The following is a 70906-nucleotide window of genomic DNA, read 5'->3' as shown; positions in this document are numbered from 1 at the left end:
TGTAACTTCATAAAATTATTTATTTTTCACTTCTGCCAACAGTGTTTGAAATGTTTTAAATAGTCAACATTGAGTCCATAAAACAAATAACTGCTTAACATCCAACAGACTCCTCTCTGAACACCTCCCTCTCTCTCTCTCAAACACAGTTTACCTACAACATTAAACTTTGTTACATTTCTCCTCTCTCTCACACACACTCACTCTCCCTCTCTCTCACACACACACACACACACACACACACACACACACACACACACACACACACACACACACACACACACACACACACTCACTCTCTCTCTCACACACACACACACACACACACACACACGCACACACACACACACACACACACACACACACTCACTCACTCACTCACTCACTCATTCTCTCTCTCTCTCTCTCTCTCTCTCTCTCTCTCTCACACACACACACACACACACACACACACACACACACACGCGCGCGCGCGCGTTTATGTTTTTACGCGGGCCTATAGAGACGCGTTTTTTTGACCGCCTGCTTATGGGGCGGGCAGCTAGCGGATCGTTAGGAAAGATTAGATGAATGTGATCATTTATATTTGGGCCTTTTTTGGGCCTGAAATCGCTGATAAAACCTTAATGGCTACTTTAGCTATTATTACATTAGCAAACTACCAACTAACCAGATAACATTAACGAATTGACAAGCACTTAGGCTATGTTCACACTTAACGTCTTTTTTGACAAGAAAAAGTTGACAACGGCGTTTTTTTAGCAAAAAAAAAACGCTGGCAGCGTTCGGTTACAAATAGCAGCCGAGCGCGTCTTTTGTGGCTGGCGCATATACTGACGCGTCTTGACCATGCGTCAACATACGACGAAAAGGGTACCCCCATAACGTCCATATGTGACGATTCGGGTTATGGGTAGGTTTAGGTATGCGTTAGGGTACCGCTAGGAGGCGCTGCTGGTGCGCTTCTGTCTGCGTCTCATATTGACGTTAAAGGGGTACCCTTTTCGTCGTATGTTGACGCATGGTCAAGATGCGTCAGCATATGACGTTTTGGGGTGAGACCGGGCTGCTATAACAAGAGCTGCAACAGTAGCCTAGTGCTGTGTGATGCAAAAAATGTCGAGAAAGAGAAAGTTGGCTCTTGCGTTGGCTTTTGAAGTTACCGGGGAGGAGTTTGAAAAAAGACGCTAAGTGTGAACATAGCCTTAGGCTATGTTCACACTTATAGCGTCTTTTTTCAAGGCTATGTTCACACTTAGCGTCTTTTTTCAAACTGCCAGCGTCTGTTCTACATTATAACCCTATGGAGTAAACCGTTTTTTCAAAAAAGTCCTGAGCGCTTTTTTAGACGCCACCGCCGGCGTCTTTTTCTGCAGCTCAGAGCGTCTTTTTAAGTTGAAAAAAGTTCAACTTTTCTGAAAAGAACGCCCTACGTCAAGCGCCTTTTTGACAGCTGACCAATGACAAGCGAGTAGCGAGACCTGTCGTTTCCATAACAACAAGAACAACTGTCTGTCGTGCACCCACAAACGTCTTTGTGAACCGACATTCTCCTCCCCGGTAACTTCAAAAGCCAACGCAAGAGCCAACTTTCTCTTTCTCGACATTTTTTGCATCACACAGCACTAGGCTACTGTTGCAGCTCTTGTTATAGCAGCCCGGTCTCACCCCAAAACGTCATATACTGACGCGTCTTGAACATGCGTCAACATACGACGAAAAGGGTACCCCTTTAACGTCAATATGAGACGCAGACAGAAGCGCACCAGCAGCGCCTCCGAGCGGTACCCTAACGCATACCTAAACCTACCCATAACCCGAATCGTCACATATGGACGTTATGGGGGTACCCTTTTCGTCGTATGTTGACGCATGGTCAAGACGCGTCAGTATATGCGCCAGCCACAAAAGACGCGCTCGGCTGCTATTTGTAACCGAACGCTGCCAGCGTTTTTTTTTTTTGCTAAAAAAACGCCGTTGTCAACTTTTTCTTGTCAAAAAAGACGCTAAGTGTGAACATAGCCTTACTGGGCAGAATGGCTGTTAATGTTGCATGTCTTGCAAAGCGCTGTTCGTCTTTTGCCATCTTGTGAATAATTCTTGAAGCCGAAAGCGATGACCCTCGGTACCCCTCCGGCTGACATGTTGATGTGATATCTGATCTAAGTGGGCGTGGTGTGCGTAAGGTACGAGAGGGCATGACTGATGATAGTTTCATGATCCAGTCATGACAACGCTATTCTCAGCCTGCGCTCCAGCTTGATTTTTAAAAATAATTTATATATTTTATATTCAAACTGAAAACATGATGTGATTAACACTCAAGTCATTCAAGTCATCGTGTCTCAAGTCAAGTCAAGTCCCGAGTCTTTAACTTCCAAGTCCGAGTCAAGTCTCAAGTATTTTATTTTTTGTCAAGTCAAGTCACAAGTCATAAAAATAGCGACTCGAGTCCAAGTCACCAAGTCACAAGTCCCCATGTCTGTCAAAAGCACTCCAGAAATGAGCTGGACCTGGTTTATCATCATTCAACAGTTCACATCCAACAACTCTCTGATGAACATGTACACCTTAAAATAAAATAAAAATGTTTTTTTAATTAGTCCTCACTCCGACACAATATAAAATGTAGTAAACTGAAAATGAATATTTTGCACATTATGATTACCCTTTTACGGTCTTACATCAAAAGTTTTAATAAAATAATTAAAACACATAGAAGCTACAGTCAGAGGTGTAAAGTCCAGGTTCAGAAAGTAAAAGTCCTCCTCTGTATTTTGTTCCAATCACCTGGATTTGCTAATTAGCAGTTTTTCAGCCAGGAGATAGGCTAGAACTAATTAGTGAAATCAGCTGGCTGAGTTCATGGGTGGAATAAACATATGGCAGGACTTTTACTTTCTGACCCCTGGACTTTATACCTACAATACATCTGTTATTAAATTAAGTATGTGTTAATGCTGATAATGTAGGCTTTAGTTCTCACCATCTGTGAGATTGAGGTGTTTCTTAACATACAAATCCCTATTTTTCATGCCATCATACATGTACTGAAATATAACACCAGCATCACTTTGCTCCTCATCATGGTATTTTGAATCACTGTTAGTGCGATAGACAGGTTTCCATGTGTTTGATCCATAATATCCTATTTGCATATCATCCAACATCAGCACAGCACTGAACTCAGGAAATGGTGTCTGTCCAACTATACATGTTAACAAAGCCATCTGAAAAAGTAAGAGTAGCACACGTTTGTTGTGTTTTACCAAGTTCAGTGTCTTTATTAAAATAAAACACATTAATGATTTATCTCTCATCCACAGGCGACTGACCCAGGCAAGTGTCCCATGCTTTAAATCATTCCCTCTTTTGTGAATTTTCATTAAGGTGTCCTTATGTATGAAAATCTTCCCAGGTGTAAGGCCTCTCTCCAGTGTGAATCCTCATGTGAGTCTTAAGGTTTCCTTTAGATGTGAAACTCATTTCACACTCAGGACAGGGGAATTGCTGCTCTTCGGGGTGAATATTTTTATGAATGTTAGAGTTTCTTATTTGTAAAAATCTTCCCACATTGAGTACATTTCAAATCCTTCTTTTGTGTGTGAGCTCTCATGTGAGCATTAAGATGTCCTTTATGTAAGAAATTCTTTCCACACTGAGGGCAGGTGAAAGGCCTCTCTCCAGAGTGAATCTTCAAGTGGCAAGCAAGGGATTCTTTCTGTTTTAAACACTTTCCACACTGATGGCACTTGAAAGGTCTCTCCTCAGCGTGACATCTCATGTGTGCCTTAAGGTTGTGACTTATTTGAAACCCCTTTCCACATTGATGGCACTTGAAAGGCTTCTCCCCAGTGTGATTTCTCAAGTGTCCCGTTAGGTCCTTTTTAAATTTGAACACCTGTTCACATAGGTAACATTCGTAGGGGCTCTTTCTGGAGTGAATTATCATGTGAATGTTAAGGCGTGTCACAGACGTGAAACTCTGTCCACACTGATGGCATATAAAACGGTTCTCTCTTAAGTGAATTCTCATGTGGAAATCAAGGGTGACTTTACGTATGAAACTCATTCCACATTGATCACATGAGAAACGCTTCTCTCCAGTGTGAATCCTCATGTGGTATTTCAAGTTTTGTGCTGTAGTGTACGCCTTTCCACACTGTTGACAGGTGAAAGATCTTTTAGATCCTGCCGCCTGAACTCTTTTTTGTGAGGAAGACTTTTCAGGCTGTGAGCAAAGTTTATTATCAGTTATGAAATCATGTTTCTCATACTGTTGTGTCTCCTCCAATTCATTCAGTTCTCGACTCTCCTCTATAAGCGGCATCAGGTCTGAATGGTGGAAACAGAAAAATACCAGTTAACCCCAATTTCTTAAAGCAACAGATATCAAACAACTATTTGTATTCAATGTGCTAAAGGTTCATTCTGTCATCCTATTAATGGAAAATTAGCAAGTATATAAACCCGCAGCAGTTTTTTTAAGACAATTTAGATCAGGGGTACCCAGCCATGTTCCTGTTTTAGCATAAACAATCATCGCTAGACAGTTAATGAACATAATCTTGCTAACATTTATAATTTATTTACACCTGAAATGTTGCACGTATATGTAACAACAAGTACTAATCATAATGTACTTGAAATAATTAAAAAAATAATGTCAGAAAGATATCAGTTCTGCTGTTGTTGATAAATACCAGTAGTGATGTTGTACAATGAGGATGTTGTCATGTTGCTGGAAACAGCATTATCAATGTCCCAATGTGTAGTGAGCCAGGGTCCTTTACCATCCTTATCAGTGCCTGAATTCAAGTACACGAGACTTCTGTTTGGGGAGCTCTAGGAATGATTTAGGCTACGTTCACACTGTCAGTCCAAATCCGACTATTTGACTACCTGTCTTCTGAGGCAGCGAGCGGCAGAACCGGAGGCTGGTATGCACAGCTTTTTTCTGCGCTGTTGTGTCCGCCAGTTTCAAAATATGTCATATTGTCATTGTTTGCATATTGTCAAACACAGCATTATTTCTGCATATTTCCTATAACAATGTCTGACGTTTACGTTTTTTTTATGTGGCGTGAGAAAGTTACATAAACCAATCCGATCAGAGCAGTCAGACTGAAACAGATTTCCAGAAATCCGTGAAATGCCAGAAATATGTGGATTTTCAAACCACATATGGATGTAGGCTACTGTAACTCCAGTAAACTATGGAGTGCCGCAGGGATCTGTATTAGGCCCTCTGTTATTTTCCATATAAATGATGCCACTTGGAAATATTATAAGGAAACATGGAATTAGTTTCCATTGTTATGCTGATGACACTCAAATATATATTTCATCACGGCCGGATGAAAACGCTAAATTTTCCAAATTGACAGAGTGTGTTAAAGATATAAAAGATTGGATGACGCGTAATTTTCTTTTATTAAATCCAGACAAGACAGAGGTAATACTTATCGGTTCAAAAAACCGCCCACAAAACCTCGCACAATACAACTTTAACATCATAGGATGTCCTGTTACTTTATCCTCTACAGTAAAAGACCTGGGTGTTATACTCGACTGCAACCTGTCTTTTGAAAATCATATTTCATATGTTACAAAAACAGCCTTTTTCCACCTTAGAAACATTGCTAAGCTACGTAATATGCTATCAGTTTCTGATGCAGAAAAGTTAGTTCATGCATTCATGACCTCGAGACTGGATTACTGTAATGCTTTATTAGCTGGTTGTCCTGCATCCTCAATAAACAAGCTACAGTTAGTCCAAAATGCCGCCGCTAGAGTTCTTATGAGATCAAGAAAATATGATCATATAACACCGATTTTATCATCACTGCATTGGTTACCTATAAAGCTCCGTATTAATTATAAGGTATTGCTACTGACTTATAAAGCCCTAAACGGCTTAGCTCCAGTCTATTTAACGGATCTTCTATCACCCTATAATCCATCGCGCTCTTTAAGATCACTAAATTCAAGGCTTTTGGTCATACCTAGGATATCCAGAACCACCAAAGGAGGGAGAGCATTTTCACATTTGGCTCCAAAACTCTGGAATAGTCTTCCTGATACTGTTCGTTGCTCATCGCATCTCTTCAGCCAGGCATTCATATAATCCTACAGTTCAAACTACAATCCGGCCTCTAGGTCATAAATGCCAGAGGAGAACTGGCCCCCGACTGAGCCTGGGTTCTCCCAAGGTTTTTTTTCTCCATTAGGTCACCTGATGGAGTTTTAGGACACCATTAGGTCACTTGATGTAGTTTTTCGGTTCCTTGCCACTGTTGCCTTTGGCTTGCTCAGTTGGGGATATTTTGGGGATATTTAATTTAATTATATCAATCAATAAATTCCTCTTGAAACAAACTTTATTGTATTATTTTAATTTAATACTGTGAAGCTGCTTTGATACAATCTGTATTGTGAAAAGCGCTATACAAATAAACTTGACTTGACTTACTGTAGCTTGAAACGGATTTGTAAAAATCGCATTTCATGTGATTTTTTTGCTGTTCACATTAGCTAAGTCTGATCAGATTTCAATCGGATATGCACAAAAAGCAGATTTGGACTGACAGTCTGAACGTAGCCTTAGATCAGGGTTTCCTAATCCTGATCCTCAAATACCTTCAATGCACATTATGTGTTTGATTTATTTATTTATTTTTACTCCTGATTCAACTCATCTAGTTATTAGAAACTTCAAAACCTGAAATGTGCGTGTCAGATAAGGGAAACATTCATTCAAACTGTGTACAGTTGTGTTACACCAGGACCAGGGTTGGCTTCTTAGCCAGATTACAAAATTTCTTAGACATTCCATGATCTTGAGGCTCTATTAGCACCACAGTTTACTCCGTCTAACCCAGAAAAAGCACACAAGTTGTGAGAATGCAAGATTAACAAACACGAGACATGAAATACAATCCATGTTCCTTTTTCTCTGAGGTGAACAAGAATTTATTATTGGTGCGTTCAAGTCCTCCTGGGAAGTTCGTACGTACGAGGTGGGAAGCCGTGTTTACGACGGCAGGTGCGTTCAAGTCACTTTCGTCGGAGTAAGATGGCAGAGTACTTTCTCTTAATTAATTACACAAAAATACAGTAAGGTTCTTAAACTCTTGTTCTAGAAAATGAAGAACAAAGAAATGTTCATCAGGAGTACTTTGTTTTTTTATTAATTTATGAAGCCACTGCCAACTTTATCGTTACATGTTGCATTGTTAAATTATAATGCATCATATTCTGTGCAGGCAATTAGCTTACTGCTCTGTAAATATAAAAGCCTGACAATACCACTGCTAAATAAGTATCGTGGTATTCCGCCATGTTTCTCAGTGACACGCCCACAACTTGAAAAGATCGGGGTTAAGAGACAATACGGAGCTCCCCACTGGTATTTACGACATTGTGGTGGCGTCCAAGTGTGTGCAACTCGTAAATACGATCTATACGAGATGACTTGAACGCACCATATGTTCACATCCATCAACTATCATTCTGACTGTCATCAGACAAACTGAGTTCCGGTCCAGAGATATTTAACTCAGTAAAGAAAGTAGCCTACACAGATACTTTTTGGGGACTAATAGGTGCTTTATTTCATGTCACGTTTCTGTTCATCTTGATTTGAATTTTGATTTTGCTCACAACTTGTATGCTTTTTTTGACGGAGTGAACTAATAGAGTCACACAAATGCGCACATTGCATAGCTGTGCACTGAAGACCAACGGCCAAGGTCAGGATTTTTCGTTAACTTTTTTTTTTATTCTCCTTTTGTGGTCCATAAAAGAAAGAATGACATACGGCATTAGAGCTGTAGAGGGGGAGTAATTTTCATTTTAGGAGGAACTATACTTTTAATGTATTATTTACATATGATTATATTAGCATTAATAACTCAAGTATTTTTATTTTATTTTTAAATGGAAAAATAAAATAATTACACCATTTAATAGTTTTTGCTATACTGAAACTGGTATTGACACAGACTACCTAAACTTTGGTATTGTGACAACACTAAGTGCTCTACATCTTGTAAATTTACATTTATCTTTTTAAAAAGCATGGATTTAACCCCATATTCCACAGTGACTATCATGATGATTGATTTTGTGATTATGACAAAACAGATTTTGTGATGATGACATAAAGACAATTATGAATATAATTTTTTGCTAATCAGCTTTAATTGTGGCACCCATGACTTGATTCTTCATATTCTTTAATAATTCTTCATATGTTCAGATAGTCAATTTAGATGACTTTTGAAAATTAGCAATTATTTGTTGACATGTCTACATTTTAAAATGAAAAATGGGTTCTGAGTTCACATTTGAAAACCAACCTTTTTGTTCCTCAGTATCTTCATGTTTCACTCTGAACGGTTCTGAAATGATCATGTCTTCAGTCTCCTCTTTAATAAATGCCATCTTGGAAAACTGTTTCACCAACTGTTTCTTGTTCCTGTATGTTTGGACATTTTCCATGTTTAAAATGAGGAAAACAATCAATAGAAAAAATAAGATAAATCCAAACTTTATTCGTATTAATGCACTTGCAGATAACTATCTTAAAAGAGCGATTTACGAGACAAACTACCAGTTCATGTAATGCTTTAGTTCTATTAATTTTTATTTAAATATAAAATAAAATGGGTGTATTATGATTAAATAATCATTTCTGAAGTGACGAAAAACGGCCAATAACTGTAAACTGAAATGTAAAGCATCACACGACACCTCACACAATAATCCATTCATTTCACATTACTTGTAAAAACTATGAGTAAACGATTTGTATCCATTTAAACACAAATATTTAAGCGTTCAAAAACTCAAACCTTTGTTGGGCCAGAGGAGAGCGGTGCAGCCTTATGACGTCATCACACCAGACCAAAATAAAAGTCCCCTACACATATACTGCCTAAAATCACAGGACGTGCATGGAAATGTACATACTAGACTGCATACACATAACAAAATATGTAATTCCGAGCGGAAATGTAAAGTAAATTCTTGAATTACGCATTTAAAAATTTTCAACGCATGTTGAAAATATAAAAACTATTAATGAAAGTGTGAGAAAAACATCTGGAACGCGAGATTCTGTCTAAATTGTTGACGTTTTGGTGCACCATACCCGATGACAACTTAGGGCACTTAAAAATGACAATTACAAAAAAAGGTTTTCTTACCTGTTATATGTTTGAAGTTCCACCTTAATCGTATTTATTTTAAACTATTGTTTTATAGCATGACCAGTTTATGACATGAAGTCTTGTTTTTTCAAACTTGTATCTTTTCCCTGATTGTCCAGATTCGCCAAATAAGTTCAGTTATTTCAAAAGGTCCTTACAGCCAACAGCAACCGAAACAAAATCCACAACGACACTGACCAAGCAAATAAATAGTAAAAACAATCAGTGGCGTAGCGCACATCTACGAAGCACAAGAAGGGGCCCCTGCCACCAGCAGTGATGTCATGTAGTAGGCCTATTAAAATTTGTTGTGCACCTTCTGCAACAAACCACTGAGACTCCTCCATTTACACAAAGTAATTGATTTTTGCTTGCGGTAAAGGGAGTTATCATTGTATTGACGCATTCTTTTTTTAATTTATTTTTTAATTTTTTACTATTAATAGGCTTCCATTATAGACAAGGCCTGTGTAGTGAAGGCTACGTAGCCTATTAAATTCCTGCAGGAATACATTTCTTAAACGTGTAATAAAGTAAAACTCATTGCGATTATGGCAGACGCACTACAAATGTCTAGGCTAGTAAAGTTGTTCACGCATACAGAAAACAGTAGCCTAGATCTAAATATACTCTCAGAATATTAAAAACAAGAAATAAATATTGTGAATCCAGCTTTAGTGTCCACACTGACATGATTACCTGTTGTAGTTTATCCAAGTTGTTTGCAGTGTGCACAAAAACAAGCCATCACATCAGTGCAGAGGAGCGCTTTAATTAAACATCACTATCTCAGTCAGTGATTTCAGACCTCCAAAACCATTTCGGCCGCAAATTTTCGGCAGCCAAAATTTGGGTGCATCAATTTATAATAGGTTTAAGTAAAATCCAGGTCGTAAAAATGTAGGCTATAATGAAAGAACAAAGGAATAACTCAGACTTTGGGCTATAGGCTATTGTGAAAAGAGTCTGGGAGATGATCAGCCAACACACACTCACACAGAAACATGTTGTCAGCGCTGCTCTGACGAATTAATCAGTACAATAGATAATATAAAAAAAAAAAAAAAATAAAATAAACAATATAGTAAAAAAAAATATCAGTAAATAAAACTTAAGCTACATGACATTTACCAGCGAGGTAATGGTGCAGTTCTTGAGGTAGATAAACTTACAGTTTCGCTGTTAAAGACTCTGCTTCCAAAAACTGTTGAGAGACGCACCAGACTCAGCTAACACGCTTGATAACTCTCTCTCTCTCTCTCTCTCTCTCTCTCTCTCTCTCTCTCTCTCTCTCTCTCTCTCTCTCTCTCTCTCTCTCTCTCTCTCTCTCTCTCTCTCTCTCTCTATCTGCTTTGAGAAAGTTATGATATTTAAAATATCGGGAATTATACATTAATTGACATATGGAGAGAAACATATCCACAGCTGAGACTCTATACCTGGAGCAGCAAGGACCACTCTAAGCAGTCTCGAATAGATTATTGGCTTATTTCCCAAAACCTAGCAAACAGTTGTAAATCAGTCAGCATTCACGCCACGCCTCTTACAGACCACAGTGCTGTCTCTCTTAAGGTTAGTCTCTCAGCATCCCTTGATTTCAGATCAACTCTTTCTTATTGGAAACTGAACAATTCTCTTCTCCTGTATAAAGATGTTAAAAAGAATATTACATTATTGATTGAGCAATATTGGAAATGAGAATTAGCGTTAGATTCATATTGTTGCCAGTGGGAGCTGTTGAAGTTTGAAATCGGTAAATATTTCGGAAAATTTGCTAGTAACTTAGCCAAACTTAAAAGAGCAGAAGAAAATAAGGTGGTGTCTAAAATTGCAATACTTTTTCTTCTAAACCCCCAGAGCTGCTTTCTGAATCTGATAAGCTTGAGTATGCTGAACTGCAATGTAAATTAGATGAGCTGTACACTTATATAGCACAGGGTGCTTATAAGATCTAGACAAAAATGGATAGAGGAAGGAGAATGTAACACAGCAAATATTTTTCAGATTAGAAAAGAGTTGTTTTAAAACCTCATTAATTGAATCTCTAAATATTGATGGAACAGTGACTAATAACCCTCAAGAAATTGCACATTTCTGTGCTGACTTTTACTGTAATCTTTAGCATCAAAATTATTCTGAAGAGGCAGCTTGTACTTTTCTTGAATCTGTTAAAAATTGCACGACTATTTTGGGTAATGATAGAAACCTCTGCGATAGTGAAATTACTTTATTAGAAGTTAATAACTCAATTATAGAACTTAAAAACAATAAATCACCCGGAACCTGCGGGCTTATCGAGTTCTACAAACAGTTTTCTAAAGAATGATCACCTTTTTTACTTAAGGTCTTTGAAGAAAGCATTCAGAATGAGACTCTCCCCCCAACTCTCACTGAAGGTTTAATTACTTTAATCCCGAAACCCAGAAGAAAGATTTACTTTTAATTGACAATTGGCGTCCTGTATCTCTGCTCGACAATGATTAAACCCGGTTAAATAAAAGGGAATTAAGATTAATTTATTCACAATTTATTAACATCTTATTTCCCTAATAAAGGTTGAAAAGTGAAGTATAAAAGTGATTTAAGAAAAAAAAAGTCGAAGTTTTAAGTTATTTAGTTGATTGGTGATTGACCAATGAGAGCGCTCCGTCATCACGTGCCTGCGTAACGAGGAGAGACAGCTGAGCATGATAGAGGAGAAAAGACGTGAGCTGATCTTTGCGATCTAAGTCTAAGGAATATAGTCAAAAGAAAACCTTCTGAAAAGTAGAAATGAGTTTGATTGATTCATTTCAACCCATGCCGTGTATGGAGAAGCTGACTGAATATTGTTGAGTCACATTTTACTCAGGGATTATAGTGAACCGCGTGGGTATTCCTTGTTCAATTTAGTTCACCATTATTGTTGGTCACATGCGCCTGTGTGAGAGAGAAAAAACTATTGTTATAAAGGGTAAATGAGTATATTATATATATATTTTTTTTGTAAAATAAATAAATAAAGGTTTTATTTATATATTTATATATTGTTATATAAGGTTATATATCTAAGTAAGACATTCACTATCTAGAGAACTATTAAGTTCCCTTTCAGGATTGACTTGACAAATACGAGGACTGAGAAGAAACTGATCAGTACTTTGCAGAACATTGAACTCTTGATGGTGTAACGTTATGGTTACCCAGAGCCAAATTTGATTGATATTGAGGTCCTTATTCATTTAAACAGCTGTGATATTTTTAGAGAAAAGACACCTGGTTTATTTAATTATTTTTTGTTTTTTATTTCATTTCATTTTGACATTGAAATGACCGGTCTGTGTATTTTTGGGGGGTGAGAGAAGAGTGCACTCGAGGAAAAATGTTCATGGTTGATCATGTATTGTTTGTATGATATTGTAATTAACTTTATTTTATTTTGTTTAATATTTTCACTTTATATCAAATTACATTCCAGTTCAAATCTAACTCTTGTCTGTCTGTTGTTTCTCAACACAACCCGCAACTTCCTGAACTTTAAATCTTCTGCTAAATCTATTTGTACCAACAGCAATTCATTTAATAATTAATTATCAAATTCTGTAGACGCCTGTTACATAGCTCTAATATTTGCTAAAAGACTAAAATTGGCAATGAGATCTGTAATAGATGAGACACAATCTGGTTTTATGAGTAAAAGACATATTGTTAATAATATAAGATTGGTTCTTGATTTATTATATTATTCAGAATTGATACAGGAGTACAGCTTCATTCTTTTTTTAGATTTCTATAAGCCGTTTGATTCTTTAGAGCACAATTTATTATGAAGTCATTACATAGATTTGGTTTTGGAGATATGTTTTGCGAAGTTATTAAAACCCTTTACAATAATAGAAGCTGTTGGATTAAATTAAAGAATGGCACTTCCCCAAGGTTTAGTTTATCTAGAGGAGTCAGACAAAGGGTGTCCCATTTCTCCCTATTTATTTCTACTTTGTGTGCAGCAACTCTCCACGTTTATCTGTGAAAGCAGTATTTAGGGTATCCGTATATAGCAGATCGAGAAGTTATTATATTAGCCAATTAGCAGATGACACTATACCTTATTTTTAAGAGATGCTTCCCAAATCCCTATAGTAATTGATTATATAAAACTGTTCTCTAAAGCTTCAGGACTTAATTTAAACATAAATAAATGTGACTTAATGTCTATTAAAGATTGCACTGCACCCTCTTTCTATAATATTCCAGTTAGATCTAAAGTTACATATTTAGGCATCGTGATCACTAAAAATCAAGATAGTAGATAATAGTACATTGAACTTTGACCCTGTTATAATAAAAGCCCAAAGAAGATGTAATGCATGGTTGCATTTGGCAAAACAAAATACATTATGTTAAGAAGTACATTATGTTAAAATCTATTTTCTTGATTTCTCATCTCTGAACAACACTTTCAAAATGAATTGGATTAGACCGTTTTTGTGTAATCCAAATTCAATTTGGGATTTTATCCCTAATTACTTCTTTTCCAAATTAGGTGGTCTCCCTTTCCTATTGATCTGTAATAATATTGCTAGAATCCCTTACAATTTATCTAAGTTCCATAAGCAAGCATTACTTGCGTGGTCTTTCATTTTTAAGCACAACTTTTCCCCTCACCGGTACTTTATTTGGAACAACTGGGAAATTGTATATAAGAATGTCTTTGTTTTTTTAGTAATTGGTTTGAGAAACAAATTTTGACTGTTTCTCAGTTATTAAATTCAGAAGGTGTTACTTTAAATTATGAAGAATTTTTACGTAAATTCAATTTCCAAGTAACTCCCAAGGAATTTCCCATTGTAATGGACGCTGTTCCTAAAGGAGTTGTTATGCTTCTAAGAGAGTCCGTTAGATCATCTAACACTTTACCTATTTCTTTAGACCCATTTGAACTCCCAGTAGGAAAACTGTGCTTTTTGTCACATCCTTCATCACGTATTATTATAGAATTAGATCTCTCTTTCAAAAGGAGCTTGTAACAATTCCATATATGTCGTCATATTGGATGAATTTGGTTGACCATATTGATTGGGAAAAAAGTATGGACTCTGCCTTTGAAATACATAATAACTAACAAGGTTAGAGAAATTTCATTCAGATTATTACACAAATCTTACCCTTTTTTGAAAAGGTTTAAGTCAGATATAGACACAAGTTGTTCTTTCTGTGGCGCCCCTGATGAAACTGCTCCTCATATCTTCTGGGATTGTCCTCTCAAACAACTATTTTGGGACGAATTTTCTCATTTTATCAACTGCAATGTGCTTCTGGATTTCTCTTTTGTTTTTTAAGGATGTAATGTTTTGCTTCTTTAATATACAAAAAGCTCAAATTAAGGAATATTTTATTATTAATCTATTATTGCTCCTTACTAAATTTCATATTCACCACTGTAAATTCTCTCTTCAAAATCCTTTACTCATTGTTTTTAGGAGAGAGGTCCAACAGTACATCCAAAATATTTCATCATCCAAGAATCTTAAAGCTCTTAAGACAATAACCTTGTTTCAACTTTTTTATTTATTTCTTTAAAGTTTTCTGTTCAGTTCTTCTATATAATAGATCCATGTATAAATGATGGATTTTAGTATCATTTAATGTAACTTCTACATTTTTGCTATGTAGGCTACTTGTATTTTTGATTCCTTGGCATTAAATAGAAATAAAAATAAGGTGGATAGAGGACCTGCCCCTCCTGAAGAATACAGAATTTTTAACATATAAAGATAAGAGTGTTTGGAAAATTCTGAGGTGCAATAGGTGATTATCTACAAACATTTTTTTTTATTATGCTGGTTGAAAGTCTCCTCATATCCTGATAGCAATCACAATGTTAAGCGGTCTAACACACATACCATTTCTCAAAATCAGGTACGCCAATATGGTTTATATAAAATATTAATTATTGAACAATAATAGTTAATTATACAAGAATACAAAGTTTGTAGATGAGCAAGGCAAGGCAAGTTTATTTACATGGCACATTTCATACACTATGGCAATTCAAAGTGCTTTAGAGAGGAATAAAAATAATCCAAAAATAAAAGTAAGGAACATTCAAACAGTTATTCAAAAGCTTTACATAGAAAGGAATTAATCACACTATAGCAATTCATAGCGCTTTGCATAGAAAATAGACACAAAATAAAAGCAGGGGAAACAGTTATAAAAGGAATTAAAAGAGATGAGTGATACCGTTATAAAATGAATTAAGAGTAAAATGAATTAAAATAGTAAATAAACTTCTCATCTGGCAAAACACCGGTGTATCTTATTTTGACTCTGAGATTTCCCCATGACGGTCAGTGTTCTTCTGTGGATTTTCATATACCGTGGATTATCTGAGCCCACCAGATTAGTAATCTGTACCAACCATCAGATATGCTTGGTGTTAAAGATATAGCCTTCATAAATAGTACACTAGTGTTCTCATTTAAGCATCCTTCAATGGCAGGAGAGATCAATATATCAAAGGAAATACAGAAATGATCAGACAGTGCTACATCCTTAATAACAATCGATGAAATGTTTAGACCCTTACTGATAAGTAAATCTAGAGTGTCTCCACGATTGTGTGTGGGTCCATGTACATGCTGAGTCAGATCAAAAGTTTTTAAAACAGTTTTGATTTCTTTTGCCATATTGTTTTCTGCATTATCTATGTGGATGTTAAAATCTCCAGCAATAGCAAAACAGTCAAACTCTGAGGTAATTGTTGATAACAGTTCAGTAAAGTCCTCAGCGAAGGCTGGAGAGTATTTTGGAGGCCTGTAAATAATAAGTAAAATGCGTGGAGCACCTTTTAACACTAAATACACAGATATTCGAAAGATGGGTAATTCCCAAATGATATTTGCTTACATTGATAGATATCTTTAAAAAGAGCAGCTTACAAATCCAGGTTGTTTGTGGTTAAGTCGTTGACTAGAAGTGATTTATTATTAAGTGAGCGGATGTTTAAAAGTGCTAATTTAACAGTCTTACTTTTTGTCCTCCTCACAGCAATCTTAGTTTAATAATAATAATAATACATTTATTTTTATAGCGCTTTTCTAGACACTCAAAGACGCTTTACAGTTAATTGGCTTACATAAAAAATAAAATAAAATAAATAAATAAAATAAAAACAAGGTATATAGACAGGGGGCTCGTTCTTCGTACGTTGCTTATTACATCCGAGATCAAATGACACATCCAAGATAATATCATCGTGCTAATCATGATCTGGCTAACTCGGTTCTTCGAACACACTTGCCGGATAGGATTAGTATCGCTGGATTGAGTTATCTGAGATAATTGCGCGTTCATGCGCTGGGTTAAAAGGGGACATGTATCGATAGTAGAAACATTGATCAGCAACGCTGCTATTGGCTGTTCAGCGTGGCCAAAGAGCGGGCTCAGTTTTTCTCCGCAGCAGAGCAAGAACTAATAGTCGAAGTTTATTCGGAATTTTAATGTTTTAATGCAAAACGCCAGGGAACACCTCAAAGTCTGCAAAAGCCAGGAGAGAGGGCTGGCAAAAAGTAGCAGACAATTTAAATCCGTTAGAAGTGGCCATGTTAGATGTTTTTTTATCACTTATTAGCCTATATTTTTGTATTTGAATAATTGCATAATTACTTTGTTCATTGTAATGTCAGAGTCACCACACTAGAACATGGGAACAAACAAAAGTGAAGTACAAAAATATTCTACATAATGGTAATTTTTTTGTTATATTATAGTTATCTTTTATAAAAGACACTGTTAAATAAATGGTTGGCTGTTTATAAAAGCAACCAAGAAAAAGGCTGAGCAAAAAAAAAAAAAGAAGAAAAGATCTTAGTAGCCTACACTGTAAAATAATTTTTGCTGCATTAAATTAAGGCTGTATAGTCATTTCAACTGTTAAATCTTGAGTAATGATGAATTGCTTTGACTTGTGAAAGTGAAAACTAATAAACTTATATTAATGTAAAAATATTTGTCCAGAGTGTAGTTCATATAATGACATTGTGTTTTCCTCTTTTGTGCACTTTTACATAATACACCAACACTTGTATCTGTTCCCAAGAAAGTGGTGGCTGAAATATGTGCAGTAAGTGGACATTTTTTTTTTAACTTTCCAAAGGAAAGAAAGTATAAGACTTTGTAATGTCCATTTGTTTCCATTGCACTGGACAGTGAATAAACCCTCTCAGATAACTGTCATATGGAGGAACTAGCCTACCTGCAAGTGCATAAATAACTTTACTTAATTTATACTTGTATGCTTTATGGCAGCAATATAAGTTGCAGGATTCCACATCTACAGAAAGGTCTACAGAAGAGTCAGCACAGACAGAGGAGACATAGGCCTACAGGTGGGCAGTGTATAGCCAACTTTTCCTTTTTATTTGTTGCATGAGGCATGTGTCTAATATCTCTTGTTGCAGGCACTTGAACACTGGCTTTTCTTTACAAAGAACAATTGAAATAAAACTCAAGGAACTAAGTATATTTGTCTTTTATTAAACTTTTCATTATATTATAATGAACTTTTTTTTTTTTTTTTTTTTGGGGCAATGTTGTGTAATATGGCACATGCAGCAATGTCACAGGCCCTGTCAGGTGTGCAAACCTCAGACTTATCAGACACTGAAATCTTCCCTTTAGTTAGCCAAAGTTCATTTCATTGTGTGCCCTTGTCCTGGCTACTGCATTGTAACTGGTTTGGGTCAGGGAATGGGGTCATAAAACACCTGTCTGCAGGCAGGAACATGTCATAATCACCTATGAAGAAATGCAGTTCTGTTAGGATCAGCATAAGTGTATGTAATACAGTGAGCTTGATATTTAATTGTGGAACTTTCCTTACCACTTTCAAATAATGTGCATAAATGTGAATCTCTGAAAATTCTTAAGTCATGCACAGATCCTGGCCATTTTGCTTTCACATTTGTGATATGGAAGATTTTAGTCAACTGACTTTTTTTATTTGATATAATATTATTAATCTGGAATATTAAGACTCCCAATAGTAACTGGGCTGCACATTTACATTGTGAACCCCCTTTCTGTTCACATAATCCCCTTCATTGAGGCCTTGATGGCAGTCTATGGAAGCCTATAGTCTATGGTACCAATCACGTTAGTGAAGCCTGAGTGACATACTGTAATCGGCATGGTCATGATTGCATGATCTTCATAAAAAATGATAGCCAAAAAAAAAAAAAAAAAAAAAAACTGCTTTAAAAAACTGCTTTACAACATTGGGTCTTAAAAACCTAAAACTGTTTTTTAAACCTAAAAGCGCCAGGTAAACTCCGAATGACACGACAGACAGCACTTTCCATCAAGTTCTCTGCTCCAATAGTGTAAAGGAAAGAGCCACTCGCAAATAATCATAGGGCAATGCAAACAGTTTGTGCTGTAGTTAAAGCCCGACTCGAAAATAATGTGCGTTTCCAACAAATTAATAATGTAAACGACAATCTCACGAGTCACGAGAAAAAAAATTCAATCTCAGAAAGTGCACTATCGCGCTGCGCTGGACTTCCCGTATCAGCTCCGCTTATGAAGCCACAATCTAATCCTGTTTACATGAAATAAGCCTGCTCCCGAGCAGGTTCAAGTTTGCGCACCTGTTGCTATGACAGCAAGTCCAGGATGAGCGTCGAAGAACCAAACAATCCAAGATCATGCCAAATCGTCAACAATCAAATCCAGCTAACTGAGTTAGCGACGTACGAAGAACGAGCCCAGGGTTACATAGATAGCCCAAGAAATGAAAACACATAGGTACAAGGACAAGCAGAGGCAAAGTGTGGGCGTGAGTGTGGCGGGTTAGTAGGACGGAGAGGTATGGAGGGGCAAGGTTGTTAAGTGCTTTGTATGTGTGGAGAAGTATTTTGAAGTTGATCCTGTGTTTGACTGGGAGCCAGTGGAGGTTGTAGAGGACAGGGGTGATATGATTACGGCGGCGGGTGGAGGTGAGAAGGCGGCCAGCTGAGTTCTGTACATATTGAAGTTTATCGATGATTTTGTTTGGTAGTCCGTAAAGAATGCTGTTGCAATAGTCCAATCTGGAGGTGATAAGGGCATGGATGAGTGTTTTAGCCGCAATGGTAGACAGAGAGGGACGGAGCCGTGCAATGTTACGAAGGTGAAAAGAAGGCAATTTTGGTGACTTCACACTTAGAGGTGGTGAAGGAGTTGGAGATTGTGTCCATGGGTTTCAGAAGTTTGTTGATTGTGAAGAAGAGTGTCTTGGGACTGTTGGAGCCGGATTGGATGACAGAGGAGTAGTGGGAGGAGCGGGCAGAGTTGAGGGCGTCTTTGTATTGTTGTCTGTGAAGTTTGTAGGCTTCCAGGTGGACAGTAAGACCGGTTTTATTGGTGAGTCGTTCCAGTTGTCGGCATTTGGCTTTGAGGAGGTGGACTTGGTTAGTGTACCAAGGGGCGGTAGATAGTTGCAATGACCAGGGGTTTGATGTGTAATAGGCACCAGATTAGTTGGGTTTGCTGTACGGCTATTGAAGGCCGACACATATCACTGAGAGCTGGTTTCAGTTGCTTTTGGTTCACCTCGAGCAGATGGGGGAGGGTGTGGGCCCTGGCGTTGTGGCAGAGGCCGAATAGCTCTCACAGGAGGAGGGCGAGGGCGAGCTGGGGCCGCAGGGTTTGGTGTTTGCGAGGCCTGATGTTTTTTGGTTGATATCTGAGGGCTCACAGCAAAAGAGTGGGATAGTTTGGTTCCAGCATACACCAGTTCTTCCATTTTCTCTGAGAAGCACAGAAGTGGAGATGCTGGAGAGAGGGATAATGTGTCTGGTGTTATCGGAGGCTGTGATATGTTGTCCTGGTTTTTCCTGGCTGTTTTCCAGGAGGTCGTCCTTGGGTGCTGAATAGCAAACAGACAAGCCAACAATTCTTTCACAGGAACTTCTGGGAGGAATTCCGACATGACATGCAGCTCTGACATTCCTCTTTATGTCTTATTCTGTGACCTGAAACAAACAAACAAAAAAGGTTACAGTCATAGATTACAATTAGAAGAAAACATTTTTTAAATCTTTCAAATGAAAAGTGAATATAATCTTCAAAATCATTTGTAGCTGATCTTAGGCTCATTACCTTAAACCATTCATGTTCAAGGATTTTCCTCAAATAAATCCTTTGTCTTGGGCTTATCTTCAGGAGGGATCGAATCAGGAGGCAGCATTCTGTGCAGAACGATAGAAGTGAGTCAGATTATTACCTTAAACTTTACAAACATACTGTCTTTGTATTAAGCTGTAAGGTTCGACTATCCTATAAAGTACGGTCAGAAAAAAAAAAAAGAAGAAAAAAAAGCTTGTATTATCCAATACAGTATCTATCTTCTATACAGGCACTTGGCTCAGGTGTTACTTTTTCGTAATTTCTTTGTTTTGTATGATTTAAATTACAGTTGGTCTTCTTTGTTGTGATGAATGCCATCTTACCGTTTGACAAGCCAGGATCAGACCAGGCGTCTTCATCAATCATTTGCCTGTCTCTTGGTTCTGGATAGCGTCCACACACCAACAGGAACAAGAGCACTCCCAGAGACCACACAGTAGCTGGTTTCCCGTGGTACTTGTCCTCTGTGTAGTACTCAGGTGGGCAGTAGAGTCGAGTGCCTGCAGAAAAAAGGTTTGTCTGATGGGTAAGTACCATAGCATGAAATACCATAACATGTGGTCAAAACACCTGGTGTTTTTAATTTAAAAAAATGCTGCCTCAAATGTGAGATATGGTTTAATATGATACCAATTGAACTAGTCACTAGAACCTAAGTCCCAAACTACAGGTTTGATTCATAATTCATACCACAGAATCTTTCATAGCCAGCTTCCTGCAGGAGATCTCCGCACCCGAAGTCAATCAGTTTGACCTCAAGGGTTTCTGTGTTGATCAGCAGGTTCTCCAGCTTAACATCACGGTGAAACACTCCACGGCGACAGGACATATGAGCAGCCATCGTTGCCTGCGCCATGATAAACCGCGCTGTGTCCTCATCTAGGATGCCTTTGTGACGTTTCCAAAAATGCCGCAGATCTTCACAGGGTGAGGGACGCTCCAAGACCATGATATATTGGTCAGGCTGGTCCTGCCAGTCCAGCAGCTCAATGATCTCTGAAACTTTGGGGCCCCTATTAGCAAGGATTAATAGGCCGACCTCTAATGGCAATTGTCCGGGATGACCAGGCTGGAAGAAAGATCATTGTTATATGAAGGGGTTGTCATTATGTTTTTCATATTTTAATTTGAAAACAACATAGTGAGTGTAGCCTACTTACAATGTAGATGTACTTCATGTTCTGCGGCTTTCTGGCAATTTTCACTGCCACCTGATCAACCAAAAAAAAAAAGATGTTACATTTCTAACATGTCAAATGCCGTAAGTATAGTGGAAAAATACACACAAAAAGACTTGAAATGGATATAGTGAGACAACATAATTTGCTGGCTAAATATTGTAAGAAAATGACGATACCTCAAGACCATCCTCCAAGCGTTTCCCTTCATAAACAGAGCCGAATGATCCCTTACCGAGCATTCTTCCCATTTCATACCGGCTCAAAATGTTGTCTGCAAAAAGATGATTCATTTTAGTTGCATGGAAAGCAGTGAGTTTAATGCTTGAGGTCATGGCCGTAAACTCACCCTCAGTTGTCTCGTCCACTCTGTTGTTGTGACCTGGTGCTGGACTGACTGGACTGTGATGGACTGGAGCTGGAGGGGTTTGAACCTGCTGATCTTCAAGACCACCGGATAGAGCTTCCTGAAGACCATGATCCTCTGCAGCACAGGCACTGGACTGTAGACAATTTTGATCTAAAGGCAAGGAATATCAAACAAAATCATGTTTAAAAGCAATCAAAAAATAATTAGTCAAGTCAAGTCACCTTCTTTTATATAGTGCTTTTAACAATGTAGATTGTTTCAAAGCAGCTTTACAGTGATAATAGGAAATTAAAGTAGCAGAGATTGTTTTGGCTTCATAGCAGCTCTAGAATAAAGTTATTGTCCAGGTAAAGTTCGTTTTGATTGATTCACTTTCGTCGCAACAATCATTAGTTATTAACTTAGGGGCCGCTAACACGACACCGTTTTAACAGAAAACTCTTAAGTTCTCTCAGCGCAAACTTTAAAAGCGCGAACCTGTGAGAACGCTGACGGTGTGCACATGCGTATTACGAGTTTAGTCTATAGGTATGCGCGTTTGAATATATATGTGCGCAGGCGTATAGTCCTGCTTTACAAACCAAACTCTCAACAAACTACTTGTCTGGCCTTAAAATTTATGATACAAAATAAATGAATAAAGTTAATCAATTAAATAAATAAATAATAAAATTTAATTAATTAATTAATTATTAATTACATTAAATGGTATTAAATGAAAGTAATCAATTAAACACTGCATAGTCATATTATGGTGATTCTTCAGATACTACATGAATTCTTAAAAAAATAAAGTTCTGTTTAAATATTCAAGACATGTCCTGGAAAAAAATCATAACTTTGATCAAACTTTTGGATTTTGATATAGGTGTGAATTTGTAACATATGGTAATTAATGGCACTTCATCCAAGGGAACAGAAAAAATCCCTTAATTAATTAAGTTCCCATGATTGACACGTTTCCATTAATGGATACTCATATCTAGCTGAAAATGATGTAGACTTAATGATGTACAGAGCATTAATAAACAGAGCATTTACACATTGTCAACTGGTCATTGGATTTACCCTCAGCGTGTCTCTCACTAATGGCTGCAGTGGTCTGATCCTCCACTTTCTGACCCTGACCTGAGACACTCCAGTGAAGAGAGATATGCTCTCCACAACTCCAGTGAAGAGAGAGCAGATCTACAGAACTATCACTTTCCTCACTAACAGGCTGGTGATACACATAGAGCACATAGAAGAGATTTGACCTGGATTTCTTCCCATATCACAATAAACAAAGAACATTTAATACGAATGCACAAAAAGGTGTCAAAATCTATCAAGTATTAATATATTCAAATTCATTTGTAGCTTATTAGGGCCAATACCTCAAACCAATTCCGGAAAAGTGCAGGACTGTGGTGGACTGGAGATGGAGGGGTTTGAAGACAGTTTGGATCTAAAGCAGAGAATATCAAACAAAAGCATGTTTCAAACAAATAATTATAATTATTAAACATTGGATACTCATATTATGGCTATTCTTCTGTTAAAATGTTTTATTTTTTCAACAATCCTTGTTTAAATATTCATGACATGTCTTGGAATAAATAAATAAAAATCTGATTATTGGCTTGATCAAACTTCAGTTGTGTTTTGATATAATATGGTGTGGTCATATCTGGTCATTAATGACACTCCAGTGATATTCTCCAATGGTCATTTGACTTACCCTCAGCTCTTCTCTCATCTATCGGTGCAGTAACGTTATTCTGGTCTGAGATGATGCCGCTCCAACGAAGCTTCACAGAACTATCCATCCTCCTCCTCTTTCTCATCGGCATCTCAATTTCGGTGCTGAATAATCTGGACAGAGAAACAAACTCACAAAACAGAGGTGTTAAATGTCCAGGAATAATCTCGGTGTGTGTCCGGGTCGGGCCTTGCATCCTCCTTCAAACTGCAATCAAAACAATACAAATACAATACAAAATGCAATACAATACAATAAAATACTATGCTCCTCAGAAATATCCCTCCCCGCAACAAATAAATAAATAAACAAACTCCAAACTCCCTCTAAAATAAGAAAAGAACAATACAATTAACGTTAACGAGTCCTCAGAAATAATGTGAACTTTAAAAAACTTATAAAACGATGTAACGTTAGATGATATATCCGATCTCCTTCAAGAATACAAGTCTCCTCTCTGAAATCCTCCAAACAGCTTCAAAATCGCAAGATCAGCACAGAAAGATTCGGCAAAAGTCTCTGAATTCGCTTCTCAACCAGCAGACAGCGAACAAAGTATTTGCGAGTCAGAAAGAATTCATGGGACGCGTCACCATAGCAACTAAAATTCGAATCCGTCATATGCAGGCACGCGCATCCGAAGTCGCCCGCGTGAGCAGAGCGCGTGAGCGCACATCGAATCTGCAAGCAAACCGAATCTGTTCATGCAGGACTGAATGTAATTATTAAATATAAATAACCATTAACAAGTGATATAATAATGTATCATTACTGTTTAGCTACAAAATGGAAGTTTAAAATTCAACTGTTAAAGCATGAAATAAGGTACCATGAAATGAATCAGTGAATTTGAGTTTGATGAGGCTATATTATCAGTAGCCTAATAAAATAATCATAAAAAAAAAATGTAATCGTTAAAAAAAAAGTATCAGACATTTATGTCAATTCGATTCAGCGATGAATACTAATGTTGTCCACCAGAGGGAGCCACAGGGATAACAAATACTTTAAGATCACGTTAATATTAATTAAGTTATAATACTAACTTTGTTTTAAATGGTTGATATAAAAACGTTTAGATTTTTCGATTTATTCAGATATACAGAAAAAGAAATATATAATGAACATGTAATATAGTGCAAAAAGTTATTTTCTAGAGTTATTTTTTCTAATTGTCTAATGAGTTAATTATAATTTTTTACAATTATCAGAGAGGGGCACAATACATTTTGAGACAAAAGGGGGCAGGGGCTTGCATTCTATGCATTATGCATTCTAATTGTATCAACGTCTTTGTGAAACAATGTGAAACGCAAAGCCCTTTTTTGTTTGTTAAAAACCACGGATTTGATTTTTGTGTTTTTCAAGAAACCCATTCCACGCAGGATGATGCTACATTTTGGAGGTCCCAGTGGGGCAATGATATCTGGATGTCTCACGGTCCAGAGCGATCGGTGTCGCCATTTCGAAAAATAAGTTTGCTGGTGAAATACTACACCTTGACAGTGACCCCAAGGGTCATTTCTTTTGTTAGTGGTTTTACTTGGCTAGACCACCACAGTTCTTTTAAATGTGTATGGGTATAATCCTTCTAAGGAAAATACCACCTTAATTGATATGATTAGCGATAATATACAGTACTGGATAAATAAATACCCCAATGCTGGTATTATTTTGGGTAGGGATTATAATATGGTTAAATAGTGATTTAGATAGGTTTCCTTCCAGAGCTGCTTCTGTAAGTCCAATTATGGATGCATTTATGATGTGATTTAATGTTGTTGACATATGGAGAGAAACATATCCACAGCTGAGACTCTATACCTGGAGCAGCAAGGACCACTCTAAGCAGTCTCGAATAGATTATTGGCTTATTTCCCAAAACCTAGCAAACAGTTGTAAATCAGTCAGCATTCACGCCACGCCTCTTACAGACCACAGTGCTGTCTCTCTTAAGGTTAGTCTCTCAGCATCCCTTGATTTCAGATCAACTCTTTCTTATTGGAAACTGAACAATTCTCTTCTCCTGTATAAAGATGTTAAAAAGAATATTACATTATTGATTGAGCAATATTGGAAATGAGAATTAGCGTTAGATTCATATTGTTGCCAGTGGGAGCTGTTGAAGTTTGAAATCGGTAAATATTTCGGAAAATTTGCTAGTAACTTAGCCAAACTTAAAAGAGCAGAAGAAAATAAGGTGGTGTCTAAAATTTCAATACTTTTTCTTCTAAACCCCCAGAGCTGCTTTCTGAATCTGATAAGCTTGAGTATGCTGAACTGCAATGTAAATTAGATGAGCTGTACGCTTATAGCACAGGGTGCTTATATAAGATCTAGACAAAAATGGACAGAGGAAGGAGAATGTAACACAGCAAATATTTTTCAGATTAGAAAAGAGTTGTTTAAAAACCTCATTAATTGAATCTTTAAATATTGATGGGACAGTGACTAATAACCCTCAAGAAATTGCACATTTCTGTGCTGACTTTTACTGTAATCTTTAGCATCAAAATTATTCTGAAGAGGCAGCTTGTACTTTTCTTGAATCTGTTAAAAATTGCACGACTATTTTGGGTAATGATAGAAACCTCTGCGATAGTGAAATTACTTTATTAGAAGTTAATAACTCAATTATAGAACTTAAAAACAATAAATCACCCGGAACCTGCGGGCTTATCGAGTTCTACAAAATGTTCTACTTCTAAAGAATGATCACCTTTTTTACTTAAGGTCTTTGAAGAAAGCATTCAGAATGAGACTCTCCCCCCAACTCTCACTGAAGGTTTAATTACTTTAATCCCGAAACCCAGAAGAACGATTTACTTTTAACTGACAATTGGCGTCCTGTATCTCTGCTCGACAATGATTAAACCCGGTTAAATAAAAGGGAATTAAGTTTAATTTATTCACAATTTATTAACATCTTATTTCCCTAATAAAGGTTGAAAAGTGAAGTATAAAAGTGATTTAAGAAAAAAAAAGGTGTAGGGGCGTCACCACTTTTGAATAAGAAACAATATCAAGACTATAAAACTCCTCAAAAAACGCGCACACACTCAAACCTGACTGCACATCACATTTTTGACTTTATTGATTCTGCTTCCCTTTTATTTTATTGCTCCGGAGTCGCATATCAGTCACAAAATGCGCCACGGGGAAGAAAAAAACATCTATAGCCTAAGTCGCACTGGACTAAGTCGCATTTTTTTTAAAATTTATTTCACAAAAAATAATTATTAAAAAAAATTTAGAGACAGTTCTCCGTTACGGACGTGAGCGCTCTAAAGCGGCACTAAAATAATGTTTTAAAACTTTCACAGAGACCTCAAACTGAAAGCACAAAGCCTGTCTTTAAATTTAATTTCGTTTTGTATTAATTGTATCTTAATTTGAATCGATGTTTCATCAACAAATTGTCTGGATTTAATAAGAAGTAGCCTAAATATAGGCTATTAGAAAATAAATAATCAGGATACGGAGGCGCTGGCGAACCTGGAGCTCGTCTCATAATGAAACTCAGCGTAGGCCTATAAGGTAGCCTATTGCCTCACAGACCTGAGACATTTGGATAGCTTGAAATGTCTACTTTTAAGCAGAACAATTCAAAACGAAAGAAAACAGACTGCGCTGCTTATGTAATTCGTATGAAATGTGCATTTCTCTCTGGCGCTGCGAAGATCGCGAGTCGTCAACTTCATCTGTCTAGCCGACACTGACATAAAAAAATAAATGTTTTATTTGTAAACAATTAAAATGTCTCCTGCTATATTTTACATATTTGCCTGTTCCTTACAAAACACTGACAGTGGGGTTTTTTAAGGTTTTGTAAGGTTTTTTTTTTTTGAGCAGCTGCGGGCAAATTCTTTCGACACACACACACACACACACACACACACACACACACACACACAATATTACGTAACACTCTGCGCTTATGTTTTAAAAAGATAATTTAACATATAGGCTAAATAACAATTTTTAAATAGCCCACTTAAAGTGTTTATTACAAATAAATGACTAAATGCTAAAAATTTATACATTTTAATGAACAAACATATGCGTTGCATTTACAATTCTGTGAAAACAGCACCCCCACTTCCCGCGGCCCTGCCTCAAACGCTCATGTTTTGGGGTCGACAGCTTATGAAAACTTATTTCTGGGTTTCTTAGCTTGTTTGCTGTACACCTTGTCACATAGCAGCTTTTAGGCATTATTCTGTCTTTTGTTAGAAGCACGAAATGACAAGGAGACAGCCTCTCGCAATGCAAAGTCAATGGAGACGGTTGCACTGTTCCCCCGCCCCGGTGGGCGTGGTCTTCAGATTATGACGCGTTGCGCGCTGTCTCTATTCCTTGTTCAATTTAGTTCACCATTATTGTTGGTCACATGCGCCTGTGTGAGAGAGAAAAAAATATTAAGTTCCCTTTCAGGATTGACTTGACAAATACGATGACTGAGAAGAAACTGATCAGTACTTTGCAGAACTAGAACTCTTGATGGTGTAACGTTATGGTTACCCAGAGCCAAATTTGATTGATATTGAGGTCCTTATTCATTTAAACAGCTGTGGTATTTTTAGAGAAAAGACACTTCGTTTATTTATTTATTTATTTTTGTTTTTTATTTCATTTCATTTTGACATTGAAATGACCGGTCTGTGTATTTTTTTGGAGTGAGAGAAGAGTGCACTCGAGGAAAAATGTTCATGGTTGAACATTTTTTCACTTTATATCAAATTACATTCCAGTTCAAATCTAACTCTTGTCTGTCTGTTGTTTCTCAACACAACCCGCTACTTCCTTTACGAACTTTAAATCCTCTGCTAAATCTATTTGTACCTACAGCAATTCATTTAATAATTAATTATCAAATTCTGTAGACGCCTGTTACATAGCTCTAATTTTTGCTAAAAGACTCAAATCGGCTATGAGACTCATACTATGAACTAGTAGTTCTGTAATAGATGAGAGACAGTCTGGTTTTATGAATAAAAAACAAATAGTTAATAATATAAGATTGGTTCTTGATTTATTCGATTATTTTTTTAGATTTCTATTAGCCGTTTGATTCTTTAGAGCACAATTTATTATGAAGTCATTACATAGATTTGGTTTTGGAGATATGTTTTGCGAAGTTATTAAAACCCTTTACAATAATAGAAGCTGTTGGATTAAATTAAAGAATGGCACTTCCCCAAGGTTTAGTTTATCTAGAGGAGTCAGACAAAGGGTGTCCCATTTCTCCCTATTTATTTCTACTTTGTGTGCAGCAACTCTCCACGTTTATCTGTGAAAGCAGTATTTAGGGTATCCGTAGCTATATAGCAGATCGAGAAATTATTATATTAGCCAATTAGCAGATGACACTATACCTTATTTTTAAGAGATGCTTCCCAAATCCCTATAGTAATTGATTATATAAAACTGTTCTCTAAAGCTTCAGGACTTAATTTAAACATAAATAAATGTGACTTAATGTCTATTAAAGATTGCACTGCACCCTCTTTCTATAATATTCCAGTTAGATCTAAAGTTACATATTTAGGCATCGTGATCACTAAAAATCAAGATAGTAGATAATAGTACATTGAACTTTGACCCTGTTATAATAAAAGCCCAAAGAAGATGTAATGCATGGTTGCATTTGGCAAAACAAAATACATTATGTTAAGAAGTAAATTATGTTCAAATCAATTTTCTTGATTTCTCATCTCTGAACAACACTTTCAAAATGAATTGGATTAGACAGTTTTTGTGTAATCCAAATTCAATTTGGGATTTTATCCCTAATTACTTCTTTTCCAAATTAGGTGGTCTCCCTTTCCTATTGATCTGTAATTATAATATTGCTAGAATCCCTTACAACTTATCTAAGTTCCATAAGCAAGCATTACTTGCGTGGTCTTTCATTTTTAAGCACAACTTTTCCCCTCACCGGTACTTTATTTGGAACAACTGGGAAATTGTATATAAGAATGTCTTTGTTTTTTTTTAGTAATTGGTTTGAGAAACAAATTTTGACTGTTTCTCAGTTATTAAATTCAGAAGGTGTTACTTTAAATTATGAAGAATTTTTACGTAAATTCAATTTCCAAGTAACTCCCAAGGAATTTCCCATTGTAATGGACGCTGTTCCTAAAGGAGTTGTTATGCTTCTAAGAGAGTCCGTTAGATCATCTAACACTTTACCTATTTCTTTAGACCCATTTGAACTCCCAGTAGGAAAACTGTGCTTTTTGTCACATCCTTCATCACGTATTATTATAGAATTAGATCTCTCTTTCAAAAGGAGCTTGTAACAATTCCATATATGTCGTCATATTGGATGAATTTGGTTGACCATATTGATTGGGAAAAAAGTATGGACTCTGCCTTTGAAATACATAACTAACAAGGTTAGAGAAATTTCATTCAGATTATTGCACAAATCTTACCCTTTTTTGAAAAGGTTTAAGTCAGATATAGACACAAGTTGTTCTTTCTGTGGCGCCCCTGATGAAACTGCTCCTCATATCTTCTGGGATTGTCCTCTCAAACAACTATTTTGGGACGAATTTTCTCATTTTATCAACTGCAATGTGCTTCCGGATTTCTCTTTTGTTTTTTTAAGGATGTAATGTTTTGCTTCTTTAATATACAAAAAGCTAAAATTAAGGAATATTTTATTATGAATCTATTATTGCTCCTTACTAAATTTCATATTCACCACTGTAAATTCTCTCTTCAAAATCCTTTACTCATTGTTTTTAGAAGAGAGGTCCAACAGTACATCCAAAATATTTCATCAGCCAAGAATCTTAAAGCTCTTAAGACAATAACCTTGTTTCAACTTTTTAATTTATTTCATTAAAGTTTTCTGTTCAGTTCTTCTATATAATAGATCCATGTATAAATGATGGATTTTAGTATCATTTAATGTAACTTCTACATTTTTGCTATGTAGGCTACTTGTATTTTTGATTCCTTGGCATTAAATAGAAATAAAAATAAGGTGGATAGAGGACCTGCCCCTCCTGAAGAATACAGAATTTTTAACATATAAAGATAAGAGTGTTTGGAAAATGCTGAGGTGCAATAGGTGATTATCTACAAACATTTTTTTTTTTTTTTATGCTGGTTGAAAGTCTCCTCATATCCTGATAGCAATCACAATGTTAAGCGGTCTAACACACATACCATTTCTCAAAATCAGGTACGCCAATATGGTTTATATAAAATATTAATTATTGAACAATAATAGTTAATTATGCAAGAATACAAAGTTTGTAGATGAGCAAGGCAAGGCAAGTTTATTTACATGGAACATTTCATACACTATGGCAATTCAAAGTGCTTTAGAGAGGAATAAAAATAATCAAAAAATAAAAGTAAGGAACATTCAAACAGTTATTCAAAAGCTTTACATAGAAAGGAATTAATCACACTATAGCAATTCATAGCGCTTTGCATAGAAAAATAAAAGCAGGGGAAACAGTTATAAAAGGAATTAAAAGAGATAAGTGATACCGTTATAAAATGAATTAAGAGTAAAATGAATTAAAATAGTAAATACACTTCTCATCTGGCAAAACACCGGTGTATCTTATTTTGACTCTGAGATTTCCCCATGACGGTCAGTGTTCTTCTGTGGATTTTCATATACCGTGGATTATCTGAGCCCACCAGATTAGTAATCTGTACCAACCATCAGATATGCTTGGTGTTAAAGATATAGCCTTCATAAATAGTACACTAGTGTTCTCATTTAAGCATCCTTCAATGGCAGGAGAGATCAATATATCAAAGGAAATACAGATATGATCAGACAGTGCTACATCCTTAATAACAATCGATGAAATGTTTAGACCCTTACTGATAAGTAAATCTAGAGTGTCTCCACGATTGTGTGTGGGTCCATGTACATGCTGAGTCAGATCAAAAGTTTTTAAAACAGTTTTGATTTCTTTTGCCATATTGTTTTCTGCATTATCTATGTGGATGTTAAAATCTCCAGCAATAGCAAAACAGTCAAACTCTGAGGTAATTGTTGATAACAGTTCAGTAAAGTCCTCAGCGAAGGCTGGAGAGTATTTTGGAGGCCTGTAAATAATAAGTAAAATGCGTGGAGCACCTTTTAACACTAAATACACAGATATTCGAAAGATGGGTAATTCCCAAATGATATTTGCTTACATTGATAGATATCTTTAAAAAGAGCAGCTTACAAATCCAGGTTGTTTGTGGTTAAGTCGTTGACTAGAAGTGATTTATTATTAAGTGAGCGGATGTTTAAAAGTGCTAATTTAACAGTCTTACTTTTTGTCCTCCTCACAGCAATCTTAGTTTAATAATAATAATGACATATTTATTTTTATAGCGCTTTTCTAGACACTCAAAGACGCTTTACAGTTAATTGGTTTACATAAAAAAATTAAATAAAAAAATAAATAAAATAAAAACTAGGTATATAGACAGGGTTACATAGATAGCCCAAGAAATGAAAACACATAGGTACAAGGACAAGCAGAGGCAAAGTGTGGGCGTGAGTGTGGCGGGTTAGTAGGACGGAGAGGTATGGAGGGGCAAGGTTGTTAAGTGCTTTGTATGTGTGGAGAAGTATTTTGAAGTTGATCCTGTGTTTGACTGGGAGCCAGTGGAGGTTGTAGAGGACAGGGGTGATATGATTACGGCGGCGGGTGGAGGTGAGAAGGCGGCCAGCTGAGTTCTGTACATATTGAAGTTTATCGATGATTTTGTTTGGTAGTCCGTAAAGAATGCTGTTGCAATAGTCCAATCTGGAGGTGATAAGGGCATGGATGAGTGTTTTAGCCGCAATGGTAGACAGAGAGGGACGGAGCCGTGCAATGTTACGAAGGTGAAAAGAAGGCAATTTTGGTGACTTCACACTTAGAGGTGGTGAAGGAGTTGGAGATTGTGTCCATGGGTTTCAGAAGTTTGTTGATTGTGAAGAAGAGTGTCTTGGGACTGTTGGAGCCGGATTGGATGACAGAGGAGTAGTGGGACGAGCGGGCAGAGTTGAGGGCGTCTTTGTATTGTTGTCTGTGAAGTTTGTAGGCTTCCAGGTGGACAGTAAGACCGGTTTTATTGGTGAGTCGTTCCAGTTGTCGGCATTTGGCTTTGAGGAGGTGGACTTGGTTAGTGTACCAAGGGGCGGTAGATAGTTGCAATGACCAGGGGGTTGATGTGTAATAGGCACCAGATTAGTTGGGTTTGCTGTACGGCTATTGAAGGCCGACACATATCACTGAGAGCTGGTATCAGTTGCTTTTGGTTCACCTCGAGCAGATGGGGGAGGGTGTGGGCCCTGGCGTTGTGGCAGAGGCCGAATAGCTCTCACAGGAGGAGGGCGAGGGCGAGCTGGGGCCGCAGGGTTTGGTGTTTGCGAGGCCTGATGTTTTTTGGTTGATATCTGAGGGCTCGCAGCAAAAGAGTGGGATAGTTTGGTTCCAGCATACACCAGTTCTTCCATTTTCTCTGAGAAGCACAGAAGTGGAGATGCTGGAGAGAGGGATAATGTGTCTGGTGTTATCGGAGGCTGTGATATGTTGTCCTGGTTTTTCCTGGCTGTTTTCCAGGAGGTCGTCCTTGGGTGCTGAATAGCAAACAGACAAGCCAACAATTCTTTCAAAGGAACTTCTGGGAGGAATTCTGACATGACATGCAGCTCTGACATTCCTCTTTATGTCTTATTCTGTGACCTGAAACAAACAAACAAAAAAGGTTACAGTCATAGATTACAATTAGAAGAAAACATTTTTTAAATCTTTCAAATGAAAAGTGAATATAATCTTCAAAATCATTTGTAGCTGATCTTAGGCTCATTACCTTAAACCATTCATGTTCAAGGATTTTCCTCAAATAAATCCTTTGTCTTGGGCTTTCCTTCAGGAGGGATCGAATCAGGAGGCAGCATTCTGTGCAGAACGATAGAAGTGAGTCAGATTATTACCTTAAACTTTACAAACATACTGTCTTTGTATTAAGCTGTAAGGTTCGACTATCCTATAAAGTACGGTCAGAAAAAAAAAAAAGAAGAAAAAAAAGCTTGTATTATCCAATACAGTATCTATCTTCTATACAGGCACTTGGCTCAGGTGTTACTTTTTCGTAATTTCTTTGTTTTGTATGATTTAAATTACAGTTGGTCTTCTTTGTTGTGATGAATGCCATCTTACCATTTGACAAGCCAGGATCAGACCAGGTGTCTTCATCAATCATTTGCCTGTCTCTTGGTTCTGGAAAGCGTCCACACACCAACAGGAACAAGAGCACTCCCAGAGACCACACAGTAGCTGGTTTCCCGTGGTACTTGTCCTCTGTGTAGTACTCAGGTGGGCAGTAGAGTCGAGTGCCTGCAGAAAAAAGGTTTGTCTGATGGGTAAGTACCATAGCATGAAATACCATAACATGTGGTCAAAACACCTGGTGTTTTTAATTTAAAAAAATGCTGCCTCAAATGTGAGATATGGTTTAATATGATACCAATTGAACTAGTCACTAGAACCTAAGTCCCAAACTACAGGTTTGATTCATAATTCATACCACAGAATCTTTCATAGCCAGCTTCCTGCAGGAGATCTCCGCACCCGAAGTCAATCAGTTTGACCTCAAGGGTTTCTGTGTTGATCAGCAGGTTCTCCAGCTTAACATCACGGTGAAACACTCCACGGCGACAGGACATATGAGCAGCCATCGTTGCCTGCGCCATGATAAACCGCGCTGTGTCCTCATCTAGGATGCCTTTGTGACGTTTCCAAAAATGCCGCAGATCTTCACAGGGTGAGGGACGCTCCAAGACCATGATATATTGGTCAGGCTGGTCCTGCCAGTCCAGCAGCTCAATGATCTCTGAAACTTTGGGGCCCCTATTAGCAAGGATTAATAGGCCGACCTCTAATGGCAATTGTCCGGGATGACCAGGCTGGAAGAAAGATCATTGTTATATGAAGGGGTTGTCATTATGTTTTTCATATTTTAATTTGAAAACAACATAGTGAGTGTAGCCTACTTACAATGTAGATGTACTTCATGTTCTGCGGCTTTCTGGCAATTTTCACTGCCACCTGATCAACCAAAAAAAAAAAGATGTTACATTTCTAACATGTCAAATGCAGTAAGTAGTGGAAAAATACACACAAAAAGACTTGAAATGGATATAGTGAGACAACATAATTTGCTGGCTAAATATTGTAAGAAAATGACGATACCTCAAGGCCATCCTCCAAGCGTTTCCCTTCATAAACAGAGCCGAATGATCCCTTACCGAGCATTCTTCCCATTTCATACCGGCTCAAAATGTTGTCTGCAAAAAGTTGATTCATTTTAGTTGCATGGAAAGCAGTGAGTTTAATGCTTAAGGTCATGGCCGTAAACTCACCCTCAGTTGTCTCGTCCACGCTGTTGTTGTGACCTGGTGCTGGACTGACTGGACTGTGATGGACTGGAGCTGGAGGGGTTTGAACCTGCTGATCTTCAAGACCACCGGATAGAGCTTCCTGAAGACCATGATCCTCTGCAGCACAGGCACTGGACTGTAGACAATTTTGATCTAAAGGCAAGGAATATCAAACAAAATCATGTTTAAAAGCAATCAAAAAATAATTAGTCAAGTCAAGTCACCTTCTTTTATATAGTGCTTTTAACAATGTAGATTGTTTCAAAGCAGCTTTACAGTGATAATAGGAAATTAAAGTAGCAGAGATTGTTTTGGCTTCATAGCAGCTCTAGAATAAAGTTATTGTCCAGGTAAAGTTCGTTTTGATTGATTCACTTTCGTCGCAACAATCATTAGTTATTAACTTAGGGGCCGCTAACACGACACCGTTTTAACAGAAAACTCTTAAGTTCTCTCTGCGCAAACTTTAAAAGCGCGAACCTGTGAGAACGCTGACGGTGTGCACATGCGTATTACGAGTTTAGTCTATAGGTATGCGCGTTTGAATATATATGTGCGCAGGCGTATAGTCCTACTTTACAAACCAAACTCTCAACAAACTACTTGTCTGGCCTTAAAATTTATGATACAAAATAAATGAATAAAGTTAATCAATTAAATAAATAAATAATTAAATTTAATTAATTAATTAATTAATTATTAATTACATTAAATGGTATTAAATGAAAGTAATCAATTAAACACTGCATAGTCATATTATGGTGATTCTTCAGATACTACATGAATTCTTAAAAAAATTAAGTTCTGTTTAAATATTCAAGACATGTCCTGGAAAAAAATCATAACTTTGATCAAACTTTTGGATTTTGATATAGGTGTGAATTTGTAACATATGGTAATTAATGGCACTTCATCCAAGGGAACAGAAAAAATCCCTTAATTAATTAAGTTCCCATGATTGACACGTTTCCATTAATGGATACTCATATAGCTGAAAATGATGTAGACTTAATGATGTACAGAGCATTAATAAACAGAGCATTTACACATTGTCAACTAGTCATTGGATTTACCCTCAGCGTGTCTCTCACTAATGGCTGCAGTGGTCTGATCCTCCACTTTCTGACCCTGACCTGAGCCACTCCAGTGAAGAGAGATATGCTCTCCACAACTCCAGTGAAGAGAGAGCAGATCTAGAGAACTATCACTTTCCTCACTAACAGGCTGATGATACACATAGAGCACATAGAAGAGATTTGACCTGGATTTCTTCCCATATCACAATAAACAAAGAACATTTAATACGAATGCACAAAAAGGTGTCAAAATCTATCAAGTATTAATCTATTCAAATTCATTTGTAGCTTATTAGGGCCAATACCTCAAACCAATTCCGGAAAAGTGCAGGACTGTGGTGGACTGGAGATGGAGGGGTTTGAAGACAGTCTTGATCTAAAGCAGAGAATATCAAACAAAAGCATGTTTCAAACAAATAATTATAATTATTAAACATTGGATACTCATATTATGGCTATTCTTCTGTTAAAATGCTTTATTTTATCAACAATCCTTGTTTAAATATTCATGACATGTCTTGGAATAAAAAAACAAAAAAATCTGATTATTGGCTTGATCAAACTTCAGTTGTGTTTTGATATAATATGGTGTGGTCATATCTGGTAATTAATGACACTCCAGTGATATTCTCCAATGGTCATTTGACTTACCCTCAGCTCTTCTCTCGTCTATCGGTGCAGTAACGTTATTCTGGTCTGAGATGATGCCGCTCCAACGAAGCTTCACAGAACTATCCATCCTCCTCCTCTTTCTCATCGGCATCTCAATTTCGGTGCTGAATAATCTGGACACAGAAACAAACTCACAAAACAGAGGTGTTAAATGTCCAGGAATAATCTCGGTGTGTGTCCGGGTCGGGCCTTGCATCCTCCTTCAAACTGCAATCAAAACAATACAAAAACAATACAAAATGCAATACAATACAATAAAATACTATGCTCCTCAGAAATACCCCTCCCCGCAACAAAAAAATAAAATAAAACTCCAAACTCCCTCTAAAATAAGAAAAGAACAATACAATTAAAGAGTCCTCGGAAAGAATATGAACTTTAAAAAACGTATAAAACGATGTAACGTTAGATGATATATAATCCAATCTCCTTCAAGAATACAAGTCTCCTCTCTGAAATCCTCCAAACAGCTTCAAAATCGCAAGATCAGCACAGAAAGATTCAGCAAAAGTCTCGGAATTCGCTTCTCAACCAGCAGACAGCGAACAAAGTATTTGCGAGTCAGAAAGAATTCATAGGACGCGTCACCATAGCAACTAAAATTCGAATCCGTCATATGCAGGCACGCGCACCCGAAGTTGCCCGCGTGAGCAGAGCGCGTGAGCGCACATCGAATCTGCAAGCAAACCGAATCTGTTCATGCAGGACTGAATGTAATTATTAAATATAAATAACCATTAACAAGTGATATAATAATGTATCATTACTGTTTAGCTACAAAATGGAAGTTTAAAATTCAACTGTTAAAGCATGAAATAAGGTACCATGAAATGAATCAGTGAATTTGAGTTTGATGAGGCTATATTATCAGTAGCCTAATAAAATAATCATTAAAAAAAAATGTAATCGTTAAAAAAAAGTATCAGACATTTATGTCAATTCGATTCAGCGATGAATACTAATGTTGTCCACCAGAGGGAGCCACAGGGATAACAAACCTACTTTAAGATCACGTTAGTATTAATTAAGTTATAATACTAACTTTGTTTTAAATGGTTGATATAAAAACTTTTAGATTTTTCGATTTATTCAGATATACAGAAAAAGAAATGTACATATAATGAACGTAATATAGTGCAAAAAGTTATTTTCTAGAGTTATTTTTTCTAATTGTCTAATGAGTTAATTATTATTATTTACAATTATCAGAGAGGGGCACAATACATTTTGAGACAAAAGAGGGCAGGGGCTTGCATTCTATGCATTATGCATTCTAATTGTATCAACGTCTTTAGAATGGCAAAAAAACAACAACAAAAAAACAAGGAACTCTTTTCTTTTTTTTCTTTTTTTTTGTTGCCCTTTTTGGTCCTTCGGCCCCTGAGGAGGTCTGTGCACGCCACTGTTGTTCATAATTGTTCTCTGTTGTTCATTTATTAATGTCGATATCGTTCATTTCACTTAATGCCAGGGGCGTAAGAAACAATGTGAAACGCAAAGACCTTTTTTTGTTTGTTAAAAAACATGGATTTGATTTTTGTGTTTTTCAAGAAACCCATTCCACGCAGGATGACGCAAAATTTTGGAGGTCCCAGTGGGGCAATGATATCTGGATGTCTCACGGTACACAGCGATCGGTGTCGCCATTTTGAAAAATAAGTTTGCTGGTGAAATACTACACCTTGACAGTGACCCCAAGGGTAATTTCTTTTGTTTGTGGTTTTACTTGGCTAGACCACCACAGTTCTTTTAAATGTGTATGGGTATAATCCTTCGACGGAAAATACCACCTTAATTGATATGATTAGCGATAGCCTAATATACAGTACTGGATAAATAAATACCCCAATTCTGGTATTATTTTGGGTAGGGATTATAATATGGTTAAATAGTGATTTAGATAGGTTTCCTTCCAGAGCTGCTTCTGTAAGTCCAATTATGGATGAATTTATGATGTGATTTAATGTTGTTGACATATGGGGAGAAACATATCCACAGCTGAGACTCTATAGCAGGAGCAGCAAGGACCACTCTAAGCAGTCTCGAATAGATTATTGGCTTATTTCCCAAAACCTAGCAAACAGTTGTAAATCAGTCAGCATTCACGCCACGCCTCTTACAGACCACAGTGCTGTCTCTCTTAAGGTTAGTCTCTCAGCATCCCTTGATTTCAGATCAACTCTTTCTTATTGGAAACTGAACAATTCTCTTCTCCTGTATAAAGATGTTAAAAAGAATATTACATTATTGATTGAGCAATATTGGAAAAGAGCATAATTACCGTTAGATTCATATTGTTGCCAGTGGGAGCTGTTGAAGTTTGAAATCGGTAAATATTTCGGAAAATTTGCTAGTAACTTAGCCAAACTTAAAAGAGCAGAAGAAAATAAGGTGGTGTCTAAAATTGCAATACTTTTTCTTCTAAACCCCCAGAGCTGCTTTCTGAATCTGATAAGCTTGAGTATGCTGAACTGCAATGTAAATTAGATGAGCTGTACACTTATAGAGCACAGGGTGCTTATATAAGATCTAGACAAAAATGGATAGAGGAAGGAGAATGTAACACAGCAATTTTTTTCTGATTACAAAAGAGTCGTTTAAGAACCTCATTAATTGAATCTCTAAATATTGATGGGAAAGTAATAACCCTCAAGAAATTGCACATTTCTGTGCTGACTTTTAATCTTTACCATCAAAATTATTCTGAAGAGGCAGCTTGTACTTTTCTTGAATCTATTAAAAATTGCAAGATTATTTTGTTGTGGCGAGGTGACGGGAAGTGACGCGGTCGGTTGATATTCGGAGTGGCGGTGCATGGCGGCCAATTCAAATAAGTCCAAAAATATGAACAAGAGGGATCCGGGAAATCGAACTGGGGATGGATCAGAGACTCTAAGAATGGAAGATACAGGTGAAGAGGAGGATGATATGGAGGTAGGATGGACAAATGTCAGAACAGAAAAGAAGGTTAATAAAAAGAGGAAAAAAGGTAAGGAGGAAAGATCAGAAAGCAGTTCAATAGCTAGTGAGGAAGATGGAGAGGAACGAAGTAATAGCAAGAGTGAATTTAGGATAATATTGAAGTTTAAAGGAGAGGTAGGAGTTTCAGGAGTTAATCCATTGACGTTGACATATGAATTGAAAAAGCTGGTATAGCTTTCGCAAAAGTGCTACAAGATGGAGCTTTAATGATAGCATGTAGGAATGAAGTAGTGTTGCTTTCGTCAACGAAAATTATGACGAAATATTGTCGTCAACGAACCTTTATCACCTGACGAAAACGAGACGAGACGCAACGTAAATGCTGGTCATGTGACGATGACTAAAATAAATGTATAATGCAATATCGTTGACGAATAAAAACGAGACTAAATGTGGTTTAACAAAATAAAAACTATGCTAAAATGTCTCTTCATTTTCGTTGACCAAAACGAGACGAGACGAAATGTTATAACGTCACGACGAATGAGAGAGTTGTGCGTGAACCCGTTTATATAGCTACTGTCTATGGCGTGAACCCATAGCTTTGTCGGCTTTAAATTCTGGTTTGCGATCTGGTCACCCGATTATCAGCAAATTTAACAATATTAGTCCATTAGTTATTCCATTAAAATGTCTCATTGATATATTTGACACATTCATAATCGTCACCCTCTGGTTACATGAACGCGTCACCACCGCATCAGCACAGAAAACATGGAGTTTATTTTAAAGAATAATCGCACAACCTATTCGATATTCTATAATTAAATAAACTAATCGAATATTCAAAAAACGTGACTCATCCCTGCATGGAATCTCTTTCTTTTCCCAAATCTTCACTCACGTCTCACCCATTTTCTAAGGGGATTATAAACGTTTCTTCATTGGTTCGCTTTTAATAAGGCCTATTATATTCGTATTCTTTACTGTGGTAAAGTAGAAAATGCTGTAGGACAGATAGCCTACATTTGTACTTGCATGTTTCTACAGTTTGTGCTTGTTATAGACATGGTAAGGCGCGTCAAGTTTAGTTGTAAAGCGCGTTTCACACGCGCGGGTGATTTTTTTGTTTCACTTTCTCTGGCAGCGCAATCTCAAACATAGCTTAAATATCTCGCCCTTGTGGAGAATAAAATTCGCTCTTCAGACCATTTTATATCAAGTTGAAAACATGAAGATATCAGAAAAGAGATCGATGGACTCTTTCCTGCTCGTGTCATCCCTCTCAAAGCGCATTGTGGTAGGCTATATCACGCGTCTTTGTGTGGAAATATAAAACGAGTTTTTATTTTTAATTTTTTTAAACAACCCCCCCAACCACCGCTGGTAGTTGGTCCATTACCAACAAACTGCCACCGACACAGCCCTAAATATAATAAGATAACCTTGTTTGAAATACTATATTGACTGGGTTAAATAGAATTGCATTACTAAATAAAATACAATTTTCATTGACTAAAACTAGACTAAAATGTCATCAGTTTTCGTCGACTAAAACTAGACTAAAATGTCATCAGTTTTCGTCGACTAAAACTAGACTAAAATGTCATCAGTTTTCGTCGACTAAAACTAGACTAGACTAAAAAGAGTATGAACGTGACTAAAACTAATAAAAACTAAAACGACAGCTTGACACAAAGACTAGACTAAAACTAAAAGTAAAACAGGCCGCCAAAAACAACACTAGAATGAAGAGCAAAAAAATAAAGCCATAAAAATAAAGCCAGTTGGGAAACAGATGGTAATGAATTACAAGATTGTAGGACAGGAGTCATGGGTGTATGGAGTAATACATGGAATTCCGTTAGGAGTTACTATGGAGGAATTAAAAAAGAATCTAGAGGGGGCAAAGGTTATGGATGCAGTCCGATTACAAATGAACAGAGAAGGTAGAAGAATGGATAGTTTGTCAGTACGTCTAAAATTGGAAGGAAAAGAAGTGCCAGATCGGATTAAGATGGGTCATATTAGTTATCCGATTAGGAAGTATATAGCCCCTTCTTTGAGGTGTTATAATTGTCAGCGATATGGACATACTGCGTCAGTGTGTAAGTCTAAAATGAGGTGTGCGCGTTGTGGAGGGGAGCACAAATTTGGGAAGTGTGGAGAAGGAGTAGGATTGAAGTGTTGCAACTGTGGATAGTCACAATGCGGCATATATGGAGGTTGTGAGGTGAGGAAAAAGGCTGTGGAAGTACAACAGGAAAAGTCAAAAAATAATCGAACTGAAGCTGTGAAAGTAGTAAATGATAGAAATAGGCAAAGTGAGACTGAGAGAATGGAGTATGGAAAAAAAAATGAAGGTACAGGAAGAATTGATGAAGGTAGAGTACCAGAAGATGTAATGATAGTAAGTAAGATACATTTTGTGCTATTCATGGTGGAGGTAATTAATTGTACAGCACAAACAGAAAGGAGAACAGAAAAGTTACAAATAATAGTAAAGGCGGCAGATATTAAGGGATTGAAATGTGAAGATATAATGAAAAACCTTAATACAGAATCTCAGTCAAGTCAGGAGTTAGGGGTTGGCTAGTATGTTAACTATTTTACAATGGAATGCCAGGAGCCTTTGTGCTAATGGTCAAGAATTTAAAGGATATATAAACCAAATGAAGGATAAGCCAGATGTAATATGTATTCAAGAATCATGGTTGAATCCTAGACTAGAATTTGTTTTAAAAGGATACATAAGTGTGAGAAGAGATCGGGTAGAAGGAAAAGGAGGAGGATGTGTCAATTTTGTAAAAGAGGGAATGCCTTATATTGGAAAAAGGGGAAACGATGGAATAGTAGAAATATGGTTTGGAAATAAAAGTTATGTTATAATAAACTTTTATAATCCGTGTAAAAGATTAACACAAGAAAGTATGGAAGCAATAAAAGGATTAAGAGGAAGTAGAGTAATATGGTGCGGGGATTTTAATGCCCATAATACTTTATGGGGAGGTTTATCGACAGATACAAATGGTATGGTCATTGAAGAGTTGATGGAAAAGGAAAATTTGGTTTGTATAAATGATGGAACAGAAACACGTATGGATGTAAATTCACGGAGGGAATCCGCAATAGATCTAACAATTGTTCCTAATGAATTAGGGGGAATAATAAATTGGGAGGTATTAAATTGTACAGCGGGTAGTGATCATTTCCTAATATTAAGTTCAATTGTAAATAATGAGATAGGGAAGATAAAGAAAGGAAATACAGGAAAGTGGAAGTATGAGAAAGCAGATTGGGAAAAATTCAAAAGAATATGTGAGGAAGGATTGAAAATGATCAAGATGAATGAAAGAATAATTGAAAGAATATATACAGAATTAATATCAGTGATACAGAATGCTGCTAGAGAATGCATTCCGAAAAGCAATGGAAAGAGGGTGGGGAAAATAGTCCCATGGTGGAATGAGGACTGTGCAATAGCAGTTAAAAGGAAAAGGAAAGCATTTAAAATTCTAAGGAAAACTCACAATTGGGAAAACATGATAATATATAAAAAGGCTCAAGCAGAAACTAGAAGAACAGTAAGGGAAGTGAAGAAAGAGTATTGGAGATCATATTGTGAAGAAATTGGGAAAAATAATCCAATTGAGGAAGTGGATTAAAAAGATGAGTGGCATTCGAAGAGAATATGAGTATCCTGTGTTATGTATTGGGGAAGAAATAGCAATAAGTGATGAGGAAAAAGCAGAAATGTTTAGAAAAGAATTCTCAAAAATAAATAGTTCGGATAATTTGATGAAGGAGTGTAAGGAAATGAGGGAGAAGTTGTTAAAAGAGCATCCATTTATTTTAGAAAAAAAGAGAGTAACAAATAGTTTTCCAAATGTGCCTTTTTCATATTCAGAATTAAAGAGGGCATTAAAAAACACTAAAGCTTCCACTCCTGGACAGGACGGAATTAGTTATGTAATGTTAAAAAAGTTAAGTGAGGAATCTCTTAAAATTATTCTAGAGTTTTATAACAGGGTATGGGAAGAAGGGATTTTAAGAGATGGAAAGAAGCAGTAATAATTCCCATTAAAAAACCAGGTAAAGATCCAAGTATCCCTTTTAAACTGCAGACCGATAGCATTAACATCACATCTAAAGTTATGGAAAAAATTATTACAGATTGTTTAATGTATCATATGGAGAAGAATACATTTTTTTCCCCATATCAAAATGGTTTTAGACATGGAAAAAGTATGGACTCAATTATTAAATTGGAATCAGATATAAGGAAAGCATTGATAAATAAAGAAACTCTAATAGCAGTTTGCTTTGATGTAGAAAAAGCTTATGATATGTTATGGAAGGAGGGTTTATTGATAAAGTTAGATCAAATTGGAATAGAAGGAAAATTATATAATTGGATTAAAGAGTTTTTAATTGAAAGAAATATTAAAGTAAAGATTGGAGAATATATATCAAGGAAAGGAATAATTGAGAATGGAACTCCTCAGGGTAGTGTTATAAGTCCTTTGTTGTTTATTATTATGATTAATGATGTATTTGCAACAATAGATAAGAATGTAAATAAATCACTGTTCGCGGATGATGGAGCTCTGTGGCTTAGAGGTAGGAATGTAGAGTATATTGTTAATAAAATGCAAGCAGTTTTAAAAAATGTTGAGGAATGGTCTTACAAATGGGGTATTAAATTCTCTGTGGAGAAACCAAATATATATTTTTTACAAATAAAAGGTCAAGTATTGATTTAAAGATTAATTTATACAACAAAGAGATAGAACAGGTTAAAGTGATAAGATTTTTAGGTATGTGGTTTGATACAAAGGTTACATGGAATGTACACATAAATAAGATGGAGGATAAATGTAAGAAGATTTTAAATGTAATGAGGTGTATTTCAGGACGAGAATGGGGAGCTGATAGAGTTGCATTAAAAACAATTTATTCGACAATGATAAGAGCAGTATTAGATTATGGTTGTATCGCATATGGAACAGAAGCTAAGTCACAGTTAGGAAAATTAGAACGAATTAAATCACGAGCTTTGAGAATATGTTGTGGAGCTCATCCTTCCTCTCCTGTTTCAGCTTTACAGGTGGGGGAGATGCCAATTCACTTAAGAAGGAAGCAATTGATACTGGCATACTGGGTAAACCTAAAAGGGCAGAAGGATAGTCATCCAACAAAAGGTATACTTGAAGCATGTTGGGAATATGGGAAAGGGAAAGTTAACAGTTTTGGTTGGATTATTAAGGATTTAGTTCAGGATATGAAATTAAATGAGTATAGAGTTATTCCAGCAGTAATATTACCAACAACAACACCATTATGGATTTTACCTCAACCAAATGTAGATCTATTCTTATTGGAGTCAAGACAAGATAAAGATCAGAGGATGTTGGATGCAGAGATGACAAAAGAATATATTGGTATTAAGTATGAACAATATATACAGGTTTTCACAGATGCATCTAAGGATCCACAGAAGGGACAGGTGGGGGTAGCGTATATAATTCCCAGATTGAAAGTGGCAAGAGGGGAAAGAGTATCAGATCATGTATCTGTGTTTACAGGAGAGTTACTAGCAATTATGGTAGCAATTAATAAAAGAAATGAAATGGGGCTAAGTAAAACTTTAATATGCTCAGATTCAAGTTCAGCCTTGATGTGCCTGGATGCTCAAAAGTCAGATACTAGACAGGATATCGTTTTGGAAATATTACAGATATTGTTCATGATGCGCTTTCCTGTAGTGCAAACGGTAGAGTGCTGGCGCTTGCAACGCCAAGGTCATGGGTTCGATTCCCAAGGAAAGCAAGAACTGATAAGAAAGTAAATGTGTTCCTTAAAATGCAATGTAAGTCGCTTTGGATAAAAGCGTCTGCCAAATGCATAAAAAACGTAAATGATGCAACAAAAAAATAAGATAGTTCAGTTTTTATGGGTTCCAGCACATACTGGAGTGTCTGGAAATGAAGCAGCAGATAAATTGGCAAAACAGTCTATGGCAAAGGAAACTATAGATATGCAAATTAGGTATAGCAAATTAGAAATAAAATCACTAATTAAAAGGGAGATAAATAAAAAATTGGCAATCGTATTGGGATAATGAGAAAAAGGGTAGACATTTACATTTAATACAACCATTGGTAGGTAGAGGAAGGAATTCAAGTGGGAGAAGGAAGGAAGACTGTATTATTTCTAGATTAAGACTGGGACATACAGGACTTCATTCAACAATGCAAATAATAGGAAAACATCCTACAGGACTACGTGAATGGCGAATGGAATGGAATGGTGAATGGAATAAACCTAAAACTCTCGGGACAGCAGCATGTGTCCAAATTTTAATCTTAACCGTTCTATTTCATCAGATACGATCTGTAAACAGGGCTTTAAGTGTAAAATACCGAACTTGTCCTTTAAGAATGCGAACCGCCAATAAGCCCGAAGAAGAAAAAGAAGAAGAAGAAAAAGAAGAAGAAGACCAATCAGAGCGCTCCGTCATCACGCGCCTGCGTAACGAGGAGAGAGAGCTGAGCATGATAGAGGAGAAAAGACGTGAGCTGATCTTTGCGATCGAAGTTAAAGGAATATAGTTAAAAGAAAACCTTCTGAAAAGTAGAAATGAGTTCAATTGATTCATTTCATACCATGCACTGTATGGAGAAGCTGATTGAATATTGTTGAGTCACATTTTACTCCGGGGTTATAGTGAACGTACTCGGTTACTAACGTAACCTCGGTTCTCTCTAGAAGAGGGAACGAGTACTGCGTAAGATATCTTACGCTAGGGGAAAATCCTTTTCCGCGAGATATTGAAGCCAAAAATTATCCTTAATTTTGTAATAATGCAAAACGCGTTGCAGCAGCAATGCAGACATAGGCGAGACAGCTCGCGCGCCTATTGGCTGCTCTGCGGCAACTGCAGCAGCCTATCGAGCGAGGCCTGGCGTGACGTCAGACCCAATCAGGGCACTTCGCGCCCGCTGCGTCACGTCCCGCCGAAATGGCCGTGGTCTAGGCCTATAAATATCGCTCGCAGGCAGCTATTATCTGGTTTTTCATCATCGAAGCAACCAGAGCGTGTGCATGCACGGCAAGATACGCAGTACTCGTTCCCTCTTCTAGAGAGAACCGAGGTTACGTTAGTAACCGAGTACGTTCTCTTACGAGAGGTCTCTCGTACTGCGTAAGATATCTTACGCTAGGGGACCCAATGTAAAACGCCGTGCATGCTGAGATCTGACACCAAAGACCCAAGGGCGAAAACCCGGGGTACATATAGTGCACAATCACTCAGGGAACTCACAGGGAGTCCGGGAAGAGGGAGGGGTGCAACCTCACTTTTCCACATAAAGTAGCGTCGATGGGACGCGAATTTCATCATACAGACAGGGCGGGGTACGGCCTGAACTGATGGGGAAAATGTGGGTCTTACACAGTTTGCCCAGCTTTATACTGTCGAACGTTGAGCTGTGCTCAGCAGACGCAGCATTCTGAGCTGATCGCATCAGGTCAGATAATACTGGTAGTTTAGACCGACAGCAGCCTGGCCTGCAGGGCGGGAACCTCTAGGTTATAAAACCTTATAAATGTAGACGGGGAGGCCCAGCCTGCCGCCATACAAATATCTTGCAAGGCAATCCCACTTGACCAGGCCCACGAAGAGGCCATGCCTCTCGTGGAGTGCGCTCTGACACCCAAAGGGCACTGCATGCCCTTGGAGGCGTATGCCAGCGCTATAGCATCAACTATCCATCTGGATAGGCTCTGTTTCGACGCGGCTAGTCCCTTAGAACGTCCGCTAAATGAAACAAAGAGCTGCTCCGTCTGTCTGAAAACAGACGAGCGAGACACATAAGCTCGTAATGCCCTGACTGGGCAAAGGAGGCTCGCGTCTCTTTCCTCATCAGGGACCGGTAGGGCTGACAGGGAGATAACCTGTGCCCTAAACGGTGTGTTGAGGGATTTTGGAACATAACCGTGCTTAGGTTTGAGTATAACTTTTGAGTCATTGGGCCCAAACTCCAAGCACGCCGCGCTCACAGAGAGCGCGTGCAGATCCCCTATGCGCTTCACTGAAGCGAGAGCCAGCAAAAACACCGTCTTGAAAGACAGGTGTTTCAAATCGATTGACTGTAAAGGCTCAAATGGCGCACCTTTCATGGCTTCCAGAACCGTAGAAAGGTCCCATACGGGGACTGAGGGAGGTCTGGGAGGATTCAGTCTCTTAGCTCCTCTAAGGAAGCGGATGACTAAATCGTTCCTTCCTATTGACTGACCAAGCGTTGTTTCTGAGAACGCTGCTATAGCCGCCACATAAACTTTGAGCGTGGAGGGGGCCCTGCCCCCATCCAACAGCTCTTGTAGGAAGGAAAGCACCTCCGTCACATCACAGTTTGTGGGTGACACACCACGGGCTGTGCACCAGCCCGAAAACACTGACCATTTCGAAGAATAGAGTCGTCTTGTAGACGGAGCTCTAGCCTGCGTGATCGTGTTTAATACTCCTTTAGGGAGTCCAACATGTACCCGTTGATGGCCCAGACATGAAGGGACCATAGTTCCGGGTGAGGATGCCAGATCGAGCCGCGGGCCTGTGAGAGGAGATCTCTCCTCATTGGTACTGGCCACGGGGCAGTACTTGCTAACTGCATCACGGCTGGGAACCAAGGTTGGTTTTTCCAGAACGGTGCTACCAGCAGTACTGAGCATCCTTCTTCCCTGATCCGTTCTATCACCTGAGGCAGGAGAGAGACGGGGGGAAAAGCATAGAGCGGGCGGCGGGGCCACACATGGGCCAGCGCGCTCCTGCTTTTGGAGAAAAATTCTTGACAGTGAGCGTTTTCTTGAGACGCAAACAGGTCCACTTCCGCTCTGCCGAATTTCTTCCACAGCAGTTGGACTGTCTGTGGGTGTAGAGACCACTCGCCTGCCGGAACATTGTTCCTGGACAGTCTGTCCGGTCCTATATTCAAGATCCCTGGCACGTGCGCTGCTCTGAGCGAGCGCAGGTTGCACTGAGCCCATACCAGGCGGCGTTCTGCCAGCCTGTACAGTTTCTCGGATCTGATGCCGCCCTGGCGATTTATGTAGGACACCACAGACATGTTGTCCGAACGGACCAAGACGTGGTGACCTTTTATTTGGGGACAAAAACGCGTCAGCGCGTTGTCTACTGCCAGCATTTCGAGGCAGTTTATGTGCAGGAGCTTCTCCCGTTCTGACCACTGGCCGAAGAACGGTCTGCCCTCGAGCAGCGCTCCCCATCCCGAGGTGGACGCGTCCGTGGACACCACTTTCACCCTCGAGGAAGTCCCCAGGCTTACACCTGATTGGTACCAGTCGTTCGCTTTCCAGGGTTTCAGAGCTGAAACGCATTTCTGATTGACCCTGAGGCGAAGCAAACCGGGTGCCCACGCTTCGCGTGGGACTCGCGCTTTCAGACAAAACTGCAGCGGGCGCATGCGGAGCAGACCCAGCTGGAGCACTGACGATGCTGAGGCCATGAGACCTAGCATCTTCTGAAATCTCTTGAGCGGGACAGACGCGCCGCAGCGAAAAGAGTTCGCTGTGCGTCGAATGTCTACCGCGCGCTGTTGTGATAGTCGCGCTATCATGGATAGTGAGTCCAGTTCTGTGCCCAGGAAAGATATTTTCTGACTGGGTGACAGGGAGCTCTTCGCCCAATTGAAACTCAGACCCAAATCCTCGAGGTGATCGAGTAAAATGGTCGTGTGTTCTATGAGCACTGCGCGAGATTGCGCTAGAATCAGCCAATCGTCCAAATAGTTCAGCACTCGCATGCCTCTCATTCTGAGGGGTGCGAGCGCCGCATCCATGCACTTCGTAAATGTACGGGGTGCTAGGGACAAACCGAACGGCAGGACTGTGTACTGATATGCCTGGCCCTCGAAGGCGAATCTCAAATATCGCCTGTGACGTGACGCTATCTGTATTTGAAAATACGCGTCTTTCAGATCTATTGACACAAACCAATCTCCTTGGCGATTCTGCACAAGGATTTGCCTGGTCGTGAGCATCCTGAACTGTCGCTTCACAAGCACTTTGTTCAGTTGCCTTAGATCTAGTATGGGTCTGAGACCCCCGTCTTTTTTCGGTACCAGGAAGTATCTGCTGTATAGCCCTCCTTCGCTCTGATCTTGAGAGAGAGGCTCTATGGCCCCTTTGCTCAATAGTTTCGTCACTTCGGCTCGAAGTAGATGTGCTACTTCTGTTTTTACCGTGGTCTCGACGCGCGCCACATAGCGGCGAGGGCGTCGGCGAAACTGCAGCGAATAGCCTCTTTCTATAATGTTCAGCACCCACTTCGAAACCCCGGGTAGCTTTGCCCATGCGTCTGCATGGATAGCTAGGGGTTGAATACGAAGCGCGCTCCGCTCGCTCAGCGATGGAGAAGCTTCGGTGTGCTGTAACACAAGCGTGTCGCTCGTGACATTTGAGGCATGGGGCGCGCTGATGACAGCGGGCAGATTGCCCGCGCTCGACTCCTCTGCGGTGTTTAACCGCGAGGGGGAGGGCTGGGCGGTTCCCGTGGGAACTGTCATGTCTATGTGTGGATGTGGGCGCGGGACAGCGGGCACATTTATCACACCGAAAGCATCGTTCGCTTGCGTGAAGCGAGTGCACGTTGGTTTCGTTTTTACAGAAACCGTGAGACATGCATAACGTGGTGTTAGTGGGCACTGGGTAGTGGGCACGTTCACCATGTTTGAAGCGCAACCGATCTGAGTCGGTTTTATGTGCGCGAGCCCTGTGTGACAGGCTGTGCTTGTGTGTAGGGATGGGCACTGGGCAGTGGGCATTCTTACTACACATGAAACACCATCGGCCGTGGCCGGGACACCAGAAAATACACTCTTTTGGGGATTTATCTGGGTAGCCGTGAAAACGGCATTTGTGTGCAGGCAAGCGGGTGACAGAACCGACTTGTTGGCTGCAGAAAACACTGGAACAGTCACATTTTCTGGAACTGGACGAGCGAATAGCTTTGGTGTGAGTCTGGCTGCAGCGGGACTGGAACACCGTCGTTTTCCTAGCTGTGCTAGGACGACTTCGGGGCCTGGGGCTTCACCGTGATCCTAGGTTGCGAGCCACGTCCTGCGGGGGCGGCGACCGGATGAGCGGGAGCGCGGTCTCGCGCTTCTGGCCTGGCGGCGCTGTGAAGTGGAGGCAGTGGACGGTGGCTGTGGCTGTGAGCTCTGAGCAGACGGTTTCGCACGGCCTGCTGCAGAGCTGGAGCGCTTCGGGAGGAAGTGCTTCATAGCCTGAGACGCTTTCTGTACCTCTGCGAATCTCTCCGCGAAAACCTTGACGGAGGATCCAAAGAGGCCTGTGGCGGAAAGCGGGGCGTCGAGGAACGCGGTGCGTTCAGACTCGGCCATTTCCGAGAGCGTCAGCCAGAGATGTCTCTCAGACACGGTGAGAGAAGCCATAGTCCGTCCAATGGCTTGTGCTGCGGACTTAGTAGCACGAAGAGCGAGGTCCGTGGCACTCCTTCAGTCCGGCACGCAGATCGCGTCAGGTCCTTCCTCATCCAACTTACGGAGGAGATCGGCCTGGAAGATCTGGAGCGTTGCCATGGTGTGCAACGCTGACGCAGCTTGCCCGGCGGCGGAGAAAGCGCGGCGGAGCAGGCTTGACGTCGTGCGGCAAGCTTTAGAGGGTAGGGCCGGCTTAGCGCGCCGTCCAGCGGAGGGCGGGCATAAGTGGGCCGCTATCGCCTCTTCAACCGGCGGCAGCGAGAGGTATCCTTTGTTCTTGGCATCGTCAACAGCGGAGAATGCCAAAGAAACAGCAGGACGCACTCTAGCAGAATAGGGGGCGCTCCAGGACTTGGCGACTTCTTCGTGTAACTCAGGTAGAAAGGGCGCCGGTCTGGACGCAGGCGAAGCGCGCTCCCCAGGCAGGAAAAATCCATCCAGCCGGTTGTGAGCGGGCTGCTCAGGCGAAGACCACTCGAGGCCGAGGCTCGCCGCGGCCTGTGCGAGTACTCGCATGAGTTCCGTCTCAATGGAAGCTCTCTTGCCTGACGACGTGCGGGCAGGAGGTGCGGGGTCCTCAGAGCCCGCCCAATCCTCACTGCCTGACGCCAGGATAGAGCAGGAATCATCCTCTCCCAGCAGGGCTTCCTCATCCGCGATATCAACGGAAGCGGCGGCAGACGGCGGCCGCTGTCCGTCAGGAAGCGAAACAGAAGAAGCCGGGGAAGCAAGCGGGCGAACCGGCGAGCTTTGGCGGCTGAGGGAGGGTTCCGGGGCCCGCTGGGCACGGCGCTTTTTACGGCGCAACGCCGCGGCGGGCGGGGGAGCAGTCTCGGTGAAGACGGCTAGGCGAGTCCTCAGAGTCGCCATTGCCATCAGCTCGCAGTGAGGGCATCCGCCGTCAGCGAGCGCTAGAGCTGCATGTTCCTCACCCAGGCAGGAAACGCAGATCACGTGGCGGTCCCCGTCGCTGAGTGTGGCTCTGCACGAGCCGCAGGAAGGCATCTTTAAAAAGACGCTAGCTCTTTTAGAAATGTGTGTCGCGGCGGCGACACACACACACAGAAATACAGTGTAATAAAAGAGAAGGATATAAGCGCCGGAAAGCGCAGCAGGAAGGCAGGAAGGCGGCGCGGCCAGCGACTTCAGTGACTCGTCCCGCTGAAGGTGCTCTCTCTCGACGGCGCGGCTTCTAATCCAGCTCCAGCGATGCGTGTGCTTCGCTTGAAGGATGAAAAATCAGATAATAGCTGCCTGCGAGCGATATTTATAGGCCTAGACCACGGCCATTTCGGCGGGACGTGACGCAGCAGGCGCGAAGTGCCCTGATTGGGTCTGACGTCACGCCAGGCCTCGCTCGATAGGCTGCTGCAGTTGCCGCAGAGCAGCCAATAGGCGCGCGAGCTGTCTCGCCTATGTCTGCATTGCTGCTGCAACGCGTTTTGCATTATTACAAAATTAAGGATCATTTTTGGCTTCAATATCTCGCGGAAAAGGATTTTCCCCTAGCGTAAGATATCTTACGCAGTACGAGAGACCTCTCGTAAGAGAACCGCGTGGGTATTCCTTGTTCACCGACGCCATTGTTGGCCAAGCGTGCCTGTGAGACGCGCCTGTGTAAAAGGAAAAACGATTAATATAGAGGTGAATGATTATCCCTTTCAGGATTGACTTGACAAATACGAGGACTGAGAAGAAACTGATCAGTACTTTGCAGAACATTGAACTCTTGATGGCGTATGGTTACCCAGAGCCAAATTTGATTGATATTGAGGTCCTTATTCATTTTAACAGCTGTGATATTTTTAGAGAAAAGACACTTCGTTTATTTATTTATTTTTGTTTTTTATTTTATTTCATTTCATTTTGACATTGAAATGACCGGTCTGTGTATTTTTGTGGAGTGAGTGAGGAGTGCACTCGAGGAAAAATGTTCATGGTTGATCATTATTGTGTATTGTTTGTATGATATTGTAATTCACTTTCTTTTATTTTGTTTAATATTTTCACTTTATATCAAATTACATTCCAGTTCAAATCTAACTCTTGTCTGTCTGTTGTTTCTCAACACAACCCGCAACTTCCTTTACGAACTTTAAATCTTCTGCTAAATCTATTTGTACCAACAGCAATTCATTTAATAATTAATTACCAAATTCTGTAGACACCTGTTACATAGCTCTAATATTTGCTAAAAGACTAAAATCGGCAATGAGATCTGTAATAGATGAGACACAATCTGGTTTTATGAGTAAAAGACAAATTGTTAATAATATAATATTGGTTCTTGATTTATTATATTATTCAGAATTGATACAGGAGTACAGCTTCATTCGTTTTTTAGATTTCTATAAGCCGTTTGATTCTTTAGAGCACAATTTATTATGAAGTCATTACATAGATTTGGTTTTGGAGATATGTTTTGCAAAGTAATTAAAACCCTTTACAATAATAGAAGCTGTTGGATTAAATTAAAGAATGGCACTTCCCCAAGGTTTAGTTTATCTAGAGGAGTCAGACAAAGGGTGTCCCATTTCTCCCTATTTATTTCTACTTTGTGTGCAGCAACTCTCCACGTTTATCTGTGAAAGCAGTATTTAGGGTATCCGTATATAGCAGATCGAGAAATTATTATATTAGCCAATTAGCAGATGACACTATACCTTATTTTTAAGAGATGCTTCCCAAATCCCTATAGTAATTGATTATATAAAACTGTTCTCTAAAGCTTCAGGACTTAATTTAAACATAAATAAATGTGACTTAATGTCTATTAAAGATTGCACTGCACCCTCTTTCTATAATATTCCAGTTAGATCTAAAGTTACATATTAGGCATCGTGATCACTAAAAATCAAGATAGTAGATAATAGTACATTGAACTTTGACCCTGTTATAATAAAAGCCCAAAGAAGATGTAATGCATGGTTGCATTTGGCAAAACAAAATACATTATGTTAAGAAGTACATTATGTTAAAATCTATTTTCTTGATTTCTCATCTCTGAACAACACTTTCAAAATGAATTGGATTAGACCGTTTTTGTGTAATCCAAATTCAATTTGGGATTTTATCCCTAATTACTTCTTTTCCAAATTAGGTGGTCTCCCTTTCCTATTGATCTGTAATTATAATATTGCTAGAATCCCTTACAACTTAACTAAGTTCCATAAGCAAGCATTACTTGCGTGGTCTTTCATTTTTAAGCACAACTTTTCCCCTCACCGGTACTTTATTTGGAACAACTGGGAAATTGTATATAAGAATGTCTTTGTTTTTTTAGTAATTGGTTTGAGAAACAAATTTTGACTCTTTCTCAGTTATTAAATTCAGAAGGTGTTACTTTAAATTATAAAGAATTTTTACGTAAATTCAATTTCCCAGTAACTCCCAAGGAATTTCCCATTGTAATGGACGCTGTTCCTAAAGGAGTTGTTATGCTTCTAAGAGAGTCCGTTAGATCATCTAACACTTTACCTATTTCTTTAGACCCATTTGAACTCCCAGTAGGAAAACTGTGCTTTTTGTCACATCCTTCATCACGTATTATTATAGAATTAGATCTCTCTTTCAAAAGGAGCTTGTAACAATTCCATATATGTCGTCATATTGGATGAATTTGGTTGACCATATTGATTGGGAAAAAAGTATGGACTCTGCCTTTGAAATACATAATAACTAACAAGGTTAGAGAAATTTCATTCAGATTATTACACAAATCTTACCCTTTTTTGAAAAGGTTTAAGTCAGATATAGACACAAGTTGTTCTTTCTGTGGCGCCCCTGATGAAACTGCTCCTCATATCTTCTGGGATTGTCCTCACAAACAACTATTTTGGGACGAATTTTATCATTTTATCAACTGCAATGTGCTTCTGGATTTCTCTTTTGTTTTTTAAGGATGTAATGTTTTGCTTCTTTAATATACAAAAAGCTAAAATTAAGGAATATTTTATTATTAATCTATTATTGCTCCTTACTAAATTTCACATTCACCGCTGTAAATTCTCTCTTCAAAATCCTTTACTCATTGTTTTTAGGAGAGAGGTCCAACAGTACATCCAAAATATTTCATCATCCAAGAATCTTAAAGCTCTTAAGACAATAACCTTGTTTCAACTTTTTAATTTATTTCATTAAAGTTTTCTGTTCAGTTCTTCTATATAATAGATCCATGTATAAATGATGGATTTTAGTATCATTTAATGTAACTTCTACATTTTTGATACGTAGGCTACTTGTATTTTTGATTCCTTGGCATTAAATAGAAATAAAAATAAGGTGGATACAGGACCTGCCCCTCCTGAAGAATACAGAATTTTTAACATATAAAGATAAGAGTGTTTGGAAAATGCTGAGGTGCAATAGGTGATTATCTACAAACATTTTTTTTTTTTTATGCTGGTTGAAAGTCTCCTCATATCCTGATAGCAATCACAATGTTAAGCGGTCTAACACACATACCATTTCTCAAAATCAGGTACGCCAATATGGTTTATATAAAATATGAATTATTGAACAATAATAGTTAATTATGCAAGAATACAAAGTTTGTAGATGAGCAAGGCAAGGCAAGTTTATTTACATGGAACATTTCATACACTATGGCAATTCAAAGTGCTTTAGAGAGGAATAAAAATAATCAAAAAATAAAAGTAAGGAACATTCAAACAGTTATTCAAAAGCTTTACATAGAAAGGAATTAATCACACTATAGCAATTCATAGCGCTTTGCATAGAAAAATAAAAGCAGGGGAAACAGTTATAAAAGGAATTAAAAGAGATAAGTGATACCGTTATAAAATGAATTAAGAGTAAAATGAATTAAAATAGTAAATACACTTCTCATCTGACAAAACACCGGTGTATCTTATTTTGACTCTGAGATTTCCCCATGACGGTCAGTGTTCTTCTGTGGATTTTCATTTACCGTGGATTATCTGAGCCCACCAGATTAGTAATCTGTACCAACCATCAGATATGCTTGGTGTTAAAGATATAGCCTTCATAAATAGTACACTAGTGTTCTCATTTAAGCATCCTTCAATGGCAGGAGAGATCAATATATCAAAGGAAATACAGAAATGATCAGACAGTGCTACATCCTTAATAACAATCGATGAAATGTTTAGACCCTTACTGATAAGTAAATCTAGAGTGTCTCCACGATTGTGTGTGGGTCCATGTACATGCTGAGTCAGATCAAAAGTTTTTAAAACAGTTTTGATTTCTTTTGCCATATTGTTTTCGGCATAATCTATGTGGATGTTAAAATCTCCAGCAATAGCAAAACAGTCAAACTCTGAGGTAATTGTTGATAACAGTTCAGTAAAGTCCTCAGCGAAGGCTGGAGAGTATTTTGGAGGCCTGTAAATAATAAGTAAAATGCGTGGAGCACCTTTTAACACTAAATACACAGATATTCGAAAGATGGGTAATTCCCAAATGATATTTGCTTACATTGATAGATATCTTTAAAAAGAGCAGCTTACAAATCCAGGTTGTTTGTGGTTAAGTCGTTGACTAGAAGTGATTTATTATTAAATGAGCGGATGTTTAAAAGTGCTAATTTAACAGTCTTACTTTTTGTCCTCCTCACAGCAATCTTAGTTTAATAATAATAATAACATATTTATTTTTATAGCGCTTTTCTAGACACTCAAAGACGCTTTACAGTTAATTGGTTTACATAAAAAAATAAAAAAATAAAATAAAAACAAGGTATATAGACAGGGTTACATAGATAGCCCAAGAAATGAAAACACATAGGTACAAGGACAAGCAGAGGCAAAGTGTGGGCGTGAGTGTGGCGGGTTAGTAGGACGGAGAGGTATGGAGGGGCAAGGTTGTTAAGTGCTTTGTATGTGTGGAGAAGTATTTTGAAGTTGATCCTGTGTTTGACTGGGAGCCAGTGGAGGTTGTAGAGGACAGGGGTGATATGATTACGGCGTAAAGAATGCTGTTGCAATAGTCCAATCTGGAGGTGATAAGGGCATGGATGAGTGTTTTAGCCGCAATGGTAGACAGAGAGGGACGGAGCCGTGCAATGTTACGAAGGTGAAAAGAGGGCAATTTTGGTGACTTCACACTTAGAGGTGGTGAAGGAGTTGGAGATTGTGTCCATGGGTTTCAGAAGTTTGTTGATTGTGAAGAAGAGTGTCTTGGGACTGTTGGAGCCGGATTGGATGACAGAGGAGTAGTGGGAGGACCGGGCAGAGTTGAGGGCGTCTTTGTATTGTTGTCTGTGAAGTTTGTAGGCTTCCAGGTGGACAGTAAGACCGGTTTTATTGGTGAGTCGTTCCAGTTGTCGGCATTTGGCTTTGAGGAGGTGGACTTGGTGGTTAGTGTACCAAGGGGCGGAGTGTGTGAAGGAGACAGATTTGGTTATAAGGGGGGCGATGGTATTGAGACAGGATGAGAGTACATCATTGTAGGCGTTGACGAGGACAATTGGGGACGTGTTTAGGGGGTCAATGGATTTTGCAATGGTGGTTGTCAATATGGAGGAGAAAGATGTGGTGTCGATGGATTTGAGGTTCCTGAATGCTATTGTGCGTTTTTGCTTGGTGGGTGGAGATGGGATGTCGATGTCAATGGTAATAGCCAGGTGGTCGGAAATGGTGAGGTCAGTTTGGGTTATTTTGTTGATGGTGGTTCCAGATGAACAAACCAGGTCAAGTGTGTGTCCTTTTTTGTGGATGGGGAAATCAATATGTTGGCTGATATTGAAAAAGTGTAGGATGTCCAGGAAATCTGTGGTTGTTTTGGAGTCTGTGGAGTCAATGTGGATGTTGAAGTCACCTAACAAAAGAATGGATGGTGATATGGCACAGAGTTGAGATAGAAATTCGGATAGATCAGAGAGGAATGCAGGGTTTGTTTTGGGGGGGGGGGGGGGGTAGATAGTTGCAATGACCAGGGGTTTGATGTGTAATAGGCACCAGATTAGTTGGGTTTGCTGTACGGCTATTGAAGGCCGACACATATCACTGAGAGTTGGTATCAGTTGCTTTTGGTTCACCTCGAGCAGATGGGGGAGTGTGTGGGCCCTGGCGTTGTGGCAGAGGCCGAATAGCTCTCACAGGAGGAGGGCGAGGGCGAGCTGGGGCCGCAGGGTTTGGTGTTTGCGAGGCCTGATGTTTTTTGGTTGATATCTGAGGGCTCGCAGCAAAAGAGTGGGATAGTTTGGTTCCAGCATACACCAGTTCTTCCATTTTCTCTGAGAAACACAGAAGTGGAGATGCTGGAGAGAGGGATAATGTGTCTGTTGTTATCGGAGGCTGTGATATGTTGTCCTGGTTTTTCCTGGCTGTTTTCCAGGAGATCGTCCTTGGGTGCTGAATAGCAAACAGACAAGCCAACAATTCTTTCAAAGGAACTTCTGGGAGGAATTCTGACATGACATGCAGCTCTGACATTCCTCTTTATGTCTTATTCTGTGACCTGAAACAAACAAACAAAAAAGGTTACAGTCATAGATTACAATTAGAAGAAAACATTTTTTAAATCTTTCAAATGAAAAGTGAATATAATCTTCAAAATCATTTGTAGCTGATCTTAGGCTCATTACCTTAAACCATTCATGTTCAAGGATTTTCCTCAAATAAATCCTTTGTCTTGGGCTTTCCTTCAGGAGGGATCGAATCAGGAGGCAGCATTCTGTGCAGAACCAAAGAAGTGAGTCAGATTATTACCTTAAACTTTACAAACATACTGTCTTTGTATTAAGCTGTAAGGTTCGACTATCCTATAAAGTACGGTCAGAAGAAAAAAAAAGCTTGTATTATCCAATACAGTATCTATCTTTTATACAGGCACTTGGCTCAGGTGTTACTTTTTCGTAATTTCTTTGTTTTGTATGATTTAAATTACAGTTGGTCTTCTTTGTTGTGATGAATGCCATCTTACCGTTTGACAAGCCAGGATCAGACCAGGTGTCTTCATCAATCATTTGCCTGTCTCTTGGTTCTGGAAAGCGTCCACACACCAACAGGAACAAGAGCACTCCCAGAGACCACACAGTAGCTGGTCTCCCGTGGTACTTGTCCTCTGTGTAGTACTCAGGTGGGCAGTAGAGTCGAGTGCCTGCAGAAAAAAGGTTTGTCTGATGGGTAAGTACCATAGCATGAAATACCATAACATGTGGTCAAAACACCTGGTGTTTTTAATTTAAAAAAATGCTGCCTCAAATGTGAGATATGGTTTAATATGATACCAATTGAACTAGTCACTAGAACCTAAGTCCCAAACTACAGGTTTGATTCATAATTCATACCAAAGAATCTTTCATAGCCAGAGTCCTGTAGGAGATCCCCGCACCCGAAGTCAATCAGCTTGACCTCAAGGGTTTCTGTGTTGATCAGCAGGTTCTCCAGCTTAACATCACGGTGAAACACTCCACGGCGACAGGACATATGAGCAGCCATCGTTGCCTGCGCCATGATAAACCGCGCTGTGTCCTCATCTAGGATGCCTTTGTGACGTTTCCAAAAATGCCGCAGATCTTCACAGGGTGAGGGACGCTCCAAGACCATGATATATTGGTAAGGCTGGTCCTGCCAGTCCAGCAGCTCAATGATCTCTGAAACTTTGGGGCCCCTATTAGCAAGGATTAATAGGCCGACCTCTAATGGCAATTGTCCGGGATGACCAGGCTGGAAGAAAGATCATTGTTATATGAAGGGGTTGTCATTATGTTTTTCATATTTTAATTTGAAAACAACATAGTGAGTGTAGCCTACTTACAATGTAGATGTACTTCATGTTCTGCGGCTTTCTGGCAATTTTCACTGCCACCTGATCAACCGAAAAAAAAAGATGTTACATTTCTAACATGTCAAATGCAGTAAGTAGTGGAAAAATACACACAAAAAGACTTGAAATGGATATAGTGAGACAACATAATTTGCTGTCTAAATATTGTAAGAAAATGACGATACCTCAAGGCCATCCTCCAAGCGTTTCCCTTCATAAACAGAGCCGAATGATCCCTTACCGAGCATTCTTCCCATTTCATACCGGCTCAAAATGTTGTCTGCAAAAAGATGATTCATTTTAGTTGCATGGAAAGCAGTGAGTTTAATGCTTGAGGTCATGGCCGTAAACTCACCCTCAGTTGTCTCGTCCACTCTGTTGTTGTGACCTGGTGCTGGACTGACTGGACTGTGATGGACTGGAGCTGGAGGGGTTTGAACCTGCTGATCTTCAAGACCACCGGATAGAGCTTCCTGAAGACCATGATCCTCTGCAGCACGGGCACTGGACTGTAGACAATTTTGATCTAAAAGCAAGGAATATCAAACAAAATCATGTTTAAAAGCAATCAAAAAATAATTAGTCAAGTCAAGTCACCTTCTTTTATATAGTGCTTTTAACAATGTAGATTGTTTCAAAGCAGCTTTACAGTGATAATAGGAAATTAAAGTAGCAGAGATTGTTTTGGCTTCATAGCAGCTCTAGAATAAAGTTATTGTCCAGGTAAAGTTAGTTTTGATTGATTCACTTTCGTCGCAACAATCATTAGTTATTAACTTAGGGGCCGCTAACACGACACCGTTTTAACAGAAAACTCTTAAGTTCTCTCTGCGCAAACTTTAAAAGCGCGAACCTGTGAGAACGCTGACGGTGTGCACATGCGTATTACGAGTTTAGTCTATAGGTATGCGCGTTTGAATATATATGTGCGCAGGCGTATAGTCCTGCTTTACAAACCAAACTCTCAACAAACTACTTGTCTGGCCTTAAAATGTATGATACAAAATAAATTAATAAAGTTAATCAATTAAATAAATAAATAATTTAATTAATTTATTAATTTATTAATTATTAATTACATTAAATGGTATTAAATGAAGTAATCAATTAAACACTGCATAGTCATATTATGGTGATTCTTCAGATACTACATGAATTCTTAAAAAAATAAAGTTCTGTTTAAATATTCAAGACATGTCCTGGAAAAAAAATCATAACTTTGATCAAACTTTTGGATTTTGATATAGGTGTGAATTTGTAACATATGGTAATTAATGGCACTTCATCCAAGGGAACAGAAAAAATCCCTTAATTAATTAAGTTCCCATGATTGACACGTTTCCATTAATGGATACTCATATAGCTGAAAATGATGTAGACTTAATGATGTACAGAGCATTAATAAACAGAGCATTTACACATTGTCAACTGGTCATTGGATTTACCCTCAGCGTGTCTCTCACTAATGGCTGCTGTGGTCTGATCCTCCACTTTCTGACCCTGACCTGAGCCACTCCAGTGAAGAGAGATATGCTCTCCACAACTCCAGTGAAGAGAGAGCAGATCTAGAGAACTATCACTTTCCTCACTAACAGGCTGATGATACACATAGAGCACATAGAAGAGATTTGACCTGGATTTCTTCCCATATCACAATAAACAAAGAACATTTAATACGAATGCACAAAAAGGTGTCAAAATCTATCAAGTATTAATATATTCAAATTCATTTGTAGCTTATTAGGGCCAATACCTCAAACCAATTCCGGAAAAGTGCAGGACTGTGGTGGACTGGAGATGGAGGGGTTTGAAGACAGTCTTGATCTAAAGCAGAGAATATCAAACAAAAGCATGTTTCAAACAAATAATTATAATTATTAAACATTGGATACTCATATTATGGCTATTCTTCTGTTAATATGCTTTATTTTATCAACAATCCTTGTTTAAATATTCATGACATGTCTTGGAATAAAAAAACAAAAAAATCTGATTATTGGCTTGATCAAACTTCAGTTGTGTTTTGATATAATATGGTGTGGTCATATCTGGTAATTAATGACACTCCAGTGATATTCTCCAATGGTCATTTGACTTACCCTCAGCTCTTCTCTCATCTATCGGTGCAGTAACGTTATTCTGGTCTGAGATGATGCCGCTCCAACGAAGCTTCACAGAACTATCCATCCTCCTCCTCTTTCTCATCGGCATCTCAATTTCGGTGCTGAATAATCTGGACACAGAAACAAACTCACAAAACAGAGGTGTTAAATGTCCAGGAATAATCTCGGTGTGTGTCCGGGTCGGGCCTTGCATCCTCCTTCAAACTGCAACAAAAACTGTACAAAAACAATACAAAATGCAATACAATACAATAAAATACTATGCTCCTCAGAAATACCCCTCCCCGCAACAAAAAAATAAAATAAAACTCCAAACTCCCTCTAAAATAAGAAAAGAACAACAATACAATTAAAGAGTCCTCGGAAAGAATATGAACTTTAAAAAACGTATAAAACGATGTAACGTTAGATGATATATAATCCAATCTCCTTCAAGAATACAAGTCTCCTCTCTGAAATCCTCCAAACAGCTTCAAAATCGCAAGATCAGCACAGAAAGATTCAGCAAAAGTCTCTGAATTCGCTTCTCAACCAGCAGACAGCGAACAAAGTATTTGCGAGTCAGAAAGAATTCATAGGACGCGTCACCATAGCAACTAAAATTCGAATCCGTCATATGCAGGCACGCGCACCCGAAGTCGCCCGCGTGAGCAGAGCGCGTGAGCGCACATCGAATCTGCAAGCAAACCGAATCTGTTCATGCAGGACTGAATGTAATTATTAAATATAAATAACCATTAACAAGTGATATAATAATGTATCATTACTGTTTAGCTACAAAATGGAAGTTTAAAATTCAACTGTTAAAGCATGAAATAAGGTACCATGAAATGAATCAGTGAATTTGAGTTTGATGAGGCTATATTATCAGTAGCCTAATAAAATGTAATCGTTAAAAAAAAAGTATCAGACATTTATGTCAATTCGATTCAGCGATGAATACTAATGTTGTCCACCAGAGGGAGCCACAGGGATAACAAACCTACTTTAAGATCACGTTAGTATTAATTAAGTTATAATACTAACTTTGTTTTAAATGGTTGATATAAAAACTTTTAGATTTTTCGATTTATTCAGATATACAGAAAAAGAAATGTACATATAATGAACGTAATATAGTGCAAAAAGTTATTTTCTAGAGTTATTTTTTCTAATTGTCTAATGAGTTAATTATTATTATTTACAATTATCAGAGAGGGGCACAATACATTTTGAGACAAAAGAGGGCAGGGGCTTGCATTCTATGCATTATGCATTCTAATTGTATCAACGTCTTTAGAATGGCAAAAAAACAACAACAAAAAAACAAGGAACTCTTTTCTTTTTTTTTCTTTTTTTTTGTTGCCCTTTTTGGTCCTTCGGCCCCTGAGGAGGTCTGTGCACGCCACTGTTGTTCATAATTGTTCTCTGTTGTTCATTTATTAATGTCGATATCGTTCATTTCACTTAATGCCAGGGGCGTAAGAAACAATGTGAAACGCAAAGACCTTTTTTTGTTTGTTAAAAAACATGGATTTGATTTTTGTGTTTTTCAAGAAACCCATTCCACGCAGGATGACGCAAAATTTTGGAGGTCCCAGTGGGGCAATGATATCTGGATGTCTCACGGTACACAGCGATCGGTGTCGCCATTTTGAAAAATAAGTTTGCTGGTGAAATACTACACCTTGACAGTGACCCCAAGGGTAATTTCTTTTGTTTGTGGTTTTACTTGGCTAGACCACCACAGTTCTTTTAAATGTGTATGGGTATAATCCTTCGACGGAAAATACCACCTTAATTGATATGATTAGCGATAGCCTAATATACAGTACTGGATAAATAAATACCCCAATTCTGGTATTATTTTGGGTAGGGATTATAATATGGTTAAATAGTGATTTAGATAGGTTTCCTTCCAGAGCTGCTTCTGTAAGTCCAATTATGGATGAATTTATGATGTGATTTAATGTTGTTGACATATGGGGAGAAACATATCCACAGCTGAGACTCTATAGCAGGAGCAGCAAGGACCACTCTAAGCAGTCTCGAATAGATTATTGGCTTATTTCCCAAAACCTAGCAAACAGTTGTAAATCAGTCAGCATTCACGCCACGCCTCTTACAGACCACAGTGCTGTCTCTCTTAAGGTTAGTCTCTCAGCATCCCTTGATTTCAGATCAACTCTTTCTTATTGGAAACTGAACAATTCTCTTCTCCTGTATAAAGATGTTAAAAAGAATATTACATTATTGATTGAGCAATATTGGAAAAGAGCATAATTACCGTTAGATTCATATTGTTGCCAGTGGGAGCTGTTGAAGTTTGAAATCGGTAAATATTTCGGAAAATTTGCTAGTAACTTAGCCAAACTTAAAAGAGCAGAAGAAAATAAGGTGGTGTCTAAAATTGCAATACTTTTTCTTCTAAACCCCCAGAGCTGCTTTCTGAATCTGATAAGCTTGAGTATGCTGAACTGCAATGTAAATTAGATGAGCTGTACACTTATAGAGCACAGGGTGCTTATATAAGATCTAGACAAAAATGGATAGAGGAAGGAGAATGTAACACAGCAATTTTTTTCTGATTACAAAAGAGTCGTTTAAGAACCTCATTAATTGAATCTCTAAATATTGATGGGAAAGTAATAACCCTCAAGAAATTGCACATTTCTGTGCTGACTTTTAATCTTTACCATCAAAATTATTCTGAAGAGGCAGCTTGTAGCCTATTTTCTTGAATCTGTTAAAAATTGCAAGATTATTTTGTTGTGGCGAGGTGACGGGAAGTGACGCGGTCGGTTGATATTCGGAGTGGCGGTGCATGGCGGCCAATTCAAATAAGTCCAAAAATATGAACAAGAGGGATCCGGGAAATCGAACTGGGGATGGATCAGAGACTCTAAGAATGGAAGATACAGGTGAAGAGGAGGATGATATGGAGGTAGGATGGACAAATGTCAGAACAGAAAAGAAGGTTAATAAAAAGAGGGAAAAAAGGTAAGGAGGAAAGATCAGAAAGCAGTTCAATAGCTAGTGAGGAAGATGGAGAGGAACGAAGTAATAGCAAGAGTGAATTTAGGATAATATTGAAGTTTAAAGGAGAGGTAGGAGTTTCAGGAGTTAATCCATTGACGTTGACATATGAATTGAAAAAGCTGGTAGGAGAGATAGCTTTCGCAAAAGTGCTACAAGATGGAGCTTTAATGATAGCATGTAGGAATGAAGAGCAAAAAAATAAAGCCATAAAAATAAAGCCAGTTGGGAAACAGATGGTAATGAATTACAAGATTGTAGGACAGGAGTCATGGGTGTATGGAGTAATAAATGGAATTCCGTTAGGAATTACTATGGAGGAATTAAAAAAGAATCTAGAGGGGGCAAAGGTTATGGATGCAGTCCGATTACAAATGAACAGAGAAGGTAGAAGAATGGATAGTTTGTCAGTACGTCTAAAATTGGAAAAAGAAGTGCCAGATCGGATTAAGATGGGTCATATTAGTTATCCGATTAGGAATATAGCCCCTTCTTTGAGGTGTTATAATTGTCAGCGATATGGACATACTGCGTCAGTGTGTAAGTCTAAAATGAGGTGTGCGCGTTGTGGAGGGGAGCACAAATTTGGGAAGTGTGGAGAAGGAGTAGGATTGAAGTGTTGCAACTGTGGATAGTCACAATGCGGCATATATGGAGGTTGTGAGGTGAGGAAAAAGGCTGTGGAAGTACAACAGGAAAAGTAAAAAAATAATCGAACTGAAGCTGTGAAAGTAGTAGCCTAAATGATAGAAATAGGCAAAGTGAGACTGAGAGAATGGAGTATGGAAAAAGAAATGAAGGTACAGGAAGAATTGATGAAGGTAGAGTACCAGAAGATGTAATGATAGTAAGTAAGATACATTTTGTGCTATTCATGGTGGAGGTAATTAATTGTACAGCACAAACAGAAAGGAGAACAGAAAAGTTACAAATAATAGTAAAGGCGGCAGATATTAAGGGATTGAAATGTGAAGATATAATGAAAAACCTTAATACAGAATCTCCAACCCGTTCTCATCTCAGGGCGTCATATAAGGCCGTTTTGTCACGTCCTTCGGCGTTTTCTGCCCACGCATATAGCACCCTTTTGCGTATAGATGACACGCACATGGCTTTCAACCAACTTCAATGTAAAACCATCCGCGATGTAATTACACGCTAAGGGCTTCGCCAGTCGTCAGTTCACCTCAACATTGATCGACTGCACAGACTAAAGACGTTTTCAGCAACGACTTATGTTTGCTCTATGATTAGGATTGCCTACACCTAATATAGGAGGTCATTGTTTTCCATTATTTATCTTTTGAGAGGAGATATTCGCCATTTTCAACACCCTTATCGTCTGTGAGAGACGCTCGCGGCTTAACCACCTCCAATGCAACCCACCCGCGTTTTACAGGACGCAGTTGGACTTTGCTAGCCAATCCAAGTGCGTGATATCAGACGCTTTCAGCAACAGTAGCATGCGTAGGCTACAATTTCGTTTAGTTTTAAATAAGCCTGTGGTAGCCTACTCAATTTAAACGTGAATGTGTGCTAGGTATCCTAACTAAAAACACGACAATATAGGTTCCATCATCCCTTAATTGCCCGCAGGAGTATATTGGCCGAATTCAACACACACCCTTTATCGTGTGTGAGAGACGCTCATGGCTTTCAACCATCAATGCAACCCACGGGCGTTTTACAGGACGCAGTTGGACTCGTTACATATGGACGCTTGGCCAGGACCCCTTGGCGTCACTTTTTAACGCACTGGGTTTACCTTTGGCGTCATTTTTCAACGTGCAGGGTAGTCTGTTTGACTTCTATAGAACTCTGAACCGGAGCCTGCGGCGTTGAAATTTGACGTCTTGGGTAACACCGCAACCCGTCTGCTGTGTATGGGTCGAGGCTACAATAAATACAAATAAAAAGGAATAGACTACAATGAATGATCTATGCCAGGGCTAGTCAAATGGCGGCCCCCAGATGATATTTATCTGGCCCTCCAACTGGTTTTTGATGTTTAAAAACCCTCGCAATCTGATATCAAAGTGCCCTCTCTGCGCAAAGGTTTAGCGCGTTCGGCAACCGCATTCAGCGGTGAGTTTAACAACGCACATGGTGTGCAACCGCATTCAGCGGTGAGTTTAACAACGCTCAACTGCAGTTAAAACTGCATTCAAAGGTGAGTTTAACAACGCTCCACGGCGTGCAAGTAAGCAGTTTAAGCGTTTTCTTGTCATAGGTACTGGTACATAGGTAACGTTACACTGCTTTAACTAGAGCATGCTGGGTAACGTATTTTTATCGGAGGTTTGTTGATGTTAATAAATATATATAATATGCTACGATTGTGTTCAATTAATATTTTATTTTTTATTTTATTTTTTATTGATTAAATTCTCTGAATGAATAACGCTGACGTCAATGTATGGGGCGATCCCAAGGTCCATTGCGATTTCCCACTTGGTAAGTAGAAGAGTTAATTAATAGAGATGGATACTATTCTTAAATTTACACATCTAAAAACTGTTGAATCAGGACAAGAAGTTGTGTTTAGATTAGAACCTTTAGATGTGTAAGGTGGCAATTTCGTATGACGGTAAATAATAGAAGGCATTATAAAAATATAGCTTGCTGCACCAAATGTGCAGGCTAGCAAAGTTAGCTAATTGAATTCAAGTTCATTTTTGTCGCATATAATCATCATGTATCGTAGGGGAATGTAATATTTTCAGTATTACATTAGCCCACAACTATTATCCAATATTAGAAATGTTCAGATGAAGAACAGTTGCCAGATTGGTTTGTTTTACAGCCTAATTGTTTAAAATCCACGCAAAATTATATAATTAACACCCAAATAAATCTATAATTAACAATACAAATTAATTCATAACTACTAAATTGTGGCTCATCACAATTTTTCAATATGAAATAAAACAATTAATGTGTATAATTAATGTAACAAGTAATGCTGTCATAACTTATTGACTGATTTATATATATATATATATTAGAAGTTCTGCTGTGGCTTTGTTTGGAACATTTTTTTTTTTTTTTTTTTTTTTTGCGAAATAGAGCAAAACTTACATTTATTGACAATTTTTGTCTAATTTCTATCTAAAATGTAATTGACAATATTCACTTCTTGTTTATTGAAAAGGAATATCACATACAATTTAGCCCATTCTGGCAACACAGATGAAGAGAATACTGGTGTAAAATGTTCAATTCTGTTTTTTTTCTTTTTTTTCTTTAGGTCCCTCTTCGGCAGCTTCAAAAATTATTTTTAGCCTTACCCCCTTAACATAATTCAAGTGTACTGTATGCTCTTTTTCAGTCTGGCTTGTACCTGTGGAGATGCCTGACAAAATCTGTGGTTGTTCACCAGAGTTATTGAGGGTTAGTCCAGGAAAGATTGTTGCTGTGGTCACAATGAATGGTAAGAATGTGAAGAACTTTATTTTGTCCTGTTTGAGAAGCATCTTTAAAATAAATATATATCCATACGCGACTCCCTACAAGTTTGACATAGATATAAAACTAAAAATATATGAAGTATACAAAGTAATATATAAATAGTACAAAGAACCCAAACCCTGGTTTACATTACAGTGGATGTGTTTTTGATATTTCCAGGATGACATGATCTAACCATGCCCGAGTTAATTTGTGAGGCATGCCAATCCACTTGGACTGCTGGAGTCGATGACTTAAACAGAAGTGACTACTGGCCTGCAACCCTTCAATTTGCCACACTTTATGCCACAGATGTCTTTTTTTCATTTGAAGAAATGAAGATGGCGGCACCAGGACTGTCCTGCCAAGCATTTTTAAGAATACTGAATCAGCCAACGGTCCGCTTTGGTCGTGTGAGTATTGAATTGATCTATCCTGCAGTGTTGTTGATATCTTTGAGTTGTTGGTTGATAAGCAAGATCTCAGCAGACAGTTTTCTGAAAAGTTTTTTTGAGTGGGAGGCTGTGCGATTTGAGGTGGACAACATATGCAAGGAAGAGCCCTTCAACTGTCCTGCATGCACCCTAGATATGCTTGCAGTTTCAGTTGATGGAAACCGCAAGCATTACCGTTTCAAGAATGCTGCTAGCTACTCCAAACTGTGTATCACAGTGTTTGTATTAATAAGAAAACATAGCTCTTTAATGTGAACTAAGAAATCTCAGATTTTAAGTTATAAATTGTTGTCAATCATCAATTGTTGTTTTTTTGTTTTTTTAGATCTGAGGAACAGGCCATCTTTGAAGGCGTCTTCATAGCCAAGGATGAAGACGTAAAAAGATTTGTAGACCACATTCACAACACAACCAAACATGTAAAATTCTAGATGATAATTAGACTACAGCACTATAATAACCTCTTTCTGAAGAGTTTGTTTAGGAGAGTCTTATTTTCATCAACAATTTTCCATATTGTAGTTCAGTGGAAGAAGTGTTTGTGGAGGGGAGTGGTCAGCAGCCAGAGATACCTCATAAAGATCTGCCAGCAAGGTAGACGAGGAGGGATTGGAGCTTGTGGTGTGTCGGCACGGAGTCCTGCTCCAGAGCTCCAGCACCTTCTTAACATGAAGCCATTCCTTTCGGTATTTCATGCCAAAGCCCATGATTTTAAATACGAGGTAAGGAAGTGTTGCTATGTGATAGAATCGTATTATCTAAACTGAACATCTGCAAACATCTGTTTATTTTTATTTTTTTATTCTTAACCAGGTAAAATGGAGTGGGGCAAATCAGGACGGTGCTGGTTTAACACTAGGGGAGGAGGTGGAACAGTGCAATGCCTTCCTATCTAGGATTGCAGTAACCAGAAAGCATATGTCAAAAGCAGGTAAGATTACCACATACTGCACTAGTTACATCCTTACATAATACGTTGGAGGAATATGGTAACATCATATTTTCTTTGTTTTTCAGGATGCACAGACATGCTGACTCTCATGGCCATGCGCTGGAATCAGCAAAAGTTCAACAATTTGGCTATCTCACTGACCCGCCGATATCAAAAGGTAATGACATCAGTAGAATTAATTTTAGATGTTCAGTACTGCATGTTAGCAGTGTATGAAGCTGTGCATTGAACATTTGTTTTTTGTTTCTTACCACTGTTTGTTATTGTAGACCACAAAAGCTCTGCAAAGCCAGTTACAAAACCTAGAGTCCATGAAAGCGCAATTGACAGTGACAGCGAGCCAATTGGAAGAATGATGTAAAGGATTGGGCTGACGGTGAGGAAATGATTACTTGTAATACATTTAGTCACAAATAATTGTAATTGTTACTGTTTGTTGACTGCTTCTGACAAATCTGATACATAATGACACATAACCCACAATGCTTCAAATGTCATTCTGTAACCCCATACTATTTCAGAGATTCTTTGAAGGTTGATGTTTAATACAAATTCTTTATTTATTTATCATAAATGCATTCCAGACTCTGTCGATCTAAGGACAAAGAGAAAGGCGTTTGACATCATCATGTCAGTAAGGAGACTTGAGGAGGAGCAGAAGATTCTTGTTGCAGAGATGGACCACCATTGGAAATCTTTCAACTCGTCCCGATACCCTCAGAGAGCTGTCCTGCTTGTTTTCCAGTAAGACAATGAAAAGTATGTATTTGTAATAAATTACATAAACATAGGGTTGCCCCGACCAAAGATTACTATTAGGGGGCAGCCCTAATAAATATACACAACAATGATGACTGTTTATAAAGTTTCTAATGCTGGTCTTATATTCTTGTGTTCCTCTTTTAAGATTTGCAATGTGGCCTA

General features: G+C 38.6%; 6 protein-coding genes and 1 long non-coding RNA gene across 13 annotated transcripts in view; 1 reads left to right on the top strand and 6 right to left on the bottom strand.

Annotated features, from left to right (window-relative positions):
- The window catches only part of LOC309512453, a 2672-nt gene extending 187 nt beyond the window's left edge, over positions 1 to 2485 (bottom strand). The window contains exons 1-3 of the long non-coding RNA XR_014211031.1: positions 2024 to 2485; positions 169 to 697; positions 1 to 90 (exon numbers count right to left, since the gene is read on the bottom strand). The exon at positions 1 to 90 is cut by the window's left edge and continues 187 nt beyond it. This is a non-coding gene — a long non-coding RNA (uncharacterized lncRNA). The remainder of the gene's footprint in view (positions 91 to 168; positions 698 to 2023) is intronic.
- The window catches only part of LOC309512437 (major histocompatibility complex class I-related gene protein-like), a 10645-nt gene extending 2166 nt beyond the window's left edge, over positions 1 to 8479 (bottom strand). For 4 of the 5 annotated variants that reach the window (XM_082188036.1, XM_082188034.1, XM_082188035.1 and 1 more), the window contains exons 1-3: positions 8361 to 8479; positions 2987 to 4335; positions 2494 to 2570 (exon numbers count right to left, since the gene is read on the bottom strand). In XM_082188036.1, coding sequence (XP_082044162.1) covers positions 2494 to 2570; positions 2987 to 3386 — 477 coding nt within the window. In that variant the 5' untranslated portion in view covers positions 3387 to 4335; positions 8361 to 8479. Of the gene's footprint in view, positions 1 to 2493; positions 2571 to 2986; positions 4336 to 4703; positions 6041 to 8360 lie in introns of those variants that run through there. The other variant, XM_082188033.1, reaches the window with a different exon arrangement.
- Positions 8480 to 20132: 11653 nt separating this feature from the next.
- LOC309512852 (serine/threonine-protein kinase pim-3-like) lies at positions 20133 to 23343 on the bottom strand (the record flags this gene model as incomplete). The annotated part of the gene is made up of 8 exons (XM_082188574.1): positions 23285 to 23343; positions 22977 to 23127; positions 21888 to 22058; positions 21718 to 21812; positions 21521 to 21571; positions 21051 to 21429; positions 20684 to 20860; positions 20133 to 20206 (listed from the first exon to the last, which is right to left on the bottom strand). The coding sequence occupies exons 4-8, from the start codon at positions 21787 to 21789 to the stop codon at positions 20133 to 20135; spliced, it is 753 nt and encodes a 250-aa protein (XP_082044700.1). The 5' UTR covers positions 21790 to 21812; positions 21888 to 22058; positions 22977 to 23127; positions 23285 to 23343.
- Positions 23344 to 32929: 9586 nt separating this feature from the next.
- On the bottom strand, positions 32930 to 34703 carry LOC309513412 (serine/threonine-protein kinase pim-3-like). The gene is made up of 5 exons (XM_082189203.1): positions 34665 to 34703; positions 34195 to 34573; positions 33828 to 34004; positions 33478 to 33566; positions 32930 to 33350 (listed from the first exon to the last, which is right to left on the bottom strand). The coding sequence occupies exons 1-5, from the start codon at positions 34680 to 34682 to the stop codon at positions 33339 to 33341; spliced, it is 675 nt and encodes a 224-aa protein (XP_082045329.1). The 5' UTR covers positions 34683 to 34703; the 3' UTR covers positions 32930 to 33338.
- Positions 34704 to 35011: 308 nt separating this feature from the next.
- LOC309512851 (uncharacterized protein) lies at positions 35012 to 36970 on the bottom strand (the record flags this gene model as incomplete). The annotated part of the gene is made up of 3 exons (XM_082188573.1): positions 36775 to 36970; positions 36429 to 36499; positions 35012 to 35200 (listed from the first exon to the last, which is right to left on the bottom strand). Exons 1-3 carry the CDS (start codon positions 36884 to 36886, stop codon positions 35012 to 35014), a joined length of 372 nt encoding a protein of 123 aa, XP_082044699.1. The 5' UTR covers positions 36887 to 36970.
- Positions 36971 to 58599: 21629 nt separating this feature from the next.
- On the bottom strand, positions 58600 to 62419 carry LOC309511970 (serine/threonine-protein kinase pim-2-like). Its single transcript, XM_082187355.1, has 9 exons — positions 62090 to 62419; positions 61744 to 61814; positions 60346 to 60516; positions 60176 to 60270; positions 59982 to 60032; positions 59512 to 59890; positions 59145 to 59321; positions 58807 to 58895; positions 58600 to 58679 (listed from the first exon to the last, which is right to left on the bottom strand). The coding sequence occupies exons 4-9, from the start codon at positions 60245 to 60247 to the stop codon at positions 58668 to 58670; spliced, it is 780 nt and encodes a 259-aa protein (XP_082043481.1). The 5' UTR covers positions 60248 to 60270; positions 60346 to 60516; positions 61744 to 61814; positions 62090 to 62419; the 3' UTR covers positions 58600 to 58667.
- A 5814-nt stretch (positions 62420 to 68233) lies between these two features.
- Positions 68234 to 70694, top strand: LOC309513253 (uncharacterized protein). 3 transcript variants are annotated; one of them, XM_082189026.1, is made up of 8 exons: positions 68234 to 68558; positions 68756 to 68988; positions 69356 to 69407; positions 69553 to 69752; positions 69844 to 69961; positions 70048 to 70139; positions 70252 to 70358; positions 70567 to 70694. In XM_082189026.1, exons 4-7 carry the CDS (start codon positions 69699 to 69701, stop codon positions 70336 to 70338), a joined length of 351 nt encoding a protein of 116 aa, XP_082045152.1. In that variant the 5' UTR covers positions 68234 to 68558; positions 68756 to 68988; positions 69356 to 69407; positions 69553 to 69698; the 3' UTR covers positions 70339 to 70358; positions 70567 to 70694. The 3 variants fall into 3 exon arrangements, with proteins under 3 accessions (XP_082045152.1, XP_082045151.1, XP_082045150.1); XM_082189025.1 differs by having other exon boundaries at positions 68235 to 68558; positions 69356 to 69449; XM_082189024.1 differs by having other exon boundaries at positions 68235 to 68558; positions 69356 to 69752.
- The last annotated feature ends 212 nt before the right edge of the window (positions 70695 to 70906 follow it).

The sequence above is a fragment of the Leuciscus leuciscus genome (assembly GCF_965113295.1).
Source record: "Leuciscus leuciscus genome assembly, chromosome: 13".
In the NCBI taxonomy this organism is placed as follows: Eukaryota; Metazoa; Chordata; class Actinopteri; order Cypriniformes; family Leuciscidae; genus Leuciscus; species Leuciscus leuciscus.
The sequence above is the reverse complement of the archived record's forward strand: the minus strand, read 5'-3'. Positions and strand labels throughout refer to the sequence as shown.

What these genes read in the sequence shown, in the direction of transcription:
- LOC309513412 (XM_082189203.1), bottom strand. An exon ending in TGGCTATGAAAGATTCTGTG is followed by an intron (nt 34,005 to 34,194) that starts GTATGAATTATG and finishes TTTTTTCTGCAG; the next exon opens with GCACTCGACTCTACTGCCCA. An exon ending in TGATCCTGGCTTGTCAAATG is followed by an intron (nt 33,567 to 33,827) that starts GTAAGATGGCAT and finishes CGTTCTGCACAG; the next exon opens with AATGCTGCCTCCTGATTCGA.
- LOC309511970 (XM_082187355.1), bottom strand. Translation starts at nt 60,247, where the DNA reads ATGGGAAGAATGCTCGGTAAGGGATCATTCGGCTCTGTTTATGAAGGG. An exon ending in GCTTGGAGGATGGCCTTGAG is followed by an intron (nt 60,033 to 60,175) that starts GTATCGTCATTT and finishes TCGGTTGATCAG; the next exon opens with GTGGCAGTGAAAATTGCCAG. An exon ending in TGGCTATGAAAGATTCTTTG is followed by an intron (nt 59,322 to 59,511) that starts GTATGAATTATG and finishes TTTTTTCTGCAG; the next exon opens with GCACTCGACTCTACTGCCCA.
- LOC309513253 (XM_082189024.1), top strand. Translation starts at nt 69,462, where the DNA reads ATGATAATTAGACTACAGCACTATAATAACCTCTTTCTGAAGAGTTTG. An exon ending in CCCATGATTTTAAATACGAG is followed by an intron (nt 69,753 to 69,843) that starts GTAAGGAAGTGT and finishes ATTCTTAACCAG; the next exon opens with GTAAAATGGAGTGGGGCAAA. An exon ending in TGACCCGCCGATATCAAAAG is followed by an intron (nt 70,140 to 70,251) that starts GTAATGACATCA and finishes TTGTTATTGTAG; the next exon opens with ACCACAAAAGCTCTGCAAAG.